Here is a 66,617-nt window from a genome sequence, read left to right as displayed (position 1 = left end):
GCCTTGTCAATGGTGAAAAGGCTTTGGGGAGTCAGGAGGTGAGACACTCACTGCAGAATACCCAGCCTCTGACCTCTGTAGCTACAGTATTTGTCACTGGTCCAGTTAAGTTTCTGGTCAATGGTGACCCCTAGGATGTTGATGCCCTGAAGAACTCCTGCAGCGATATCCTGGGGCTGAGATGATTGGCCTCCAACAACCACTAGTTATGACTCCAGCCATGGAGAGTTTTCCCCCTGATTCCCATTGACTTCAATTTTACTAGGGCTCCGTGCTGCCACAATCAGTCAAATGCTGCCTTGATGTCAAGGGCAGTCACTCTCACCACACCTCTGGAATTCAGCTCTTTTGTCCATGTTTGGACCAAGGCTGTAATGAGGTCTGGTGCTGAGTGGTCCTGGTAAAACCCAAACTGAGCATCGATGAGCAGGTTATTGGTGCGTAAGTGCTGCGTGATAGCACTGTCGACAACATCAGCCATCACTTTGCTGATGATTGAGAGTAGACTGATGGGGTGGTAATTGGCCGGATTAGATTCGTCCTGCTTTTTGTAGACGGGACATACTGTGGCAATTTTCCACATTGTCAGGTACATGCCAGTGTTGTAGTTGTACTGGAACAGCTTGGCTAGAGGCGCAGCTAATTCTGGAGCACAAGTCTTCAGCACGACAGCTGGGAAGAAGGAAGCTGTAGACTGCAGGAAGATATCAATACATTGGTCAGGTGGGCAGAACAGTGGCAAATGGAATTCAATCCGGAGAAGTGTGAGGTAATGCATTCGAGGCGGGCTAACAAGGAAAGAGAATACACATGAAATGGTAGGACATTGAGTAGTGTAGAGGAACAAAGGGACCTTGGAGTGCATGTCCACAGATCCCTGAAGGTAGCAGGCCAGGTAGATAAGGTGGTTAAGAAGGCATACGGAATGCTTGCCTTTATTAGCCGTGGCATAGAATACAAGAGCAGGGGAGTTATGCTTCAACTGTATAAAACACTAGTTAGGCCTCAGCTAGAGTACTGCGTGCAGTTCTGGTCACCACATTACAGGAAAGATGTGATTGCACTAGAGAGGGTACAGAGGAGATTTACAAGGATGTTGCTGGGAGTAGAGAATCCTAGCTATGAGGAAAGACTGGATAGGCTGGGTCTGTTTTTCTTGGAACAGAGGAGGCTGAGGGGAGACCTTATTGAGGTGTATAAAATTGAGGGGCATAGATAAAGCGGATAGAAAGGACCTATTTCCCTTGGCAGAGGGATCAAAAACCAGGGGGCACAGATTTAAAGTAATTGGTGGAAGGTTTAGAGGGGATTTGAGGAGAAATGTCTTCACCCAGAGGGTTGTGGGGGTCTGGAACTCACTGCCTGAAAGGGTGGTAGAGGCAGGAACCCTAACCACATTTAAAAAGTACTTGGATGTGCACTTGGGATGCTGTAACCTGCAGGGCTACAGACCAAGAGCTGGGAAGTGAGATTAGGCTGGATAGCTCTTTGTCGGCCGGCGCGGACACAATGGGCTGAAATGGCCTCCTTCCGTGCTGTAACTTTCTATGGTTCTATGTTGTCGGGGCCCAGAGCCTTTGCTGTATCCAGTGCGCTCAGCCATTTCTTGATATCACGTGGAGTGAATCGAATTGGCTGAAGGCTGGCTTTTGTGATGGTGGAAACCTCAGGAGGAGGTCGAGATGGATCATCCACTCGGCACTTCTGGCTGAAGATGGTTGCAAACACTTTAGCCTTGTTTTTTGCACTCACATGCTGGGCTTTGCCATCATTGAGGATGGGGATGTTCATGGAGCCGCCTCCTCCTGTCAGTTGTTTAATGGTCCACCACCATTAATGACTGGATGTGGCAGGACTGCAGAGCTTTGATCTGATCCGTTGGTTGTGGGATCACTTAGCTCTGTCTATAGCATGCTCCTTCTGTTTAGCATGCATGTAGTCCTGTGTTGCAGCTTCCCCAGGTTGGCAGCTCATTTTTAGCTGCGTCTGGTGCTGCTCCTGGCATGTTCTTCTACACTCATTGAACCAGGGTTGGTCACCTGGCTTAATGATGGTAGAGTGAGGGATATGCCAGGCCATGAGGTTACAGATTGTGGTGGAATACAATTCTGCTGCTGCTGATGGCCCACAGCGCCAGTTTTGAGCTGCTTGATCTGTTCTGAATCTATCCCATTTAGCATGGTGGTAGAGCCACACAACACGATGGAGGATGTCCTCAGTGTGAAGACAGGTCTTCGTCTCCACAGTGACTGTGCGGTGGTCACTGCTACCAATGCTGTCCTGGACAAATGCATCTGCGACAGGTAGATTGGTGAGGGCGAGGTCAAGTAGGTTTTTCCCTCGTGTTGGTTCTCTCACCACCTGCTGCCGGCTCAGTCTGGCAGCTATGTCCTTCAGGACTTGGCCAGCTCGGTCAGCAGTGGTGCTACCGAGCCACTCTTGGTGATGGACATTGAAGTCCCCACCCAGAGTACATTCTGTGCCCTTGCTACTCTCAGTTCTTCTTCCAAGTGGTGTTCAACATGGAGGAGGAGTACTGATTCATCAGCTGAGGGAGGGCGGTAGGTGGTAATGAGCAGGAGGATGCCATGAGTCTTCATCAGGTCCAGGGTCAATGTTGACTCCCACGGCCACTCCCTCCCGATTGTATATCACTGTGCCACCACCTCTGGTGGGACAGGACATACCCAGGGATGGTGATGGAGGAGTCTGGGACATTGGCTGAAAGGTATATTTCTGTGAGTATGACTGTCAGGCTGTTGCTTGACTAGTTTGTGGGACAGCTCCTAAATGTTGGCACAAGTCCCCAGATGTTAGTGAAGGATGTCGGGTGGTCCGTCCAGTTTTATTCTTACTATTGTTTCATTTAGCGGTTTATCATCACTGAGTGGCTTGCTAGACCATTTCAGAGGGCAGTTAAGAGTCAACCACATTGCTGGAGTCACATATAAGCCAGACCAGGTAAGGACATTAGTGAACCAGATGGGTTTTTACGACAATCATGGTCACCATTATTGATACTAGCTTTTTATTCCAGATTTATTTAATTAACTGAATTTAAATTCCCCAGCTGCCATGAGTGGGATTTGTACTCTCATCTCTGCATTACTAGTCCAGTAGCATGACCACTGCTACTGTTCCCTTAGCTTTTAAGAGTTATGTACATTTTGCGGGGTGAGGGGGTAGGGTTGGGTGGAAAGCCTCGGCAAAGTCTCTGGGCTGTTTGGTGTGGGATGAGACACTTGGTTTGAGATTTGTCTCCTCACCCTGGGATTTCTCTTGGGGCCAACGTGAATGATGAGGCCAAAAGCAAAGTGTGAGTGTTTTCAGATCATTGAATGTTTTACTTCCTTATTCTACTAAAATTACTTTTGTCTTGTATTTAAGTCTAACTCTAGGCCTCTTAATATAAGAAACAAAAGATACTTTTATTGTAAAATAATGGAATTTAATTTTTGTCAAAGAACTGTTTTTAAAACCAAGCTGCTGTGCCTCGTGATGGGGATTTAATGTAATTTGCTATAATACTATCTTTTTACTTGAACAGAGAAATATAAATGTGCCTATCTTTTCCTGCAACTCCATGTTTCAATCCCTCCAATTAGGTTTCCTCTCCACCACAGTACCGAAACAGCTCTCGTCAAAGTCACAAATGACATCCTTTGTGACTGTGACAAAGGTAAACTATCCCTCCTCCTCCTTCTTGACTTGTCTGCAGCCTTTGGCATGGTTGACCACTCCATCCTTCTCCAATGCCTCTCCACCCTCGTCCAGCTGGGTGGGACTGCACTCGCCTGGTTCCATTCTTATTTAATCATAGCCAGAGAATCACCTGCAACGACTTCTCTTCCCGCTCCCGCATCGTTACCCCTTGTGCCCCCAAGGATCTATCCTTGGCCCCCCTCCTATTTCTCATCTACATGCTACCCCTCGGCAACATCATCCTCTTTGACCAAGCATTTGGTCACCTGCCTTAATTCCGCCATAGGTGGCTTGGTGTCAAATTTTTTTCTTCTAATACTCCTGTTAAGCGCCTTGGAATGTTTTATTACGTTAAAGGCACTATATAAGTACAAGTTGTTGTTGTTATAAAATAACACTGTGCAAACCCAGGAACCTGGGCAAGTTTCCAGAATTATTACTCCCCTTTTAACCTGCAGTATGTAACGCTCCTAAAGGTGCAAACACTCTGGCTCAAAAATGTAGACTTGTCACCCAATTTGAAGAGGCCTGAAACTCTGGTGCAGGTTTCTCAGGTTCTTGGTGCTGTTCCCAGCTCCATTCTGTATCCATCGTACAGAATCTTTTTTGGATAGTTCCATGCTGGTAAAGACCATTGATGCATCTTGCCCAGTGTTGTCCAATACATTAGTCACTAGCCAGAGGTGGCTAACTGCATTTCTGATTAGTAAATTAAAGATGGTCATGTGATCTCAATACTCATTTGCACAGTGCATGCATGTGAACTTTAGCCTTTTTGTGCATTTGTTGGGAAGATGAAAAGCAGAATGTGAGTGTTTTCTGATCATGGTGAGGGCTGTACACCCCAGGTTACTGAGTGCTGGTTGATTAAGTAAATATAATTGTGAAGTACATTGACCTGTGTGTGTAAGGTGGCTTTTACTACAATTAGTGCATGTGGCTAAAACAGTGTCACCATAGCAACACTTGTGGCTAGTCAACAATTTCTAGTGGACTAAACGACGAGCCCACCTACACACAGTATGCCCTTTGGCCCATCTAACCCACCTACCCACAGTGTGGCCTTTACATGGAAACATAGAAGATAGGAGCAGGAGTAGGCCATTCGGCCCTTTGAATGGCGGAGCAGGCTCAATGAGATCATGGCTGATCATCCAAATTCAGTACCCTGTCCCTGCCTTCTCCCCATATCCCTTGATCCCTTTAGCCTTAAGAAATATATCCAACTCTTTCTTGAATATATTTAATGAACTGGCCTTCACCACCCTCTGTGGCAGAGAATTCCACAGGTTCACCACTCTCTGGGTGAAGAAATTCCTCCTCATCTCTGTCCTAAATGGCTTACCCCTTACCCTTAGACTGTGACCCCTGGTTCTGGACTCCCCGGCCATCAGAAACATCCTTCCTGCATCTAGTCTGTCCAGGCCTGACAGAATTTTATAGGTTTCGATGAGATCCCCTCTCAATCTTCTAAACTCCAGTGAGTATAAGCCCAATCGACACAATCTCTCCTCATACATCATTCCTGCCATCCCAGGCATCAGCCTGGTGAATCTTCGCTGCACTCCTTCCATGGCAAGAACGTCCTTCCTCAGGTAAGGCGACCAAAACTGCACACAATACTCAAGGTGCGGTCTCACCAAGGCCCTGTACAACTGTAGCAAGACATCCTTGTTCCTGTACTCGAACCCTCTTGCTACGAAGGCCAACATACCATTTGCCGCCTTAACCGCCTGCTGCACCTGCATGCTTACCTTCAGCGACTGGTGCACAAGAACACCCAGGTCTCTCTGCACTTCCCCTTCTCCCAATCCATTGCCAGTCAAATAATAATCTGTCTTCCTGTTTTTGCCACCAAAGTGGATAACCTCACATTTATCCACATTATAGTGCATTTGCCATGTTTCTGCCCAATCACCCAACCTGTCCAAATCGTACTGGAGTTTCACGACATCCTCCTCACAGCTTCCCCTCCCACCCAGCTTTGTGTCGTCTGCAAATTTGGAGATATTACATCCAATTCCCTCGTCTAGATCATTAATATATATCTTGTGAACAGCTGGCGTCCAAGGACCGATCCTTGCGGTACCCTACTAGTCACTGCCTGCTACTCGGAAAACGACCCGTTTATTCCAACTCTTTGCTTTCTGTCCGCCAACCAGTTCTCTATCCAAGTCAATACCTTGCCCCCAATCCCATGTGCCTTAATTTTGCACGCTAATCTCTTATGTGGGACCTTATCGAAAGCCTTCTGAAAGTCCAAATACACCACATCCACTGGTTCTCCCTTATCTATTTTACCAGTTACATCCTCAAAAAATTCCAGTAGATTAGTCGAGCATAATTTACCTTTTGTAAATCCATGTTGACTTTGTCCGATCCTGTCACTGCTTTCCAAGTGCTCTGCTATTACATCTTTTATAATGGACTCTAGCATTTTCCCCACTATCGATGTCTGGCTTACCGGTCTATAATTCCCCGCTTTTTCTCTACCACCTTTTTTGAATAGTGGGGTAACATTAGCTACCCTCCAATCCATGGGTACTGTTCCAGAGTCTATCGAGTTCTGGAAGATGACCAGCAATGCATCTACTATTTCTAGGGCCACTTCCTTAAGTACCCTGGGATGTAGATTATCAGGCCCTGGGGATTTATCGGCCTTCAGTCCCATCAATTTTCCTAACACCATTTCCCTACTGTAATGAAATCTCTTTGTCGTGCCTGTATTCGTTTTGCACTCATGTATATTACCCTCCCCCACACGGTGTATAGTTTCACTTCCTCTTTCCTGACTAACCTGGAAGGTTCCAGGTCTTGGCTCTTGGCTCTGCCCCGACTTCTCTTACTTAAAGATCTCAGGATTTGTATGACTCATTCCTGTGAGCCAGTCGGTGTGTTGAGATGTTAGCTCTGATCTTAGTGATTAAAAGCCAACTTGTTAAAGTCTATAACTTCTAGTTTTGTGGTTATTGAAGGCACATCAATTTTAATCACGAAAGAATACTAGGATGGATCGACTCCTAAAACCAGAGCGTCTGGACTTGGATCCACATTCTGCTGAAGCATCAAATCAATTTGGACACTGGCTCAAATGCTTCGAACTCTTCGGGAGGGCCTCATCTGCTAGCGAGGTAGATAAACTGAGTCTACTGACTACTCGCGTTAGTCATCGGATTTATTCGTTCATCCGGGACGCCACCTCTTACATGGAGGCCATCACTATCCTGAAGGCCCAATACCAGAGGCCAGTAAATGAAGTGTATGCCAGACATCTGCTGGCTACACGCAGGCAGCGACCTGAGGAATCAAGGGACGATTTCTTACAGGGCCTAAAGGACTTGGTCCGGGACTGTAACTGCAAGGCCGTGACGGCCAACGTGTACTCTGACGAATTGGTCCGCGATTCCTTCATCACGGGCCTCAAATCGAATTATATCCCGCAGAGACTGCTGGAGAAGGAGGTCCTGGACTTAAAAAAGGCAGTGGCCACTGCGCGATCGCTGGACGTGGCCCAGAAAAACTCTGACTCTTATTCTTCCGGCCATGCGGCCCTCACCGCCTCGTGCGCGCCGAGTGGGCCGCCATCTTGGAATCAGCCATCTTCCCCATCCAGGTCTCAGACGAGCTCTACACCGCCGAAGTCCCCACGCACAAGTTCACCCAGGAGTCCTACTACAGTGGCAATGTCTCGAGGCCCGAAATGCTACTTCTGCGGCCAGGCCAAGCACCCCAGACAACGATGCCCAGCGAAGGACGCTACATGCTTCAAATGTACGAAAAAGGGGCATTTTAGCAAAGTCTGCAGGGGGAATCCGATTTCCAACTCCGTCACCGCCTCATGCGTGCCGTGTGAGCCGCCATCTTGGGATCCGCCATCTTTTCCCGACTCAACGGCCGCCCAGGGCCCAACAGTGGCTTCGATCACGGTGGATCAATCCAGGCCACACCCGTTGACAAAATCTATGATGGACGTACAGGTAAACGGGAATTTAACGAAATGTTTAATTGACTGTGGGAGTACCGAGAGTTTTATCCACCCTAGCCTGGTACACCGGCACTCATTAACGGTAACCCCTACACGGAGCAGAATTGCTATGGCTGCTAAGCCCCACACTTCGGACATTTTGGGCTACTGTGTGGTAACACTGACTGTAAAAGGCATGGACTACAAGGATTTTAAACTCCTCGTGATGCCAGAACTCTCTGTTAATGTAATCTTGGGCCTGGACTTCCAGTGCCACCATGAAAGTGTCACGCTAGCATATGGCGGGTCCCAGCCGCCACTCACAGTCTGTGGCCTATCAACCTTAAAAATCAGCCCGCCCTCTTTATTCGCTAATCTCGCTCCGAACTGTAGGCCCATAGCGACCAAAAGTAGACGGTACAGTCTGGAAGACAGACACTTTATCAAGGCGGAAGTGGACAGACTCCTGCGGGAAGGCATTATTGAATGCAGTACCAGCCCGTGGCGTGCCCAAGTAGTCATAGTTAAAAATAGCGAAAAGAAATGGATGGTAATTGACTACAGCCAGACTGTTAATATTTATACCCAGCTGGACGCCTACCCTTTACCCCGCATATCAGAAATGGTCAACCAGATTGCGCAATACCGAGTCTTCTCGACTATCGACCTCAAATCCGCGTATCACCAGCTCCCCATTAGAACGGAGGACCGCCCATACACCGCCTTCGAGGCGAACGGGCGCCTCTACCATTTTCTCAGAGTGCCCTTCGGGGTAACAAATGGGGTCTTGGTCTTCCAACGTGAGATGGACTGCATGGTTGATGAGAATAAACTACAAGCTACCTACCCCTATCTGGACAATGTCACTATCTGTGGGCACAACCAGCAAGACCACGATCTAAATCTTGCGAGATTTTTAAAAACTGTCCTAAAGCTGAATCTAACCTACAACGAAGACAAATGTGTCTTCAACACAACCCGTCTCTGTATCCTCGGCTGTGTGGTGGAAGATGGGGTAATTGGACCGGACCCTGACTGATTCCGCCCCCTAAAGGAACTGCCCCTGCCACACAATCCCAAAGCTTTAAAAAGGTGCCTGGGATTTTTTTCGTATTATGCCCAATGGGTGCCCAATTACTCTGATAAGGCCCGACCCCTCATTAAATCGACGTCCTTCCCACTATCAGCTGAAGCTCGGGAGGCTTTCACCAGTATCAAACAGGACATTGAAAGGGCCGCACTGTGTGCAGTGGACGAAAGCATTCCCTTTCAAGTCGAAAGCGATGCGTCAGACTTTACCTTAGCTGCGACTCTCAATCAGGCTGGGAGACCTGTGGCCTTCTTCTCCCGAACCCTTCAGGGACCTGAAATCAGGCACTCTTCTGTCGAGAAGGAGGCACAGGCTATAGTGGAGGCAGTGCAGCACTGGAGACACTACCTAGCCGGCAAACGTTTCACCCTGCTCCCCGACCAGCGGTCAGTGGCTTTCATGTTTAATAACAAAGGGGGAAAATCAAGAATGACAAAATACTCAGGTGGAGGATCGAACTATCCACGTTCGACTATGATATTATGTACAGGCCGGGAGCCCTTAATGAACCCCCAGACGCCCTATCGCGGGGAATGTGTGCCAGCATTCATACGGACAAATTACAGGGTCTCCACAACGACCTCTGTCACCCAGGGGTCACCCGACGATACCATTTTATAAAGTCCCGCAATCTGCCCCACTCCATCGAGGAGGTCAGGGCAATGACCAGAGCCTGCCGCATCTGTGCGGAATGCAAGCCTCGTTTCTACAGGCCTGACCGTGCACACCTTATCAAAGCCACACGGCCATTCGAGCGCCTAAGTCTGGACTTCAAGGGACCCCTTCCCTCTGCCGACCGTAACGTATACTTCCTCAATATCATCGATGAATATTCCCGCTTCCCCTTCGCCATTCCCTGCCCAGACATGACCAGTGCCACGGTCATCAAGTGTCTCTGTAATCTATTCTGCATGTTTGGCATGCCGAACTACATACACAGCGATAGGGGGACGTCATTTATGAGTGACGAACTGCACCAGTTCTTGCTCTCAAAGGGGATAGCCACTAGCAGAACCACTAGCTACAACCCCCGGGGTAATGGGCAAGTGGAAAGGGAGAATGCTACTGTTTGGAAGGCTGTCACGTTAGCCTTAAAGTCAAAAGGCCTTCCGACCTCCCGCTGGCAGGAAGTCCTCCCAGACGTGCTCCACTCCATAAGGTCTCTGTTATGTACAGCCACTAACGCTACCCCTCACGAAAAGATGTTCGTTTTCCCCCGGAAATCCACCTCAGGCATATCTCTACCCACGTGGCTGACGTCTCCGGGGACAGTACTATTGCGGAAGCACGTGAGAGGCCATAAAACGGACCCCCTTGTGGAAAAGGTGCAGCTCCTCCATGCAAACCCTCAGTACGCCTATATCGAATACTCTGACGGGTGAGAGGACACTGTTTCCATAAAAGACCTCGCTCCCTCGGGGAGCGGAGAGAACGATGAGAGACTACCCGAGGAAGACCTACACCAAAAAGAGACAGGACGCCCAGAGGTATCAATACCCAACTTTAACCTGGAGGACACTGCAGATAACCTGGAAGACACTGCGGAGGCCTGGAGAGCAGAGGAACCAGAATCCACTCCCCTAGAGGCACCCCAACTGGCTTTGCGCCGATCACTGAGAACCGCAAAACCTCCTGACAGACTCACTTATACCAACTTTTAAGAAACATCACCCCGATGGACTAAATCTAAAGAAGGGGTGAATATAATGAAATCTGTTTGTCGTGCCTGTATTCATTTTGCACTCATGTATATTACCCTCCCCCACACGGCGTATAGTTTCACTTCCTCTTTCCTGACTAACCTGGAAGGTTCCAGGTCTTGGCTCTTGGCTCCGCCCCTGACTTCTCTTACATAAAGATCTCAGGATCTGTATGACTCATTCCTGTGAGCCAGTCGGTGTGTTGAGATGTTAGCTCTGATCTTAGTGATTAAAAGCCAACTTGTTAAAGTCTATAACTTCTAGTTTTGTGGTTATTGAAGGCACATCACCTACAAATACTGATTTCTTTCAGTTCCACCCTTTCATCAGACTCTATGTTCCCTGGCATCTCTGGGAGGTTATTTGTGTCCTCCTTTGTGAAGACAGAACCAAAATATGTATTTAATTGGTTTGCCATTTCTTTGTTCCCCATTATAAATTCCCCTGATTCTGACTGCAAGGGACTTGACTTCACCAATCTTTTTCTCTTCACATATCTATAAAAGCTTTTACAGTCAGTTTTTATGTTCGCCGCAAGCTTACTCTCATATTCTATTTTCCCTTTCTTAATTAATCCCTTTGTCCTCCTTTGTTGAATCCTAAACTGCTCCCAATCCTCAGGATTATTGCTTTTTCTGGCCAATTTGGCCCATCTAACCCACCTACCCACAATATGTCCTTTGGCCCATCTAACCCACCTACCCACTTTGTTCCCATGTTCCATTTCTAATAACCCTGAAGCCCATTTGTTGACCAGAACCAGTCTAGTTGCTTTTTGAAACTCATTAATGTTTCTTGTTCCACCCCCATGCTAGTAATCTGTTCCACATACTCACCTCCCCATTTCCTATTTGCTTTTGTTGTCTTTCATTTGTAAATATGTCCCCTTGTGCTTAAATTCTGTACATGGCAGAAAACCTTACTGGGATCCAATTTGGCCAAATCTTTCAATGTTTTAAACTCTTCTATTAGATCTCCTCTTGGTCACCTCTTTTCAATCTTTGTCCATCTTTCCCCATGAGTCCTTCCATTAACTTCTGGGATCAACCCTGTAGCCCAATACAGGAAACTGGTTTATCCGGAGGTTATATGTCCGGAATACTCGATCTAACGGCAAAAATCAGGAGCCGTTTTCTAATGTTTTTTTAGTTCTCGTTGCTTTTTTCCCCCCCAGTCAAGCACTGCAAGGTCTGTAGCTATAGCAACAGCTTCAGCTACAGACGCTTGCAGCTGCAGCTGACTGTTTTGAAGCTGTTGCTAAGCAACAGGGTTTGTTGATTCACACGGAGCTTCTCAGTTCCGTATGTTTAAACATTAACTCTGGTATGTCCTGCACTTTTGATGTTACGGCACCAGCTCGGTCCCATCAGTGCCGGCTATCAGAAAGTTTCCTGTAACTGAATACCCTTCTCTGTACCCCCTCCAATAACTGAATACCCTTCTCTGTACCCCCTCCAATAACTGAATGCCCTTCTCTGTACCCCTTCCAATAACTGAATACCCTTCTCTGTACCCCCTCCAATAACTGAATGCCCTTCTCTGTACCCCCTCCAATAACTGAATGCCCTTCTCTGTACCCCCTCCAATAACTGAATACCCTTCTCTGTTCCTCCTCCAATAGCTGTGTGCCCTTCTCTCTACCCCCCTCCAATAACTGAATGCCCTTCTCTGTACCCCCCATAACTGAATGCCCTTCTCTGTACCCCCCAATAACTGAATGCCCTTCTCTGTACCCCCCCAATAACTGAATGCCCTTCTCTGTACCCCCTTCCAATAACTGAATGCTCTTCTCTGTACCCCCTTCCAATAACTGAATACCCTTCTCTGTACCCCCTTCCAATAACTGAATGCCCTTCTCTGTACCCCCTCCAGTAACTGCATACCCTTCTCTACCCCCTCCAATAACTGAGTGCCCTTCTCTGTACCCCCTTCCAATAACTGAATACCCTTCTCTGTACCCCCCCAATAACTGAATGCCCTTCTCTGTACCCCCTTCCAATAACTGAATACCCTTCTCTGTACCCTCTCCAATAACTGAATACCCTTCTCTCTACCCCCTCCAATACCTGAATACCCTTCTCTGTACCCCCTTCCAATAACTGAATGCCCTTCTCTGTACCCCCTCCAATAACTGCCCTTCTCTGTACCCCCTCCAATAACTAAATACCCTTCTCTGTACCCCCTCCAATAACTGAATACCCTTCTCTCTACCCCCTCCAGTAACTGAATGCCCTTCTCTGTACCCCCTCCAATAACTGAATACCCTTCTCTGTACCCCCTCCAATAACTGAATACCCTTCTCTCTACCCCCTCCAGTAACTGAATGCCCTTCTCTGTACCCCCTCCAGTAACTGAATGCCCTTCTCTGTACCCCTTCCAATAACTGAATACCCTTCTCTGTACCCCCCAATAACTGAATGCCCCTTTCCAATAACTGAATACCCTTCTCTGTACCCCCCAATAATTGAATGCCCTTCTCTGTACCCCCCCATAACTGAATGCCCTTCTCTGTAACCCTCCAATAACTGAATACCCTTCTCTGTTCCTCCTCCAATAGCTGTGTGCCCTTCTCTCTACCCCCCTCCAATAGCTGAATGCCCTTCTCTGTACCCCCTTCCAATAACTGAATGCCCTTCTCTGTACCCCCTCCAGTAACTGAATGCCCTTCTCTGTACCCCCTTCCAATAACTGAATGCCCTTCTCTGTACCCCTTCCAATAACTGAATACCCTTCTTTGTATCCCTCCAATAACTGAATACCCTTCTCTCTACCCCCTCCAATACCTGAATACCCTTCTCTGTACCCATACAGGTCACAGAATCACAGAAACCCCACAGTGCAGATAGAGGCCATTTCGGCCCATCGAGCCTGCACCGACACATATCCCACCCGATCCCCGTAACCCCTACACCAACACATATCCCACCCTATCCCTGTAACCCCACGTATTTAATCCCCCTAACACTAAGGGTTAATTTATCATAACCAATCAACCTAACCCGCACATCTTTGGACTGTGGGAGGAAACCGGAGCACCCGGAGGAAACCCACGCAAACACAGGGAGAATGTGCAAACTCCACACAGACAGTCACCCGAGGCTGGATTCGAACCCGGGTCCCTGGCGCTGTGAGGCAACAGTGCTAACCACTATGCCACCGTGCTGCCCCGTATAGGAAACACAGAAAGTTAGCATGAAGGTACAGCAAGTAATGAGTCAACATGGTTTTGTGCAAGGGAAATCATGTTTAACTAATTTATTGTAGTTCTTTGAGGAAGTAACGTGCTGTGGATAAAGGGGAACCGGTGGATGTACTGTACTTAGATTTCCAGAAGGCATTTGATAAGGTACCACATCAAAGGTTATTGCGGAAAAGAAAAGCTCATGGTGTAGGGGGTAACATATTGGCATGCATAGAAGATTGGCTAGCTAACAGGAAACAGAGAGTAGGCATAAATGGGTCATTTTCTGATTGGCAAGATGTAACGAGTGATGTGCCACAGGGATCCGTGCTGAGGCCTCAATTTTTTACAATTTATATAAATGACTTAGATGAAGGGACCGAAGGTATGGTTGCTAAATTTGCTGATGACACAAAGATAGGTAGGAAAGTAAATTGTGAAGAGGACATAAGGAGGCTACAAAGGGATGTAGATAAGAAGTGATTGGGCAAAGATCTGGCAGATGGAGTATAATGTGGGAAAATGTGAAGTTGTCCATTTTGGCAGGAAGAATAAAAAAGAAGCATATTATCTAAATGGAGAGATTGCAGAGCTCTGAGATGCAGAGGGATCTGGGTGTCCTAGTGCATGAATCACAAAAGGTTACATGCAGGTACAGCAAGTAATTAGGAAAGCTAATAGAATGTTATCGTTTATTGCGAGGGGAATTGAATACAAAAGTAGGGAGGTTATGCTTCAGTTATACAGGGCATTGGTGAGACCACATCTGGAGTACTGTGTACAGTATTGGTCTCCTTATTTAAGGAAGGATGTAAATGCGTTGGAAGCAGTTCAGAGAAGGTTTACTAGACTAATACCTGGAATGGGCGGGTTGTCTTATGAGGAAAGGTTGGACAGGCTAGGCTTGTATCCGCTGGAGTTTAGAAGAGTAAGAGGTGACTTGATTGAAACATATAAGATCCTGAGGGGTCTGGACAGGGTGGATGTGGAGAGGATGTTTCCTCTTGTGGGAGAATCTAGAACTAGGGGTCACTGTTTAAAAATAAGGGGTCGCCCATTTAAGACAGAGATGAGGAAAAATTTTTTTCTCAGAGGGTCGTGAGTCTTTGGAACTCTCTTCCTCAGGGCGGTGGAAGCAGAGTCTTTGAATATTTTTAAGGCAGAGGTAGATAGATTCTTGGTAAGCAAGGGGGTGAAAAGTTATCGGGGGTAGGTGGGACTGTGGAGTAATCGGATCAGCCATGATCTTATTGAATGGCGGAGCAGGCTCGAAGGGCCGAGTGGCCTACTCCTGCTCCTAGTTTGTATGAAGGCAAATGGCATGTTGACCTTTATTGCAAGGGGGCTGGAGTACAAGAGTAAAGAAGTCTTGCTGCAATTGTACAGGGCCTTGGTGAGACCACACCTGGAGTACTGGGCACAGTTTTGGTCTCCTTTTCTCAGGAAGGATATACTTGCCTTAGAGGCGGTGCAACGAAGGTTCACTAGATTGATTCCTGGGGTGAGAGGGCTGTCCTATGAGGAGAGATTGAGTGAATGAGGCCGATACTCTCTGGAGTTTAGAAGAATGAGGTGATCTCATTGAAACATAAGATTCTGAGGGGGATTGACAGGGTAGATACTGAGAGATTGTTTCCCTGGCTGGAGAGTGTAGAATTAGGGGGCATCGTCTCAGGATAAGGGGTCGGCCATTTAGGACTGAGATGAGGAAGAATTTCTTCACTGAGGGTTGTGAATCTTTGGAATTCTCTGCCCCAGAGGGCTGTGGATGCTCAGTCGCTGAGTATATTCAAGGCTGAGATCAATAGATTTTTGGACTCTAGGGGAATCGAGATATGGGGATCGGGCGGGAAAGTGGAGTTGAGGTCAAAGATCAGCCATGATCTTATTGAATGGTGGAGCAGGCTCGAAAAGTACCCCCTCCGATAACTGAATATCCTTCTCTGTACCCCTCCAATAAATGAATATCCTTTTTGAAATAAGGTGACTAAAACTGCACGCTATACGCCAGATGAGGTCTCACCAGGGCCAAATACAGTTATAAAATTACCTCTGGATTTATGTTACAGTCCTCGCTATGGATCCCAACGTTCAGTTTGCTTTAACAGCCTGGGAACATTGTGCTGATGGTTTTAGTGACCTGTCCACTAAAAGCCCAAGATCTCTCTCCTGCGCCGAAACCTCAAGTACTCTCCCATTTAGCACATAATCCACATAACCTTTCCTCTGCCCAATCTTGTAGCCTTACATTTCCACGTATTAAATTGCATCTCCATTTCTCTGCCCACCGATTAAGCTTGTCAAGATTCTTTTGAATTTGTACTCGTTGATATTCATCATTTGCCACTGTTCCCAATTTGTATCGTCTGCAAATTTGGACACAATTCTTCCCTCTAAATTATTTATAATGTTAAGAGTTCAGCTACTGTGGATGTTTAATAATGTTGTATTTGTGGTTTTGGGTGAAAGGAAGAAACAACTATTTGGAACAGTTAAACTTAATTTCATTCTAGGATGTAGGGAAGCTCCAGTAGAACGGGATCAACGTGTGATTGGGATTGATTGATCCCCTCCCTGAAACCAGTTACCCCTCAGAGGCTGAACAATGAGATTATTTGTTGCTCAGTTTCCACCATTTCTGTTCCAGTTGTTTTAATTCTAACCCTGGCCATTTGAAGGTTCTTTAATATAACTCTGCAATGCCTACTGTAATTATCAGAGGTTCTGATAATGGCTGGAGTTCAGTGTGGCCTAGAATTGGGTCGTTTGCATCTCTGCTCTGCTGTGGTATTAGTCTGTGGGCTCTCTGATTCCTTCAAGAGAGTGGAGTTAATTAAAGCTCCAACTCTATATTGACAAATAATAATGATAAATAAGTTCTGAGAACAGATATTAAATAAAGAAGCTACTTTAGTCAGTGGTAAGGGAGAATATATTTTTCTCCTGGTAATGTCCTCCCCTCCTCAGGTACTTCCTCTTGTTGGGGATGGTCTTTGTTACCTAATGCTTCCTGTTTTGATTTTTTAATTGGGTATCATTAATTTGTTAAAATTCTAGCGCTGTGTGTTTTTATCTACACCGGAAATGACATAAATGTAATGTGTTCCACAGACAATTGAAGCATAATCTGCCTACTGGCCAGCAATTGCTTCTTAATTCTGCTTCCATCTCCACAAATTTAGGTAGATTTATCCATAGGCTGTATAATTTTACAAACCACACCAACTATTGTTTTATGGCTTCTCTGTTCTCCAGATGAACTTTCTGTTGTGTCCCATAAAATGCCCTCAATTGACCCTTCCTCATCCCCTATTATAATAACCACCATTTCATTCCCTCATTTTTTGAATATTGAGTTAAATTTGCTATTCTGTCCTCAGATACAGGGCCTGTATTAATGAGCTCTGAAAAGGATTAAACAAAGCCTCCCCATTTGTTGCTCATTTCCTTGGGTTTCTAGGGTGTATGATATTTAGTTCAGAATGCGTTATTACATACTTCCAATGTGAGGCTTTTCTTGGGATACGACAGGCATGTTTTCTCAGCCTTGCCAGCAACGCCCACATCCTGTGAATGAATTTTTTTTTAAAAAGGAAAATCAGGAGGAGTGTTCCTGAAATTGTCCAGTGTGCTCCCAGTCTGTGCCTGGATATTGCATTTGGAAAATTGGCTGTTAAATATTTTGAGTTTCTTCACAATAAATACTTTACAGCCACTTCCCCATATGGTCGGTGTATAGGGATGCAGCTATATACACCTTGTATGAATCGAGATGCACAAAGTAATGTGGGAGGCTGTGTAGTTGGGGTAATAACAAACCCTTTATGTTGCTGTTAAGTCCACTGTAAATAGTAACTCTGGACCTTTCTGACTGATGGACAGATCACACAGAGCCTGTGGCCTAGAAATTCAGTCTGGACACTTTTGGGGCGCTAAAGTTGGGCGCTCGCTAAAGTTAGCGCCCGCCGGAAAGTGTAGGCCACATCGCCGAAATTCAGTAGAGTTGGCCCTAAGTTTGGCCGAGCGCTGAAACTGGCGTTGAAATGCTGTGTTCCGGCGCTAAGCCGGCGATGCGGCCTAATAACGCCGAAGCCGGGCGCAGCGCAGGTGCGGTCATGTTTTGATTGACAGCAGACACCCTGACGCCGGCCAGCTCTTAAAGGGGGAAGGGTCAACTTTGACTGCTGCCACGCCCTGCATACTGGAGCCCTGCAGCTAGGCCTCAGCACTACTGGTGTGCCAAAATAGCGCCTGGAGCAATGGAGAGGGCCCGTGAGCGAGCGCAGCGCTTCTCAGAGCATGCTCTGAGTGTGCTCATTCATGGTGTGGAGAAGAGAAGAGAGATCCTGTGCCCGGACAGTGGCAGGAAGGCTCCCAGGAGCCAGTACAGGAGAGCCTGGGGCAAAATCGCCTGCAGGGTGTCATCCACCTGTGATGTCCCCAGGAGTGCGGACCAATGCCGCAAGAAGTTCAACGACCTCACTCGGATGGTGAAGGTGAGTACCCTTTCCAGTGTCCCCCTCATCCTTGCATGTGCACCTCACATTATGGGCAAAGGGACCTCAAAGGCCTAATGGGCAGCCCTCCTCCCGCAGCAATGGCACTTGCATGTTCATCAATAGCACTTTCTGCACTTAACACACTGGCCAAGCTATTCCACCATGGGAGGCAGTGCACACAGCGACAGGGCACCACACTGTACTTAGAGGCCGTCCTTTCTCTTGCAGGCCAAGCTGGCGAGCAATGTAAGGAGCCAGGCTGTCACTGGTGGAGGCCGTCCCGAGTACCAGGCGCTCACTGACCTGGAGGAGAGCGTGGCACGACTCATGCGTGGCCGGGTGACTGGTCCTGTCGCGATCGGCGAGGCAGACCCTGTACTGGTACCCACTGGTAAGGACATGACCGGTTGCACCTCTCTCGTTGCCCTCGCGCTTCAGATCTACATCCTTTCCCACTGACCGACAAATGCGCATAATGCACCACTCAGGCCTCCCTCGCTGACGGCCTGTCCTCACTCTAAAGCTACTCTTGTGCCTTCCTGCTTTCAGCTGGTGAGGAGGAGGTGGTCCCTGAAGCGCAGAGAGCCAGGCCCTTGGAGGAGGAGGACGTCGAGGACCAGGAGGAAGGCGGCACATCGGGGGAACCCTCCTCCGCGCCAGGGGATGGCAATGGAGGGGAGACGTCTGGCCTGCAGGAGAGCCGGGGGAGGTGTTGGAGGGGAGGGCTGAAGCTGGTCCCAGTAGGGTGGACGCACACGGGAAGGGTCCGGCAGCACGCCAGCCTTCTCCCCAGAGGGGGGAGGTGTTGGAGGGGAGGGCCGAAGCTGGTCCCAGTAGGGTGGACGCACGCGGGAAGACTCCGGCAGCACGCCGGCCTTCTGCCCAGAGGGGGGAGGTGTTGGAGGGGAGGGCAGAACCTAGCCCAAGTGGGGTCGACGCACGCGGGAAGGGTCGGCCAGCTCGGCGGCCTTCTCCCCGGAGGGAGAGTCCGCCCTCCAGTCCGGACACGGTCCTCGCCCAGGAGGTGCGCGTCCTCGATGAGATGTCGGCGGCGCCTGAGCGGCACCACCAAGAGTTCATGGGGGTGGTCGAACAGATGCCTCACGCCATTGAGTCCCTGGCTCAGAGTGTGGTGGCTTTCGGGGAATCACAGGCCAGGGGGTTCGAACAACTCACGGCGGCGCACGACAGGGGTGTCCAGCAACTGGCCGCAGCGCATGACAGGGGTGTGCAGCAACTCGCGGCAGCGCAGGACGCGGGTGTGCAGCAACTGGCGGCAGCGTAGGACGCGACTCGCGAGATGAGTGGTGCCGTCCACACACTGGCAGAGCTGATGCGGGCACATACCAGGGCAGTTCGGGCACTCACTTCTGCCACACTCACTGTGGCACGGAGGCATCGCCATGGCACCCGCCGCCCTGCTGCAGCACAGCGGTCTGGCCTCCCCCAGATTGCTGCGCTTGCTACACTGCCAGCCCGGCCGAGTGCCAGTGTCTCTGGCGAGCAGCGCGCACCTGCCATCAGCCAGCTTGCCCCCAGTGGTGCTGCCGACACTGCCACTCCCCCAGCCAAGGTGCGACGAGCTGCTGCTAAGACTGATGCTGCCCAGCCACAGCTGCAGCAGTCAGCAGCCGGCCCCTCCCGGGCCAGGCCTCGTCTAGGCCGACCCCCAAGGGCATCTGCCGACACGCTTTGTGGCTCTCATGAGCCTTCCCCCAGCCTCGCCACACCCGCAGGGCCCAGGTTGAGGCAGAGCAGCAGGTCGGCCAGGGGCCGGAGAAGCCTGTCTAAGGACTCGCCCTCTCGGCACACCCATTAGAGTGTGGTGAGAGCGGTTTCTTTTATATTGGGGGGCTTGTGTTGTGGGGGGCATTATTTTGTTAAGGCCGAGGATCAAGGCATTTTTTGTTTTCATGGGGGTGTCTCTGTTGTGGGGGGGGGGGCTTATTTTTGTAAGGCCGTTGTTGAAGGCCTTTTGGATGGGCAAGTTTTGTTAGTCCTCCCCAGGTTTTGGGAGTGACAGATGTTTTTGACTGTTTTTTGGGGGTCTTGTCTGTTTTTCTGTTTCATGTGGGAAGGGCCCTGAGTTTGTGAAATAAAGCTTTTGATTTATTCAGCATGCCCAGGTGTCATGTTTGAAGTGGTTGTTGCGTTAACCGGCTGAGGGCTTGCGGAGCGGCTGCCTCAGGTGCGTTCATTGCCACAGGCCATTCCCTGACAGGGGGCCTAGAAGTGTCGATCAATAAGCCCCCGGCGGACGGCCCTTGGCCCTTGTCGCTCCCTCCTGGGCTGGTCCTCCTCCTCCTCCTCCTCCTCCTCCTCCTGCTCGTCCTCCTGAGGTGGTAGTGCAATGCCAGGTGGCAGTGCCTGAGTCCTGCGGATAGCCAGGTTGTGCAGCATGCAGCACACGACGACGAACTGGGAGACTCTATCCGGCGAATACTGAAGAGATCCTCCGGAATGATCCAGGCAGCGGAACCGTTGCTTGAGGACGCCTATCGTTTGCTCGATGATGTTCCTTGTGTCTTGATGGCTTTCGTTGTATGCCTCCTCCGCTGGGGTCCTGGGCGCGCAGAGCGGGGTCATGAGCCATGTACACAAAGGGTAGCCCTTGTCCCCGATAAGCCATCCCCTTGGTGGAGGCTGTGCCTCGAACATGTCAGCCACAGTAGTCTGGCGCAGGATAAATGCATCGTGGCTGCTTCCTGGGAAGCGGGCATTGACAGCTAGGATGCGCTGCCTGTGGTCACACACCAGCTGTACATTTAGGGAATGGTAGCCCTTCCGGTTGCGGTAATCCTCGGCATTGTGGATAGGTGCCCGCATAGCCACATGCGTGCAGTCAATGGCGCCCTGCACCATGGGGAAGCCCGCGATCCTGCCAAATCCGACTGCACGCTGCTCCTGCCTCTGTCGGGTCATGGGGAAGGAGATGAATTGGTGTCTCCTCGCGTAAAGTGCATCGGTGACCTGCCGGATGCAGCGATGCGCGGTGAACTGGGAGATGTTCGCTATGTCCGCAGCAGCGGCTTGGAAGGAGCCGCTTGCATAAAAGTTCAGAGCCACCGTGACCTTCACTTCCACCGAGAGAGACGTCCTGCACATCAGCTGTGGACGCAGATCTGTGTGAAGCAGCTGGCAGATCTCTGCAACCACCTCCCTTCTGAAGCGCAGCCTCTTCACACAATGCACCGCAGTCATGGTGAGATAGGACACCTGCTGCCGGTATTGCCTGAGTGGGTAAGGCCTACGTTGCCGACGCCTGATGGCCCCTCTGCGTCTAGGCATGGCTGGCCCTCTCTCACAGCGTCTGCGAGCCCTTCGCACATAATGCTGCAACTGAGGGTTGGCCCCCCATACAGCCCCCATAATAAAGTTGAGAACAGATAAATCACAATGAATCAAATGTCAAAGCACTGGCCAGAAGCCAAAAATACCTCTCCTATGTTGTCCCAAATCTGTAACCTCTGTCCCTTGGTCTCTGTCCAGAAATCCAAAGCAGTAAAGTCATTGCAGCAAAATGGCTGGGCTTTATAGGTCAGTGTAAGTGCCCTTTAATTTGCGCTCCCCGAGGCCCACAGGGCCTCTTTTGCGTTCCACCTCACAGTTCTTAGCAGCGCCACGCCCACATTGGGCGGGCGCCACTGAATTTCCGGTTTGGGGTGCACAAACAGCGTTGCGCGATGATATGACATCATAAGCTGCGCGCGCACCTGAGCGGGCGCAAACACTTTGCGCCGGCGCTAAATGTCAACTGAATTTGGGCGTCGGCGCAGATCGGACTGCGTTCAGGCGCTAAGTGTCTAGCGCCGGAAATATAGCCCTTTTATGGCGTTAGCGGCTGGCGCAACCCACTGAATTTCTAGGCCAGTATCTCTTCGCTTCTAAACAATCAATCATGTTTATTCTGAAATATAAACACCAACAAAAGCTTGCATTTAACATAGAAAAATGTCTCAAGGCGCTTCACAGAGAAATAAATGGATGCCAAACCAAGAGGTGGGATTTAAGGAGCGTCTTAAGGGAGGAGAGAGAGATGGCGAGGGTTAGGCAGGGAATTCCAAAATTAGCAGAAGCAAGTTAAATAGCAGGAATATAAATCTCAGTGGTTTTATTTAACTTATAAAATCTGTCTCAAAGTAATGAAACTTCAATAATTTCTTGTAACTTTGAATATACTTCTGTGAGGAAAAGGTTATCACAGAATCACAATGATTCAGCCAGAAGGAGGCCATTCAGCCCATCATGCCTGTGCCGGTTTATGTGTGTATTTGGTGTTCAGCCTCCTTCATTCCACCTCGTTGCCTTTAAGGCCTGAACTGAACGAACTAAAAGTGGAGATTTTTGAAGCATTTTTACCCGCATTCCTTCTTTAATCTAAAACCTTTTTCTTTTCAGTAATTCTCAGCATGCAGTCCTGAGGGGCGAAACAAAGTGAATAATATTATTGCAAACCCGAAGGAGGTAACGGTGATCAGTTTGGTAGATTCTATAGATGGAAATTTCTACAAATAGAAAACAGGAAGTGTTAGGGTGAGACATCAACATTAATAACTTTGCAATTAATAATTAGCATATTAAGAGCACGGCTTCATTGCACAGTTCTGGAGCCATCTCTACCTTGGCTTTTATAATAAATCTGCACCTTTCATTTTGCAAAGGAACCGATTATAAACTAAGAACCAAAGCAAAGAGAAAATAAATTGATAAAATACTCCATTTTTGTCGCACTCTTGTGTTAATTATTTAGTGAAGAATTTTGCTCCAACGAGGAAAGAATCAGCCAGAAATCTTTGTCTTTCTTGTCTAATTTCAGGTCTGTTTACTAAAAGTAGCAAACAACCCATGGTTGTCGCAGAAGTAAAATCTACAGAGTGACTCCCATTCAGCACAATCATCTGTCTAGTTTTGCAGAGATGAAGAATCTGCGGTGAAAGTGTCGGCCACTGTGCATTATTACTCACGGTACGAGTTTGAAGTGTCACAGCGCGTACCAAAAGTAATAATGGACTGTCACCAACATACAATTCTTTATCCTTTCTCAGGTATGACCGGTTTTGGCCTTAAATAACATAATGGCCAAAGGTTTTCAAACACCTGCAGGAGAATATTTGCTTTGGTCTCTTCGAGCACTGCTCCTGAACTCAGGTACCGCCAACCCTTGTCAGAAATACGACCCATGCTCAGGTGGATCCAGATTTTTGTGCACTGACAGATAATCCTTTGGAGAGATGCTGCACATTTGCTATGTGGAAGTGCATTAACTCTTCATTTCATTCATCTCCCTTTCTACATTGTTACCATTTCGTTGTAACTCATTGAAACTTATAAAATTCTAACAGGACCAGAGAGACTAGATGCAGGAAGGATGTTTCTGATGGCGAGGGATTCCAGAACCAGGGGTCACAGTCTAAGGATAAGGGGTAAGCCATTTAGGACTGAGATGAGGAGGAATTTCTTCACCCAGAGAGTGGTGAACCTGTGGAATTCTCTACCACAGAAGGCAGTTGAGGCCAATTCATTAAATATATTCAAGAAGGAGTTGGATATACTTCTTAAGGCTAAAGGGATCAAGGGATATGGGGAGAAGGCAGGAACAGGGTACTGAATTTGGATGATCAGCCATGATCTCATTGAATGGCGGAACAGGCTTGAGGGGCCGGATGGCCTACTCCTGCTCCTATCTTCTATGTTTCTCAAGGCCAGTATTCCCAGGCCCCAACTCCTAGGCCAACTTACCCAGTCCAGGGCCCCAGGCCAGTATTCCAAAGGCAGCAAAAAAAGAGGGCCAGCACTTTAAAAACATTTGTTTTTGACATGTGGGCATGGCTGAATTGATTGTGCATCCCGAGTTGCCTGAGAAGGTGGTGGTGGGCCTTCTGCTTGATGTGGTGATGTTGTTCCCATGATGGTGTTAATTAGGGAATTAAGGATTTTGACCCAATGACAATGAAGGAATGGTGATATATGTCCAAGTCAGGATGGTGTGTGACTTGGAGGGGAACTTGGAGGTGATGGTGTTCCCAGGATTTTGCTGCTCTTGCCCTGCTCGATAGTAAAGGTCGCAGGGGTGGGAGGTGCTGTCAACCTTGGCGAGTTGCTGCAGTGCAGCCTGTAGATAGTACACACTGCACCCACAGTGTGCCGGTGGTGGAACGGATCAATATTAGAATATGGGCTCCACCTGAACTGAAATGGGACTAAGGTCCTAGCGGAAAGTTGAATATGGCTGTGGATAAGACATTAAACTAGTAAGATGGGAGGGAGGGATCTGGTACAAATAACAATAGCCGGAAGATAAAATAAGAGAGTAAAATTCAGACCAAGGTAAGGAATAAGGGTAACATAAGCAGTTAGCGAACAGGTAAAGTTATAGAACAGAATCATAGAATGGTTACAGCACAGAAGGGGGCCATTTGGGTTGTCGAGCCCATGCCGGTTCTCTGCAAGAGCACTTCAGCTAGTCCCATTCCCCCACCCTTTCCCCGTAGCCCTGCAAATTTTTTTCCTCCAGGTACTTATCCAATTCCCTTTTGAAAACCATGATTGGATCTGCCTCCACCACCCTTTCAGGCAGTGCATTCCAGATCCTAACCACTCGCTGTGTAAAAAAGTTTTTCCTCATGTCGCCTTTGGTTCTTTTGCCAATCACCTTGAATCTGTGTCCTCTGGTTCTCGACCCTTCCGCCAATCGGAACAGTTTATTTCTGTCTAGACCCCTCATGATTTTGAACACCTTTATCAAATCTCCTCTGAACCTTCTCTGCTCTAAGGAGAACAACCCCAGCTTCTCTAGTCTATCCACGTAACTGAAGTCCCTCATCCCTGGAACCATTCTTGTAAATCTTTTCTGCAACCTCTCTAAGGCCTTTACATCCTTCCTAAAATGCGGTGCCCAGAATTGGACACAATACTCCAGTTTATCATAACTTCCTTGCTTTTGTACTCTATGCCTCTATTTATGAAGCCCAGGATCCCGTAAGCTTTTTTAACTGTTTTCTCAACCTGCCCTGCCACCTTCAACAATTTGTGCACACATACCCCCAGGTCTCTCTGTTCATGCACCCCCTTTAGAATTGTGCCCTTCAGTTTATATTGCCTCTCCTCATTCTTCCTACCAAAATATATCACTTTGCACTTTTCTGCTTTAAATTTCATCTGCCACGTGTCCGCCCCATTCCACCAGCCTGTCTATGTCCTCTTGAAGTCTATCACTATCCTCTTCACATTTCACTGTTCATTATACATCCAAGTTCTGTATCATGTGCAAATTTTGAAATTGTGCCCTGTACACTCAAGTCTAAGTCATTAATATATTATCATGAAAAGCAGTGGTCCTAGTACCGACCCCTAGGGAACACCACTGTATACCTTCCTCCAGTCCGAAAAACAACTGTTCACCACTACTCTCTGTTTCCTGTCACTTAGCCAATTTCGTATCCATGCTGCCACTGTCCCGAAGTATAAAATAACTGTTAAAAATAAAGTGAGGGGAACAATTGTTAAAAACAAATAACATTTTCCGTACAACAATGTACACAGCATCTGAAACAAAATGGAGGAACTGGAAGCAGTAATTCGTAGCGAGGAACAAAGGAACATCGGTCATCTGCCCTAATATCTCCTGATGTGGCTCAGTGTCAAATTTTGTTTGGTAACGTTCCTTTGATGTTTTACTGCATTAAAAGCACTATATAAATACAAGTTGTTGCTGTTGTCAGGCATAGCCTACCCTTTACAAATCCATGCTCTCTCTGATCAGCTGAAAATTTTCACGGTGTTCAGTCACTCTATTCTTTATTATAGACTCTAGTAATTTCCCAACAACAGATGTTAGGCTATCTGGTCTATAATTCTCTGGTTTCCCTCTCACCTTTCTTAAATAGCAGAGTAACATGCAATTTTCCAATCTAAAGGAATGATTCCTGAATTGAGGAACCAGATGTAGTCAGGATAACTGAAACATGGCTACATAAAGAATTGGATTGGTAGTTAAATATTACAGGATATCATGTATGTAGAAAGGATAGGGAAGGAAGGAGGCAGTGGGGTAGCTGTACTAAATAGAAATAACATAATGGCAGTAGAAAAAAGTGATATAATTAACATTAAGATAGAAACTTAATCCACTTGGATTGAGATAAAGGATAAGAAGGGATCGATCAATAGGGGTATTCTACAGACCACCTAATAGTGGAGGGAGAAATGTGTAGGCAAATCTATGAAATGAGTAAAAGACAGAATAACAATCACGAGACATTTCAACTACTCCCAAATAAACTGGCAAGAAGAGGTAGTGAATGGGGAAAAGAAATTGAGTTTTTACAGTGTGTACAAGACTCCTTTCTTACCCAGTATGTAAGAAACCCAACAACAGAGGAATCACTGCTGGATCTAGTGATGGGAAATGAACCAGAGCAGATAAGAGAAGTAAGCATTGGGGAACATCATGGCAATAGCGATCACAACATAATAAGGTTTAAGATAATGATTGAGAAAGCCATAAGTAAGGCAAAGACCAAAGTAATAGATTGTGAAAAATAATTTTGAGGGGATGAGAATGGAAATAGGGAGGTAAACTGGAAAAAATATTGACAAAGAGATAGAACAGCAGTGCAAAATATTTTACATGGTTTAAATAGAGTTCAGGACAAATATATTCCTCTAAAAAACATGAACAAATTTGCCAATAAAGAAACACATGGATGAATAAAGAGATAAAGGTCAAACTGAAACTAAAGAAACAGGGACACTCTGAGTAAACAGACAATAAAGGAGAGGGTGACAAAAGGAATACGAAGAGGTTCCGAAAGAAGTAAAAAAAAACAATTATGAAAGCAAAGCAAAACTACGAAATTAAATTATCGAGGAATATAAAAAGAAATAGTAATTCTACAGACACATAAAAAGGAAAATCAGGATAGGGATAGGACCACGAACGGTTGCACACGATAAACTCGCAGGTAATGACAGTGAAATGGCAGAAATATTAAATAATACTTTGCATAGGTATTTACCAGAGAGACTAACGAAATGGGCAAGACATTAGAGGAGATCAAAAATGATTTTAAAATTTAAGATAGAAAGAGGGGAGATAATTGATAAACTGATCAAACTCAGAGAGGATAAAACCCTTAGTCTGGATGGATTGCATCCCCGCATATTAAAAGAAGTTAGGGAGGAGGTAGCAGAGGCACTGTTACATATATATAAAAATTAACTAGAAAAGGGAATAGTGCCAGAGAACTGGTGGACACCTAATGTGATTCCTATATTGAGAAAGGGAGATAGAACAAATCCAGAGAACTGGAGACCAGTTAGTTTAAGGTCAGTGGTAGGAAAGATAATGGAATCTTTACTCACATGTAATAGAAAAACATCTAGAAACTGAAAATATAATAATGAGTAGTCAGCATGGATTGCAAAAGGGAAGGTCATGCTTGACCGACCTTATTGAGCTTTTTGAAGAAGTAACAGAAAGAGCAGACAAGAGTAATGCAGCAGATGCAACTGAGTGCGGTTTCAACAGGGTGCTGCTAATTGGGGGAGTCGGGTGAGGAGTGGAAGGAGGAGCTCCCTTGCTTCGCCTTTGTTTTTCCTAACTTTTCCCCCTGTCGGATGAGGCCGGTGTCGGGAGCAGCAGGAGAGTAGTGAGCATTTAAACTCACTTTTGCGGGCTTTTTCTCAAAGGCCGGTCAATCTCGCAGACCGGCAGCGGCGTTCCAGAGCCACGCCACGATTCAAAAAGTGACATGGGCAAGCTGATTGGGTGAGTACGGCCAGGTGAGTATTTATACTACTCTATAGTTTGACAGTTAAGGTTAATAGTTTATAAAGTTTAGAAGGTCTTAATTTTTGTGGTTATAGTTTCTAATGTCTCTGTTGTGCTGGTAACCAAGGGCCCTTGAGTATATCATTTAATTGTAGTGTAATTGGTGGTTTTGATTTAATTTAATTTAAATTAATTGAAGGGTAAGTCATGACAGCACAGCTCGGCCCCTTGGCATGCTCCTCCTGCACTATATGGGAAATCAGGGACACTTCCTGTGTCCCTGATGACCATGTGTGCGGGAAGTGTATCCAGCTGCAGCTACTGGCAGACCGCATTGCAGCGCTGGAGCTGCGAATGGATACATACTGGAGCATTCGCGATGCTGAGGACATCGTGGATATCACGTTTAATCAGTTGGTCACACCGCAGGTAAAGGCTGCACAGGCAGGAAGGGAATGGGTGACCACCAGGCAGATTAGTAGGCACAGGCAGGTAGTGCAGGGGTCCCTGTGGCCATCCCCCTCTCAAACAGATATACCAATTTGGATATTGTTGAGGGAGATGGCTTATCGGGGGAAGGCAGCAGCAGCCTACTTCCTGGCACTGTGGGTGGTTCTGCTGCACAGGACGGGAGGAAAAAGAGCGGGAGAGCTATACTGATAGGGGATTCTATTGTAAGGGGAATAGATAGGCGTTTCTGCGGCCGCAAACGAGACTCCAGGATGGTATGTTGCCTCCATGGTGCAACGGTCAAGGATGTCTCTAAGCGGCTGCAGGGCATTCTGGAGGGGGAGGGTGAACAGCCAGTTGTCGTGGTGCATATAGGTACCAACGATATAAGTAAAACTGGGATGAGGTCCTAAAAGCTGAATATAGGGAGTTAGGAGGTAAATTAAAAAATAGGACCTCAAAGGTAGTAATCTCAGGATTGCTACCAGTGCTGTGTGCTAGTCAGAGGAGAAATAGAAGGATATTTCAGATGAATACGTGGCTAGAGGAATGGTGCAAGGGGGAGGGATTCAAATTTCTGGGACATTGGAACCGGTTCTGGGAGAGGTGGGACGAGTACAAACTGGACGGTTTGCACCTGGGCAGGACCGGAACCGATGTCCTAGGGGGAGTGTTTGCTAGTGCTGCTGGGAAGGGTTTAAACTAAAATGGCAGGGGGTTGGGAACATAGAAACATAGAAGATAGGAGCAGGAGTAGGCCATTCGGCCCCTCGAGCCTGCTCCGCCATTCAATGTGATCATGGCTGATCATCCAAATTCAGTACGCTGTCCCTGCCTTCTCCCCATATCCCTTGATCCCTTTAGCCTTAAGAAATATATCTAACTCCTTCTTGAATATATTTAATGAATTGGCCTCAACTGCCTTCTGTGGTTAAGAATTCCACAGGTTTACCACTCTCTGGGTGAAGAAATTCCTCCTCATCTCAGTCCTAAATGGCTTACCCATCAGTAACTAGTGGTGTTCCGCAGGGGTCAGTGCTGGGACCCCAACTCTTTACAATCTATATTAACGATTTGGAGGAGGGGACCAGCTGCAACATATCCAAGTTTGCCGACGATACAAAGATGGGAGGGAAAGCAGTGAGTGAGGATATAAAAAACCTGCAAAAGGACATAGACAGGCTAAGTGAGTGGGCAGAAATTTGGCAGATGGAATATAATGTTGGAAAGTGTGAGGTTATGCACTTTGGCAGAAAAAATCAAAGAGCAAGTTATTATCTAAATGGAGAGAAACTGCAAAGTGCTACAGTACAAAGGGATCTGGGGGTCCTGGTACATGAAACACAGAAGGTTAGTATGCAGGTACAGCAGGTGATCAGGAAGGCCAATGGAATCTTGGCTTTTATTGCAAGGGGGATGGAGTATAAAAGCAGGGAAGTCTTGCTTCAGTTATACAGGGTACTGGTGAGGCCACACCTGGAATATTGCGTACAGTTTTGGTTTCCATATTTAAGAAAAGATATACTTGCTCTCGAGGCAGTTCAGAGAAGGTTCACTCGGTTGATTCCGGAGATGAGGGGGTTGACTCATGAGGAAAGGTTGAGTAGGTTGGGCCTCTACTCATTGGAATTCAGAAGAATGAGAGGCGATCTTATCGAAACACATAAGATTGTGAGGGGTCTTGATCGGGTGGATGCGGGGAGGATGTTTCCACTGATGGGTGAGACTAGAACTAGGGGGCATAATCTTAGAATACGGGGCTGCCGTTTCAAAACTGAGATGAGGAGAAACTTCTTCACTCAGAGGGTAGTAAATCTATGGAATTTGCAACCTCAGAGAGCTGTGGAAGCTGCGACATTAAATAAATTTACAAAGGAGATAGACAGTTTCCTAGCTGATAAGGGAATTAGGGGTTACGGGGAGCGGGCAGGGAAGTGGACGTGAGTCTAGGTTTGGATCAGCCATAATCCTATTGAATGGCGGAGCAGGCCCGAGGGGCCGTATGGCCTACTCCTGCTCCTACTTCTTATGTTCTTATGTACTCCTTATCCTTAGACTGTGACCCCTGGTTCTGGACTTCCCGGCCATCAGGAACATCCTTCCTACATTTAGTCTGTCTAGTCCTGTTAGAATTTTATAAGTTTCAATGAGATCCCCTCTCATTCTTCCAAACTCCAGTGAGTATAAGCCCAATCGACCCAATCTCTCCTCATACGTCATTCCTGCCATCCCAGGTATCAGTCTGGTGAATCTTCGCTGCACTCCCTCCATGGCAAGAACATCTTTCCTCAGATAAGGCGACCAAAACTGCACACAATATTCAAGGTGTGGTCTCACCAAGGCCCTGTACAACTGCAGCAAGACATACTTGTTCCTGTACTCGAACCCTCTCGCTACGAAGGCCAACATACCATTTTCCTTCTTAACCGCCTTCTGAACCTGCATGCTTACCTTCAGCGACTGGTGCACAAGGAAACCCAGGTCTCGTTGCACTTCCCCTTCTCCCAATCTATTGCCATTCAGATAATAAGCTGCCTTCCTGTTTTGGCCACCAAAGTGGATAACCTTGCATTTATTCACATTATACTGCATCTGCCCAATCACCCAACCTGTCCAAATCATACTGGAGTTTCTCGGCATCCTCCTCACAGCACACATGCCCACCCGGCTGTGTGTCATCTGCAAACTTGGAGATACATCTAGTTCCCTCGTCTAGATCATTAATATATATTGTGAATAGCTGGGGACCTAGCACCGATCCCTGTGGTACCCCACTAGTCACTGCCTGCCACTCGGAAAAAGACCCGTTTATTCCAACTCTTTGCTTCCTGTCTGCCAACCAGTTCTCTATCCAAGTCAGTACCTTGCCCCCAATCCCATGTGCTTTAACTTTACATGCTAATCTCTTATGCGGGACTTTATCGAAAGCCTTCTGAAAGTCCAAATACACCACATCCACTTGTTCTCCCTTATCTGTTTTACCAGTTACATCCTCAAAAAATTCCAGTAGATTAGTCAAGCACGACTTATCTTTTGTAAATCCATGTTGACTTTGTCCGATCCTGTCACTGTTTTCCAAGTGCTCTGCTATTACATCTTTTATAATGGACCCTAGCATTTTCCCCACTACCGATGTCAGGCTTACCGGTCTATAATTTCCTGTTTTCTCTCTACCACCTTTTTTGAATAGTGGGGTTACATTAGCTACCCTCCAATCCATGGGAACTGTTCCAGAGTCTATAGAATTTTGTAAGATGACCAGCAATGCAGCTACTCTTTCTAGGGCCACTTCCTGTGCAGGGAGACAGAGGAAAGGGAAGCAAGGATAGAAGCAAAAGACAGGAAGGAGAAAAACAAATGTGGCAGTCAGAGAAATCAAGAGTTTAAATCAAACATGGCCACAGTAAATAATAATTCTAAAAGGTCTAAAAGTGTTTAAAAAAAAGCCTGAAGGCTTTGTGTCTTAATGGGAGGAGCATTCGTAATAAGGTGGATGAATTAGCTGCGCAAGTAGATGTAAACGGATATGATATAATTGGGATTATGGAGACATGGCTCCAGGGTGACCAAGGCTGGGAATTCAACAGCCAGGGGTATTCAATATTCAGGAAAGACAGGCAAAAAGGAAAAAGAGGTAGAGTAGCATTGCTGGTTAAAGAGATTAACACAATAATAAGGAAGGATATTAGCTCTGATGATGTGGAATCTGTATGGGTAGAGCTGAGAAATGCCAAGGGGCAGAAACCGTTAGTGGGAGTTGTATACAGACCCCCAAACAGTAATGCCGAGGTTGGAGATGGCATTAAACGGGAAATTAGAGATGCGTGCAATAAGGGCACAGCAGTTATCATGGGTGACTTTAATCTACATATAGATTGGGCTAACCAAATTAGTAACAGTACTGTGGAGGAGGAATTCCTGGAGTGTATACGGGATGGTTTCCTGGACCAATATGTCGAGGAACCAATTAGAGATCAGGCCATCTTAGACTGGGTGTTATGTAATGAGAAAGGATTAATTAGCAATTTTGTTGTGCGAGGCCCCTTGGGGTGGAGCGATCATAATATGATCGAATTCTTCATTAAGATGGAGAGTGAAGTATTTGACTCAAAGACTAGGGTCCTGAATTTAAATAAAGGAATCTACGATGGTATGAGGCGCGAGTTGGCTAGGATGGATTGGGGAACGTTACTTAAAGGGTTGATGGTGGATAGGCAATGGCAAACATTTAAAGATCGCATGGATGAACTACAGAATTTGTTCATCCCTGTTTGGCATTAAAATGAAACAAAAAAGGTGACTCAACCGTGGCTAACAAGGGAAATTAGGGATAGCATAAGATCCAAGGAGAGGACATATAAATTGGCCAGAGAAACCAGCAAACCTGAGGATTGGGAGCAGTTTGGGATTCAGCAAAGGAGGACAAAGTGATTAATTAAGAGCGGGAAAATAGAGTATGAGAGTAAGCTTGCATGGAACATAAAGACTGACTGTAAAAGCTTTTATAGATATGTGAACAGAAAAAGATTGGTGAAGTCAAGCGTAGGTCCCTTGCATTCAGAATCAAGGGAATTTATAATGGAGAACAAAGAAATGGCTGACCAATTAAATGCATATTTTGGTTCTGTCTTCACAAAGGAGGACACAAATAACCTCCCTGAGATGTCGGGGAACATAGGGTCTAATGAGAGGGAGGAACTGAATGAAATCAGTATTTGTAGGGAAATGGTGTTAGGGAAATTGACGGGATTGAAGGCCGATAAATCCCCAGGGCCTGATAATCTACATCCTAGGGTACTTAAGGAAGTGGCCCTAGAAATAGTTGATGCTTTGCTGATCATCTTCCAGCATTCGATGGAATCTGGAACAGTACCCATGGATTGGAGGGTAGCTAATGTTACCCCACTATTCAAAAAAGGTGGTAGAGAGAAAACGGGGAATTATAGACCGGTAAGCCTGACATCGGTAGTGGGGAAAATGCTAGAGTCCAATATAAAAGATGTAATAGCAGAGCACTTGGAAAACAGTGACAGGATCGGACAAAGTCAACATGGATTTACAAAAGGTAAATCATGCTTGACTAATCTACTGGAAATTTTTTGAGCATGTAACTGGTAGGATAGATAATGGAGAACCAGTGGATGTGGTGTATTTGGACTTTCAGAAGGCTTTCGGTAAGATCCCGCATAAGAGATTAGCGTGTAAAGTTAAAGAACATGGGATTGGGGGTAAGGTACTGACTTGGATAGAGAACTGGTTGGCAGACAGGAAGCAAAGAGTTGGAATAAATGGGTCTTTTTCCGAGTGGCAGGCAGTGACTAGTGGGGTACCGCAGGGATCGGTGCTAGGAACCCAGCTATTCACAATATATATTAATGATCTAGACAAGGGAACTAGATGTAATAACTCCAAGTTTGCATACGACACACAGCTGGGTGGGCGTGTGTGCTGTGAGGAGGATGCAGAGAAACTCCAGTATGATTTGGACAGGTTGGGTGATTGGGCAGATGCAATATAACGTGGATAAATGCGAGGTTATCCACTTTGGTGGCAAAAACAGGAAGGCAGATTATTATCTGAATGGCAATAGATTGGGAGAAGGGGAAGTGCAACGAGACCTGGGTGTTCTTGTGCACCAGTCGCTGAAGGTAAGCATGCAGGTGCAGCAGGCGGTTAAGAAGGCAAATGTTATGTTGGCCTTCATAGCGAAAGGGTTTGAGTACAGGAACAAGGATGTCTTGCTGCAGTTGTACAGGGCCTTGGTGAGACCACACCTTGAGTATTGTGTGCAGTTTTGGTCGCCTTATCTGAGGAAGGATGTTCTTGCCATGGAGGGACTGCAGCGAAGATTCACCAGGCTGATACCTGGGATGGCAGGAATGACGTATGAGGAGAGATTGGGTCGATTGGGCATATATTCGCTGGAGTTTAGAAGAATGAGAGGGGATCTCATTGAAACTTATAAAATTCTAACAGGACTAGACAGACTAGATGCAGGAAGGATGTTCCCCATAGCGGGGAGTCCAGAACCAGGGGTCACAGTCTAAAGATAAGGGGTAAGCCATTTAGGACAGAGATGAGGAATTTCTTCACCCAGAGAGTGGTGAGCCTGTGGAATTCTCTACCACAAAAGGCAGTTGAGGCCAATTCATTAAATATATTCAAGAAGGAGTTAGATATATTTCTTAAGGCTCAAGGGATTGATGTCCTAGAGGGAGTGTTTGCTAGTGCTCTGGGGGAGGGTTTAAACTAAAATGGCAGGGCGTTGGGAACCTGAGCAAGGGGACAGAGGAAAGGGAAACGAGGATAAAAGCAAAAGATAGGAAGGAGAAAAACAAAATTGGCAGTCAGAGAAATCAACAGTTTAAATCAAACATGGCCACAGTAAATAATAATTCTAGTAGATGTAAGACCATTAAAAAAACAAGCCTGAAGGCTTTGTGTCTTAATGCGAGGAGCATTCGCAATATGATGGATGAATTAGCTGCGCAAATAGAAGTAAACGAATATGATTTGATTGGGATTACGGAAACATGGCTCCAGGGTGGCCAAGGCTGGTAACTCAACATCCAGGGGTATTCAATATTCAGGAAAGACAGGCAAAAAGGCAAGGGAGGTGGGGTAGCATTGCTGGTTAAAGAAGGGATTAACACAATTGTAAGGAACGATATTAGCTCTGATGATGTGGAATCTTTATGGGTAGAACTGAGAAATACCAAGGGGCAGAAAACGTTAGTGAGAGTGGTATATAGACCGCCAAACAGTAATGCGGATGTTGGGGATGGCATTAAAAGGGAAATTAGAGAAGCGTGCAATAAGGGCACAGCAGTCATCATGGGTGACTTTAATCTACATATAGATTGGGCTAACCAAATTAGTAACAATACTGTGTAGGAGGAATTCCTGGAGTGTTTAAGGGATGGTTTCCTGGACCAATATGTTGAGGAACCAACCAGAGATCAGACCATCTTAGACTGGGTATTATGTAACGAGAAAGGATTAATTAGCAATCTTGTTGTACGAGGCCCCTTGGGTCGGAGCAATCATAATAAGATCGAATTCTTCATTAAGATGGAGAATGAAGTAGTCGACTCAGAGACTAGGGTCCTAAATTTAAATAAAGGAAACTACGATGGTATGAGGCGCGAGTTGGGTAGGATTAATTGGGGAATGTCACTCAAAGGGTTGACGGTGGATAGGCAATGGCAAACATTCAAAGACCGCATGGATTAACTACAGAATTTGTTCATCCCAGTTTGGCATAAAAATAAAACAAAAAAGGTGACTCAACCGTGGCTAACAAGGGAAATTAGGGATAGCGTAAGATCCAAGGAGAGGACATATAAATTGGCCAGAAAAAGCAGTAAACCTGAGGATTGGGAGCAGTTTAGGATTCAACAAAGGAGGACAAAGGGATTAATTAAGAACGGGAATATAGAATATGAGAGTAAACTTGCAGGGAACATAAAAACTGACTAAAAGCTTTTATAGATATGTGAAGAGAAAAAGATTGGTGAGTCAAGCGTAGGTCCCTTGCAGTCAGAATCAGGGGAATTTATAATGGGGAACAAAGAAATGGCAGACCAATTAAATACATATTTTGGTTCTGTCTTCACAAAGGAGGACACAAATAACTTCCCAGAGGTGTCGGGGAACGTAGGGTCTGATGAAAGGAAGGAACTGAAAGAAATCAGTATTTGTAGGGAAATGGTGTTAGGGAAATTGATGGGATTGAAGGCCGATAAATCCCCAGGGCCTGATAATCTACATCCTAGGGTACTTAAGGAAGTGGCCCTAGAAATAGTTGATGCTTTGCTGATCATCTTCCAACATTCGATGGAATCTGGAACAGTACCCATGGATTGGAGGTTAGCTAATATTACCCCACTATTCAAAAAAGGTGGTAGAGAGAAAATGGGGAATTACAGACCGGTAAGCCTGACATCAGTAGTGGGGAAAATGCTAGAGTCCATTATAAAAGATGTAATAGCAGAGCACTTGGAAAACAGTGACAGGATCGGACAAAGTCAACATGGATTTACAAAAGGTAAATCGTGCTTGACTAATCTACTGGAATTTTTTGAGGATGTAACTGGTAAAATAGATAAGGGAGAACCAGTGGATGTGGTGTATTTGGACTTTCAGAAGGCTTTCGATAAGGTCCCGCATAAGAGATTAGCGTGTAAAGTTAAGGCACATGGGATTGGGGGCAAGGTATTGACTTGGATAGAGAACTGGTTGGCAGACAGAAAGCAAAGAGTTGGAATAAACGGGTCTTTTTCCGAGTGGCAGGCAGTGTCTATTGGGGTACCGCAGGGATCGGTCCTTGGGCCCCAGCTATTCACAATATATATTAATGATCTAGACAAGGGAACTAGATGTAATATCTCCAAATTTGCCGACAACACAAAGCTGGGTGGGCGTGTGTGCTGTGAGGAGGATGCCGAGAAACTCCAGGATGATTTGGACAGGTTGGGTGATTGGGCAAAAGCATGGCAGATGCAATATAACGTGGATAAATGCGAGGTTATCCACTTTGCTGGCAAAAACAGGAAGGCAGATTATTATCTGAATGGCAATAGATTGGGAGAAGGGGAAGTGCAACCAGACCTGGGTGTCCTTGTGCACCAGTCGCTGAAAGTAAGCATGCAGGTGCAGCAGGCGGTTAAGAAGGCAAATGGCATGTTGGCCTTCGTAGCGAGAGGGTTTGAGTACAGGAACAAGGATGTCTTGCCGCAGTTATACAGGGCCTTGATGAGATCACATCTTGAGTATTGTGTGCAGTTTTGGTCACCTTATCTGAGGAAGGATGTTCTTGCCATGGAAGGAGTTCAGCGAAGATTCACCAGGCTGATACCTGGGATGGCAGGAATGACGTATGAGGAGAGATTGGGTCGATTGGGCTTGTACTCGCTGGAGTTTAGAAGAATGAGAGGGGATCTCATTGAAACTTATAAAATTCTGACAGGACTGGACAGACTAGATGCAGGAAGGATGTTCCCGATGGTCGGGGAGTCCAGAACCAGGGGTCACAGTCTAAGGATAAGGGGTAGGCCATTTAGGACAGAAATGAGGAATTTCTTCACCCAGAGAGTGGTAAACCTGTGGAATTCTCTACCACAGAAGGCATTAGAGGCCAATACATTAAATATATTCAAGAAGGAGTTGGATATATTTCTTAAGGCTAAAGGGATCAAGGGGTATGGGGAGAAATCAGCGACCGGGTACTGGATTTGGATGATCAGCCATGATCGCATTGAATGGCGGAGCAGGCTCGAGGGGCTGAATGACCGACTCCTGCTCCTATCTTCTATGTTTCTATGTTTCTATGATATGGGCAGTAAGCAGGGACAGGGTACTGAATTTGGATGATCAGCCATGATCTCATTAAATGGCGGAGCAGGCTCAAGGGGCCGAATGGCCTCCTCCTACTCCTATCTTCTATGTTTCTATGTTTCAGATGTAATTTATTTGGACTTTCAAAAGGCCTTCAATAAGGTACAGCATAGTAGATTCATGACTACAGTCAGAGTACATGGAGTCAGGGGCAGGTAGCAGAATGGATAGCAAGCTGGCTACAAAGCAGAAAAACGAGAGTAGAGGTTAAGGGTCGTTAGTCAGACTGGTGGAAGTTGTTCCACAAGGATTGGTGCTGGGACCACTGTTGTTCATAATTTACATGAATGATTTGGACTTGGAATCGAAAGTACAATTTGTGGATGACACCAAATTGAGGGTTATAGTTAATACTGAGGAGGACTGCAAGAAAATACAAGAAGACAGTAATAAACTTGCAGAATGGGAGTGTAATTGGCAAATGAATTTCAACATAGATAAGTGTGATGTGGTGCATTTTGGTAGGAGGAATAAAGATCAAAGTTATTATCTGCACGAACATATTCGTGTCCTTCTGTGCATGCACCTGGTCGGCACCCCCCCCCGTCCCTTTTTGTGCATGCATGCCCGATCCCCTTCTGCGCATGCATGCTGTCACCAAGGCCACACATGCGCAGTACCCAATAGTTGCGGCTGCAGTGCAGCGTGGGCCACACTTTGTTCAGCTCCATGGGACAAGGCCTGTCACTGGATCCGTGCCGGCCAGGGGGAGAAGAGAGAATCGGTGGGAGAGAGTGGGAATCGGAGGGGGAGAGAGGGACTAGGAGGGGGAGAGAGAGAGGGAATCGGAGAGAGAGAGGGAATCGGAGACAGAAAGGGAATCAGAGGGGGAGAGAGGGGGGAGTCGGAGGGGGAGAGAAAGATCAGGGACTCGGGGGGGGGGGGAGGGGTAAAGAGTACGGAGAGCACAGTGGGAATGGGGGAAGAACGTGATCCAGGTCTAAAGAGGGCGGGGAGTGAGAGCGAGAGCGTGATCTAGATGGTAAGACGGATCATGTTCTTCCAGCCCTACCCCCTTTACACCTGCACCATGTTCTCCCTCTCCTCCCCCTAGACCTGGTTGGTTTCTCAGAAAGCTCGGTGCATGTGTGGCAAGTGATATCATTGGACTGGACAAAATCCAGAAGTCACGACATTGTCCCTATTCACTTCGTACGAAATAAACCTGTTAACAATCCATGACCCACACACAATGCCCCATCTATGGGGGGGGGGGGGGTGGACAGACAGGGCTCACCCTCGCGGGTTAAGACCTTCTCCCACCCCCTAAAGAAAGCAAACCAAGCACTGGGGTTCATTTCTAGAGGGATAGAATTCAAAAGCAGTTATGTTAAAGAACATTGGTTACACCACACTTAGAGTACTTTGCACAGTTCTGGTCTCCATATTACAAAAAGGACATAGAATCACTGGAGGAAGTGCAAAAAGAATTTACAAGGATGATACCAGAAATGAAAGGGTACAACTATCAGGAAAGGTTGAACAGGCTGAGGCTCTTTTCTCTAGAAAAGAGGTGTTCGATAGGGTAGACATGGAGAAGATGTTTCCACTTGTGGGGGAATTCAAAACTAGAGCCATAAATATAAGATAGTCACTAATAATTCCAATAAGGAATTCAGGAGAAACTTCTTTACCCAGAGAGTGGTGAGAATGTGGAACTCGCTACCAGGAATATTTGAGGCAAATAGCATTGATGCATTTAAGGGGAAGCTAGATAAAAACATGAGAGAGAAAGGAATTGAAGAGTATGCGGATAGGGTGAAATGAAGAGGAGTGGGAGGCGGCTCGTGTGGAGCATAAACACCAGCATAGACTGGTTGGGCCGAATGGTCCGTTTCTGTGCTGTAAATTCTATGAAGCAAACATTAAAAGGAGTTGCTATGCACTATACTTTGTTATCAGCATTCCTACCATATTAAATTACACATAAACGTGATATAGTGTTTAATGTTAAGATAACTGCCAGAATCACCATCTTACCTGAATCGTAATTATCAGTATCTTCCATGGTTATTCCCATCACTTTCTATCGTGGTATCACAGGGTCTAAGGATGGGAGACCCACCAGTGCCTAGGCAATCTTGGGAGTTGAATACAATCTTCTCCTTGTCAATATTTTTGACATAATTGATCAGCATTTTGACTGGTCAATTGATAGCCTGCGTGACTGAGATCATATTTTGTTGTCCTTCCTCATCACACTTGACTTTTCTGCTGCCTTCACATTCTCCTCTGCATCTTCTGTACAGCCCACCTGCATGAAACCTCTGTCTTGTTCCTACCTGTCTCAGTGCAGTCAATACATCTCAGAAATTTGTTGCTCATATGCCCTTTCTGTTGCCTCTGTTGTGCCCAGGACTCCATCTTTGCTCCCCACCTATTCATGATCTACACGTTAACCCTTAGTGATATCATCTGTAGGCAAGGAGTTATCTTACACATATACACAAATGACACCTAAATCTACCTATCTTCTGCCACCATCATGCCTCCAATACTATCTGACTTCCTGCACAACATCAAGTGCTGGATGAGTCACAACTTTGTGCAGCTCAACACTGAAAAATCTGGTTTGGTTTTCACCAGCACCCATGTGATTCTGGCATCAACTTCATCAACCTCCCTTTGTTGAGGATGTCCCCCAAAGGACTATGGCCCAGAAATTGTACCTCACTATGGCCATTTTACGCCCGTAAATGGGCGCAATGAGGGCAAATTTCGGAGACCAACATCTCGCACCTAAAGGACACCTGCAAGACATCCAACCCAATATTGCGTCGTGTCATATTTCAGGCATCCCTGGTGGGCGCCTAAGCCAAGCATTAGGACCCTTACATATGTCAATGAGGGGTTAATGCATGGTTTTGGCCCATCTGTGAAATTGGATGAGTGGAGCAGGAGTGGGAATGGAGCAGGAGTGGAGTGGGAGTGGGGCGGAGCGGGGGTGGAGCGGGGGTGGAGCGGGAGAGGAGTGGAGCGGGAGTGAGAATGGAGTGGGGCGGGAGTGGAGCAGGTGTGGGAGTGAAGTAAGAGTGGAGTGGGAGGGGAGTGGAGCGAGAGTGGGAGTGGAGCAGGTGTGGGAGTGGAGCGGGAGTGGAGCAGGTGTGGGAGTGAAGCAGGAGTGGAGCGGGAGTGGAGCAGGTGTGGGAGTGAAGTAAGAGTGGAGTGGGAGGGGAGTGGAGCGTGAGTGGGAGTGGAGCAGGTGTGGGAGTGGAGCGGGAGTGGGAGTGGAGCAGGTGTGGGAGTGAAGCAGGAGTGGAGCGGGAGCAGGAGTGGGAGTGGGAGTGGAGCAGGTGTGGGAGTGAAGTAGGAGTGGAGCGGGAGCAGGAGTGGGAGCAGGAGCGGGAGTGGAGCGGGAGTGGAGCGGGAGTGGGAGTGAAGCGGGAGCGGAGCGGCAGCGAGGCGGGAGTGGGGCGGGAGTGGGGCGGGAGTGGAGTAGTAGCAGAGCGGGAGTGGAGCGGGATTGGAGCGGGAGCGGAGCAGGAGTGGGAGTGGAGCGGGAGCGGAGTGGGAGTGGGAGTGGAGTGGGAGTGGAGCGGGAGTGGAGCGGGGGTGGAGCGGGGGTGGAGCGGGGGTGGAGCGGAGCGGGAGGGGAGTGGAGCGGGGGTGGAGCGGGGGTGGAGCGGAGCGGGAGGGGAGTGGAGCGGGGGTGGAGCGGGGGTGGAGCGGGAGTGGAGTAGGAGTCAGCCTGCCCTGCTCAGGATTCGAACAGCAACCGCCACCAAATGGTAAGTAAACTAAATTATTAAAAACATTCTTGTGTAGCCAGATGTAAACCCCCAAACTCCACAGAATCGCGATCGCTTCTTTGGGATCATTGCCAGTGAGACAAAGGGACCCTCCATAAAACAGACGATCTGCCTGTGGAGGTGCCACAGGCCCCGGCAGCTCAACAGATGTTACTGAGGCCCAAAGCCCACTTTAGGGCTGGTCTTGAGCCTCCTGATTGGGTGCTGTTGTGAGCCACTGGTTATTTGCCCAAAAATGGGCCTGAACCTATTTCTAGGCCTGTTTATTTAACCAAGCCTCAGTCTTCCTGCTTGTTGTCCATCTCTTCCCTTGTATCAAGTTGTATTTAAGCTGCATTGGCAGTTGTTGAAAATGTTTTGCTAAACAGGTTAACTTACTTTCAGTGCAAGAAGAGGCAAATGGAATTGTAATGGTTGGACAGTAACTAAGTGCAATTATTGCTGCACACAAGACAATTAATGACCTGGATAATTGTAGTTCAATGAGGTAAAAAAATCATGGATAGAAGTAAAAAGATAAATGGTTTACCCAGTTTGATAACAAAAATACAGCATCGTATCAGCATTTTCTGATGATTAACATGGTCCGTGACCATGAACATCAGCTCCAACTGTAGAAAGTGGACCCTTCTGCATGTCTCATCTCCATCGTTCCTCTGTCCAGCTCTTTTGTGAGATCCTCCATTCTGAGAAATACCTGCCTCCTGTGAACAATTTATAACATAAGATAATCCAGACAGAAAAGGCCATTCAGCTCCTCAATCTCTTTCCAGAGTCCATGTGTGATTACTTCACCATGGAACCTCAGCTCACACCATCTGTAGATCTACTTTAGGGGAAAAATAATTTCCATCGCTGAAACAATATAAAGTAATATTGCTAACATCGCTATGACCATCACCCCCGCCCATCACCCAATACTCCATCAGTTCCTTGCTCTGGGAGGCTAATCTACTATCCTCTGGGACCAACACTGTTTCTAACCTTTGACTATGGTCAAGGCTTGTGAATTTTGTGCTTCAGTCCTTTTCAGACACATCATTGCAAAGCTTCATCCTTATGAAATGAAGCTAAATTACCTAATTATTACAACAATGGTGTTTGACTCAAACCTAATGTGAAGAGCATGTTGGATGGGAGTATATACATGATGTGGACAGCATCTTGGATGGGAGTACATACATGATGTGAGAGCATGTTGGATGGGAGTATATACATGATGTGAGAGCATGTTGGATGGGAGTATATACATGATGTGAGAGCATGTTGGATGGGAGTATATACATGATGTGAGAACATGTTGGGTGGGAGTATATACATGATGTGAGAGCATGTTGGATGGGAGTATATACATGATGTGAGAGCATGTTGGATGGGAGTATATACATGATGTGAGAGCATGTTGGATGGGAGTATATACATGATGTGAGAACATGTTGGGTGGGAGTATATACATGATGTGAGAACATGTTGGATGGGAGTATATACATGATGTGAGAACATGTTGGGTGGGAGTATATACATGATGTGAGAACATGTTGGGTGGGAGTATATACATGATGTGAGAACATGTTGGGTGGGAGTATATACATGATGTGAGAACATGTTGGGTGGGAGTATATACATGATGTGAGAGCATGTTGGGTGGGAGTATATACATGATGTGAGAACATGTTGGATGGGAGTATATACATAATGTGAGAACATGTTGGGTGGGAGTATAGACATGATGTGAGAGCATGTTGGATGGGAGTATATACATGATGTGAGAGCATGTTGGATGGGAGTATATACATGATGTGAGAGCATGTTGGATGGGAGTATATACATGATGTGAGAGCATGTTGGATGGGAGTATATACATGATGTGAGAGCATGTTGGATGGGAGTATATACATGATGTGAGAACATGTTGGATGGGAGTATATACATGATGTGAGAACATGTTGGGTGGGAGTATATACATGATGTGAGAACATGTTGGGTGGGAGTATATACATGATGTGAGAGCATGTTGGGTGGGAGTATATAGATGATGTGAGAACATGTTGGATGGGAGTATATACATAATGTGAGAACATGTTGGGTGGGAGTATATACATGATGTGAGAGCATGTTGGATGGGAGTATATACATGATGTGAGAACATGTTGGATGGGAGTATATACATGATGTGAGAACATGTTGGATGGGAGTATATACATGATGTGAGAGCATGTTGGATGGGAGTATATACATGATGTGAGAGCATGTTGGATGGGAGTATATACATGATGTGAGAGCATGTTGGGTGGGAGTATATACATGATGTGAGAACATGTTGGATGGGAGCATATACATGATGTGAGAACATGTTGGATGGGAGTGTATACATGATGTGAGAACATGTTGGGTGGGAGTATATACATGATGTGAGAACATGTTGGATGGGAGTGTATACATGATGTGAGAGCATGTTGGGTGGGAGTATATACATGATGTGAGAACATGTTGGGTGGGAGTGTATACATGATGTGAGAACATGTTGGATGGGAGTATATACATGATGTGAGAACATGTTGGGTGGGAGTGTATACATGATGTGAGAGCATGTTGGGTGGGAGTATATACATGATGTGAGAACATGTTGGGTGGGAGTGTATACATGATGTGAGAACATGTTGGGTGGGAGTATATACATGATGTGAGAGCATGTTGGGTGGGAGTATATACATGATGTGAGAGCATGTTGGGTGGGAGTATATACATGATGTGAGAACATGTTGGGTGGGAGTATATACATGATGTGAGAGCATGTTGGGTGGGAGTATATACATGATGTGAGAGCATGTTGGGTGGGAGTATATACATGATGTGAGAACATGTTGGATGGGAGTATATACATGATGTGAGAACATGTTGGGTGGGAGTATATACATGATGTGAGAACATGTTGGGTGGGAGTATATACATGATGTGAGAACATGTTGGGTGGGAGTATATACATGATGTGAGAGCATGTTGGATGGGAGTATATACATGATGTGAGAGCATGTTGGGTGGGAGTATATACATGATGTGAGAGCATGTTGGGTGGGAGTATATACATGATGTGAGAACATGTTGGATGGGAGTATATACATGATGTGAGAACATGTTGGGTGGGAGTATATACATGATGTGAGAACATGTTGGATGGGAGTATATACATGATGTGAGAACATGTTGGGTGGGAGTATATACATGATGTGAGAACATGTTGGGTGGGAGTATATACATGATGTGAGAACATGTTGGATGGGAGTATATACATGATGTGAGAACATGTTGGGTGGGAGTATATACATGATGTGAGAACATGTTGGGTGGGAGTATATACATGATGTGAGAACATGTTGGATGGGAGTATATACATGATGTGAGAACATGTTGGATGGGAGTATATACATGATGTGAGAACATGTTGGATGGGAGTATATACATGATGTGAGAACATGTTGGGTGGGAGTATATACATGATGTGAGAACATGTTGGGTGGGAGTATATACATGATGTGAGAACATGTTGGGTGGGAGTATATACATGATGTGAGAACATGTTGGGTGGGAGTAAATCTTGTGTCAGCTGAATGCAGAGAAATAGAAAAAGGCAGTGAGGAGGGATGAATATGAGCTAAGTGAACGGGAGCCTGACATCACATGATCTGCAATTACTTGGTGTAATATCAACTAGCACAAAGCACAATTTATGGTGATACAGAGGAATTTACTGGGTAAACAGGCTGCTGGAATGTTACTGTGACACATCAGCATATAAAAACAGGCAGCCTGGCACAGCTACCAACAGAACTACCCATTGCAGGGCTATTAAACAATGGCGAGCAACCTTCTACCCATAATAAATAGAGCTACCTGCCACCTGTAAATAATAGTATTACCCATTATTAACCATGCTACCTGCCACCCATAACTGTTATTACTGGACAGGTAATAACAAATGTTCCTGCCTTTTCCAATTAATACCAGGTCAAGGAGTATCTATGCACTGGTAGCATGGCAGCTTGTTAACGACATCACTTGAAGGCACTTTGAAAATGAAGCCGAGAGGAACTGGGTGATTCTGCGGCCTGAAAACTGATGCTCCAGTCGTAGGATCCGGGTTCACATCTAGCATGGCCTGAAAAGGTCTGTTGTCTGGGAGCACTATTTCAATTGAGCTTGGACAATTCCTGGTGAACACAGTCCTGGTGAGTACAGATCAAGTGAGCACATTCCAGGTGAGCACAGTCCTGGTGCATGACACTGACCTTAAGTCCATATCAAATGACAATTTCACTCAGAGGCCACAGCAATAGGTGTGAAAAATTAAACATGTGCACCAGGGGTGCTGTTGTTGGGGACTGAGATGTTGGAATAATGTAGGGTGCTGATGTTTCAGGTGTGACACCAGATGTAGGAGGAGGTTACAGAGATAGGGAGGGTTGTAGGGCTGGAGGAGGTTACAGAGATAGGGAGGGTGTAGGGCTGGAGGAGGTTACAGAGATAGGGAGGGCTGTAGGGCTGGAGGAGGTTACAGAGATAGGGAGGGATGTAGGGCTGGAGGAGGTTACAGAGATAGGGAGGGCTGTAGGGCTGGAGGAGGTTACAGAGATAGGGAGGGTTGTAGGGCTGGAGGAGGTTACAGAGATAGGGAGGGATGTAGGGCTGGAGGAGGTTACAGAGATAGGGAGGGTTGTAGGGCTGGAGGAGGTTACAGAGATAGGGAGGGGTGTAGGGGCTGGAGGAGGTTACAGAGATAGGGAGGGATGTAGGGCTGGAGGAGGTTACAGAGATAGGGAGGGATGTAGGGCTGGAGGAGGTTACAGAGATAGGGAGGGTTGTAGGGCTGGAGGAGGTTACAGAGATAGGGAGGGTTGTAGGGCTGGAGGAGGTTACAGAGATAGGGAGGGGTGTAGGGGCTGGAGGAGGTTACAGAGATAGGGAGGGATGTAGGGCTGGAGGAGGTTACAGAGATAGGGAGGGTTGTAGGGCTGGAGGAGGTTACAGAGATAGGGAGGGATGTAGGGCTGGAGGAGGTTACAGAGATAGGGAGGGTTGTAGGGCTGGAGGAGGTTACAGAGATAGGGAGGGATGTAGGGCTGGAGGAGGTTACAGAGATAGGGAGGGTTGTAGGGCTGGAGGAGGTTATAGAGATAGGGAGGGATGTAGGGCTGGAGGAGGTTACAGAGATAGGGAGGGATGTAGGGCTGGAGGAGGTTACAGAGATAGGGAGGGTTGTAGGGCTGGAGGAGGTTATAGAGATAGGGAGGGTTGTAGGGGCTGGAGGTGGTTACAGAGATAGGGAGGGGTGTAGGAGCTGGAGGAGGTTACAGAGAGAGGGAGGGCTGTAGGGCTGGAGGAGGTTACAGGGATAGGGAGGGTTGTAGGGGCTGGAGGAGGTTACAGAGATAGGGAGGGTTGTAGGGCTGGAGGAGGTTACAGAGATAGGGAGGGATGTAGGGCTGGAGGAGGTTACAGAGATAGGGAGGGATGTAGGGCTGGAGGAGGTTACAGAGATAGGGAGGGATGTAGGGCTGGAGGAGGTTACAGAGATAGGGAGGGTTGTAGGGCTGGAGGAGGTTATAGAGATAGGGAGGGATGTAGGGCTGGAGGAGGTTACAGAGATAGGGAGGGATGTAGGGCTGGAGGAGGTTACAGAGATAGGGAGGGATGTAGGGCTGGAGGAGGTTACAGAGATAGGGAGGGATGTAGGGCTGGAGGAGGTTACAGAGATAGGGAGGGTTGTAGGGCTGGAGGAGGTTACAGAGATAGGGAGGGGTGTAGGGGCTGGAGGAGGTTACAGAGATAGGGAGGGTTGTAGGGCTGGAGGAGGTTATAGAGATAGGGAGGGTTGTAGGGCTGGAGGAGGTTACAGAGATAGGGAGGGTTGTAGGGGGCTGGAGGAGGTTACAGAGATAGGGAGGGTTGTAGGGCTGGAGGAGGTTACAGAGATAGGGAGGGTTGTAGGGCTGGAGGAGGTTACAGAGATAGGGAGGGTTGTAGGGCTGGAGGAGGTTACAGAGATAGGGAGGGATGTAGGGCTGGAGGAGGTTATAGAGATAGGGAGGGTTGTAGGGGGCTGGAGGAGGTTACTGAGATAGGGAGGGTTGTAGGGCTGGAGGAGGTTACAGAGATAGGGAGGGATGTAGGGCTGGAGGAGGTTACAGAGATAGGGAGGGTTGTTGGGCTGGAGGAGGTTACAGAGGAATTTCTTCTCTCAGAGGGTCGTGAATCTTTGGAAGCGGAGTCATTGAATATATTTAAGGCTGAGATAGACAGATTTTTGAGCAACAGGGGAGTCGAGAGTTATGGGGAGTGGGCAGGAAAGTGGAGTTGAGGCCAAAATCGGAACAGCCATGGTTGTAGGGCTGGAGGGGGTTACAGAGCTAAGGAGGTTCCCTGCTGGGGTACAGGGTCCTTGCTTCCTGTGGGATCTTGCCCAAGTGGCCATTCTCTGTCAGCTGAGACAGTGAGTAGTGACATATTTATTCTACCATTGGGGAATTATATAACAGAGTAAGGTCCTGTTCTCGCCCAATATCCACATGCACATATTTTCCAGCAGAGGCTGTTGGCTAGTGATCAGGAGCCAGGACCCAGGCATTTTTCTTTCCTAGCCAGGGGCGAACTGCAGTCTCCCACCAGTGTCCTGTCATCAACAACTCTCAGATAGAGCCTCTTTTTGAAAGGTAAGGGAGTCGAGGGTTATGGGGAGCAGGCAGGGAAGTGGAGTTGAGGCCAAGATCAGATCAGCCAGGATCTTATTGAATGGCGGAGTAGGCTCGAGGGGCCAAATAATCTATTCCTGCTCCTACATCTTATGATCTTATGTTATGTTCTTTGCTCTGAATCAGACCTGGAACATTTCTGTATGGTCTAGCTTCACACTAATTTTACCTTAATCGGAGAATTCAGTTTCCATTTGACATCATAGTATTGCAACCTTTCAGAATAAACAATCAACATTTAGCCTGATTTTTAAAAAATATGGAGCTAATAGATACTGGTTTCACAAACAGCCCTCCTAGTGTTGCTGCAGTAAGCCCATCTGCCTCCAGTCAATCCTGCAATCATAAGAACATAAGAAGTAGGAGCAGGAGTAGGCCATATGGCCCCTCGGGCCTGCTCCGCCATTCAATAGGATCATGGCTGATCCGAATCTAGACTCACGTCCACTTCCCTGCCCGCTCCCCGTAACCCTTAATTCCCTTATCAGCTAGGAAACTGTCTATCTCCGTTTTAAATTTATTTAATGTTGCAGCTTCCACAGCTCTCTGAGGTAGCAAATTCCATAGATTTACTACCCTCTGAGTGAAGAAGTTTCTCCTCATCTCAGTTTTGAAACGGCAGCCCCTTATTCTAATATTATGCCCCCTAGCTCTAGTCTCACCCATCAGTGGAAACATCCTCCCCGCATCCACCCGATCAAGCCCCCTCACAATCTTATATGTTTCGATAAGATCGCCTCTCATTCTTCTGAATTCCAATGAGTAGAGGCCCAACCTACTCAACCTTTCCTCATGAGTCAACCCCCTCATCTCCGGAATCAACCGAGTGAACCTTCTCTGAACTGCCTCGAGAGCAAGTACATCTTTTCTTAAATATGGAAACCAAAACTGTACGCAATATTCCAGGTGTGGCCTCACCAGTACCCTGTATAACTGAAGCAAGACTTCCCTGCTTTTATACTCCATCCCCCTTGCAATAAAAGCCAAGATTCCATTGGCCTTCCTGATCACCTGCTGTACCTGCATACCAACCTTCTGTGTTTCATGTACCAGGACCCCCAGATCCCTTTGTACTGTAGCACTTTGCAGTTTCTCTCCATTTAGATAATAACTTGCTCTTTGATTTTTTCTGCCAAAGTGCATAACCTCACACTTTCCAACATTATATTCCATCTGCCAAATTTCTGCCCACTCACTTAGCCTGTCTATGTCCTTTTGCGGGTTTTTTATGTCCTCCTCACTCACTGCTTTCCCTCCCATCTTTGTATCGTCAGCAAACTTGGATATGTTGCATTTGGTCCCCTCCTCCAAATCGTTAATATAGATTGTAAAGAGTTGGGGTCCCAGCACTGACCCCTGCGGAACACCACTAGTTACTGATTGCCAACCCGAGAATGAACCATTTATCCCAACTCTCTGTTTTCTGTTAGATAGCCAATCTTCCACCCATGCCAGTATATTACCCCCAATCCCATGATTTTTTATCTTGTGCAGTAATCTTTTGTGTGGCACCTTGTCAAATGCCTTTTGGAAGTCCAAATACACCACATCCACTGGTTCCCCTTTATCCACCCTGTTTGTTACATCATCAAAGAATTCAAGCAAATTTGTCAAGCATGATTTCCCCTTCATAAAACCATGCTGACTCTGTCCGATTAAATTATGCTTATCCAAATGTCCTGTTACTGCTTCCTTAATAATGGACTCCAACATTTTACCAACCACAGATGTTAGGTTAACTGGTCTATAGTTTCCAGCCTTTTGTCTACCTCCCTTTTTAAATAAGGGCGTTACATTAGCAGTTTTCCAATCTGCTGGGAGCTTTCCTGAATCCAGGGAGTTTTGGAAAATTACCACCAATGCATCTGCAATCCCTACCGCTACTTCTCTCAGACCCTAGGATGTAAGCCATCAGGTCCAGGGGATTTATCCGCCTTAAGTCCCATTATCTTACCGAGTACCATCTCCTTAGTGATTTTAATCGTGTTTAGCTCCTCCCCCCTATAGCCCCCTGTTTGTCCAGTGTTGAGATATTTTTAGTGTCCTCTACTGTAAAGACTGATACAAAATATTTGTTCAGCGTATTTGCCATCTCCATGTTCCCCACTACTAATTTCCCGGTCTCGTCCTCTAAGGGACCAACATTCACTTTAGCCACCCTTTTTCTTTTTATATTACTGTAGAAACTCTTGCTATCTGTTTCTTTATTTTTTGCTAGTTTACTTTCATAATCTATCTTCCCTTTCTTAATTAATCTTTTGGTTATTCTTTGCTGGCTTTTAAATGCTTCCCAATCTTCTATCCTCCCACTAGATTTGGCTACTTTATATGCCCTTGTTTTCAGTCGGATACTATCCTTTATTACTTTACTTAGCCACGGATGGCTGTCTTTTCTTTTACGCCCCTTTTTCCTCAGTGGAATATATTTTTCTTGAAAGTTGTGAAATATCTCCTTGAATGTACACCACTGCTCCTGTACCATCTTACACCTTAATCTATTTTCCCAGTCCACTTTAGTCAACTCTGCTCTCATACCTTCATAGTCTCCTTTATTTAAGCTTAGTACGCTGGTTTGAGATCCAACTCTCTCACCCTCCAACTGAATTTGGAATTCAACCATGTTATGGTCACTCATTCCAAGGGGATCCTTTACTAGGACATTTTTTATTAATCCTGTCTCATTACACAGGACCAGATCTAAGATTGCCTGCCCCCTGGTTGGTTCAGTAACATACTGCTCAAGGAACCCATCCCTAATGCACTCTATGAACTCTTCCTCAAGGCTGCCCTGCCCAATTTGATTTGTCCAGTCAATATGAAAGTTAAAATCTCCCATGATTATAGCTGTTCCCTTATTACAAGCCCCAACTATTTCCTGATTTATACTCCGACCAATCACTGGATGGTCAGTTCCACAACTGGACCAGTGAAAGCCCAATATTTTTGCCCACACGCTAAATGGATATTGCAGCTGATTGAGGGGAAATTAGTGATAGAGATAAAAACAGAAAATGCTGGAGTTACTCAGCAGGTCAGGTAGCATCTGTGACGAGAGAAACAGAGTTAACGTTTCAGGTCCATGACCTTTCGTCAGTGATAGAGAGCTTCATACAACCAGCAAGCACTTTGTGCTTTAAAGGTTTCGAGCGACAACTGATGTTTCTTTTCATTGGCTTCAGTTGAACTGTTAGATTAATGGAAGTTATCATGTTTCCAGTTGAAGCAATTCCAATTTTGAAGTAGATTTGTTTGACCTGGAGAACCCATCCGAAAGAAATCCTGCCCCCCGGGTGACAACTGAAGTGTGACAGTCTTCAAACTTTCAGAGCTGAACCGACAGGAATGAATCGCCCGGAAAAGGGAGAAATTCTTCTTGCAATGAAAAACGGGAGTGACTGTTCCCCACTAGTGGAGTTAGAGAGTGTCCTGGGCGATTTCGGAGGTTTGTTAACTTCATCCTCCCGCTTTTTCCTCCATTAACAGTGGAATTTCTGCCTCTTTCCTGATGTGACAATGCCATAGATTTTGATTTAGCTTCCAACTCCACTCTCAATGCGGGTATCTATCTGTGAATCATAGAATCATAGAAATGTACAGCACAGAAGCAGGCCATTCGGCCCCCGCGTGTCTCTCTCGCTCGCTCTCTCTTTCTCTCTGGCTCACCTTCTCGCTCTCTCTCTCTCTCTTTCTCTGTCTCTCTCGCTCTCTCTCTCTCTTTCTCTCGCTCGCTCGCTCTCTGTCTCTTTCTCTCTGGCTCACCTTCTCGCTCTCTCTCTCTTTCTCTTTCTCTGTCTCTCTCTCTCTCTCTCTCTCTCGCTCGCTCGCTCTCTGTCTCTTTCTCTCTGGCTCACCTTCTCGCTCTCTCTCTCTTTCTCTGTCTCTCTCTCTCTCTCTCTCGCTCGCTCGCTCTCTGTCTCTTTCTCTCTGGCTCACCTTCTCGCTCTCTCTCTCTTTCTCTGTCTCTCTCTCTCTCTCTCTCGCTCGCTCGCTCTCTGTCTCTTTCTCTCTGGCTCACCTTCTGGCTCTCTCTCTCTCTTTTTCTCTGTCTCTCTCGCTCTCTCTCTCTTTTTCTCGCTCTCTCTCTCTCTCTCTGTCTCTTTCTCTCTGGCTCACCTTCTCGCTCTCTCGCTCTCTCTCTGTCTCTGTCTCTCGCTCTCTGTCTCTCTGATTCTGATTTGTTTTTAGATTCTCCAGCAATGTTCGGATCAATCGCAAGAACGGATTCAAAAGGACCTGAGAAAAGGTTGATGGGCGAAGTCTTATCGGAAACAGTCACAATATGGTCCTGGCCACCTCCAAACACACAGCAAGTGCAGAAACTGTGAGATTCCTTGTTTATTTCTAAATCGGTGCTTTATTTCCCATACCCTTTCCTCAACCCGGAGTAATTATCCCCGCACAGTCTCTCCGCCTCAGGGAGATCGATCAGCGCAATGACACCGCTACTTGTTAGCTTGCTGCAATTTAAAATCTTGTAATGAAAATTGGTTATGAATTTAAAAGCTGGCTCTGTTTCTGCCCCATTCCTTAACTGAACAGGATTTTCAGACTCCTGCGAAGGGAAGTTTAACTCTTATCAAAAAGTTCCAGAATATCCCCGCGCTCCAAGAAGCGACCTCAGTGTCCCCGGAATCTGATAAACAGGCACCAGGTCTGCACAATCCCCGTTACCCGCACAATCCCCGCACAATCCCCGTTACCCGCACAATCCCCGCACAATCCCCGTTACCCGCACAATCCCCGCTACCCGCACAATCCCCGCACAATCCCCGTTACCCGCACAATCCGCACAGTCCCCGTTACCCGCACAATCCCCGTTACCCGCACAATCCCCGCACAATCCCCGCTACCCGCACAATCCCCGCACAATCCCCGTTACCCGCACAATCCCCGTTACCTCCCCGTTACCCGCAAAATCCCCGTTACCTCCCCGTTACCCGCAAAATCCCCGTTACCTGCACAATCCCCGTTACCTCCCCGTTACCCGCACAATCCCCGTTACCTCCCCGTTACCCGCACAATCCCCGTTACCTCCCCGTTACCTGCACAATCCCCGTTACCTCCCCGTTACCCGCACAATCCCCGTTACCTCCCCGTTACCCGCACAATCCCCGTTACCTCCCCGTTACCCGCACAATCCCCGTTACCTCCCCGTTACCCGCACAATCCCCGTTACCCGCACAATCCCCGTTACCTCCCCGTTACCTGCACAATCCCCGTTACCTCCCCGTTACCCGCACAATCCCCGTTACCTCCCCGTTACCTGCACAATCCCCGTTACCTCCCCGTTACCCGCACAATCCCCGTTACCTCCCCGTTACCCGCACAATCCCCGTTACCTGCACAATCCCCGTTACCCGCACAATCCCCGTTACCTCCCCGTTACCCGCACAATCCCCGTTACCCGCACAATCCCCGTTACCTCCCCGTTACCCGCACAATCCCCGTTACCTGCACAATCCCCGTTACCTGCACAATCCCCGTTACCTCCCCGTTACCCGCACAATCCCCGTTACCCGCACAATCCCCGTTACCCGCACAATCCCCGTTACCCGCACAATCCCCGTTACCTCCCCGTTACCTGCACAATCCCCGTTACCTCCCCGTTACCCGCACAATCCCCGTTACCTGCACAATCCCCGTTACCCGCACAATCCCCGTTACCTCCCCGTTACCTCCCCGTTACCCGCACAATCCCCGTTACCCGCACAGTCCCCGATACCCGCACAGCTCCACCTCGGCCCTCGTTGGCTCCACTTGTGGTCTCGGCTCAGTGACCGTCTCGATTCGCTTCTTCCATCCCCATTCTACCAAAAAGCAAATGTTTGGTGAGTGGAGTCTGGGGCAGGAAACTTTAAACAGAGTCACCGCCCCGCGTTACAGGCCCCTCAAAAACAATTAAATCTTTTCCACTGAAGATTTTTTTACATCATAGAGAGGACTTCTATTGATCAATAAACCTCCGCAGTTGGATTTCAAACATGAAAGATTTTAAGTCTATTTTTATAAATTCAAGTTCTACCTCTGAATCCGATTTAAAGGAAGTTATTCTTCAAATAACAAGTCCGGAGTCCGAAATTCACTCGATAAATTGGCACTGCCCCGGTTAAAGAGATTTCTCTGACATTACATGGGATCGGAGGGGTCGATTGGCCGTGCTGGGAATTCCGACAACTGGAATTTCATAATTTTAAACTTTTTTACGGCCAAAACCCAATTTCCGCGAATGAAGAGATAAAGTTAATAAAGTTGAAAGTGTTTCCATACCCACGGGACACAATCTGGGCCGTTCCCGGAGTTTGCTCCGCTCCCAGACTGGTTTCAGCTTCTGCACGGCTCACACTGCTTCCAGTCGCTGATTTTTATGCTTTCCATCCGGTGACAATTGGTTTATAAATCAGAGCTGGCCGACAATCCGAGCCGGAATTCCGTTACCTGTTGGGATTGATAAAGAGTTCTTGTAACAAATAGTCATCCTGCTTCTGCTAATCTTCGCCTCACAGCAAACACTGAGCTGATATATTTCAGCACATTCACCGCAGCGCCTTTTCCGCTCTGGAACAATTTCTTTTCACTGGACGATTTTCAATCCACACAATTTTCTTTAATAAACTTTTTACCCTTTAATTCCCCCGTTCACTGGTGATTTTTTAACCTTTTAATTGAATTCTCAAAAAATGTACACACAAACACACTCACTCACTGACACACACATACACACTCACACTGACACACACATACACACTCACACTGACACACACATACACACTCACACTGACACACACATACACACACACACTGACACACACATACACACTCACTCACTGACACACACATACACACTCACTGACACACACATACACACTCACTCACTGACACACACATACACACTCACACTGACACACACATACACACTCACACTGACACACACATACACACTCACACACTGACACACACATACACACTCACTCACTGACACACACATACACACTCACTCACTGACACACACATACACACACACACTGACACACACATACACACTCACTCACTGACACACACATACATACTCACACTGACACACACATACACACTCACTCACTGACACATACATACACACTCACTCACTGACACACACATACACACTCACACTGACACACACATACACACTCACTGACACACACATACACACTCACTCACTGACACACACATACACACTCACACTGACACACACACACACACTCACACTGACACACACATACACACACACATACACACACATACACACACACACACTCACACACTGACACACACACACACACATACACACTCACTCACTGACACACACATACACACTCACTCACTGACACACACATACACACTCACTCACTGACACACACATACACATTCACACTGACACACACATACACACTCACTCACTGACACACACATACACACTCACACTGACACACACATACACACTCACTCACTGACACACACATACACACTCACTCACTGACACACACATACACACTCACACTGACACACACATACACACTCACACTGACACACACATACACACTCACTCACTGACACACACATACACACACATACACACACACACTCACACACTGACACACACACACACACACATACACACTCACTCACTGACACACACATACACACTCACTCACTGACACACACTGACACACACATACACACTCACTCACACTGACACACACATACACACTCACTCACTGACACACACATACACACTCACTCACTGACACACACATACACACACATACACACTCACTCACACTCACACTGACACACACACACACTCACTCACACTGACACACACATACACACTCACTCACTGACACACATACACACACACATACACACACATACACACTCACACACACTCACACACACTCACACACTGACACACACATACACACACACACTGACACACACATACACACTCACTCACACTCACACACTGACACACACACACACTCACTCACACTGACACACACATACACACTCACTCGCTGACACACAAATACACACTCACTCACACTGACACACACATACACACACACATACACACACATACACACTCACTCACACACACACACACTCACACACTGACACACACATACACACTCACTCACTGACACACACATACACACTCACTCACACTGACACACATACACACGCACATACACACACATACACACACACACACTCACACATATAGTCACACACTCTGACACACACATTCACACTCAAAACACACACACAAACACACTCAGATATAGTCACTCACACTCACACTCACACACACACTCACACTCACACACATACACACACACACACACACTCACACATATAGTCACACACACTGACACACACACATTCACACTCAAAACACACACACAAACACACTCACAGATATAGTCACTCACACTCACACTCACACACACACACACACATACACACACTCACATATAGTCACACACACTGACACACACACATTCACACTCAAAACTCACACACAGACACACTCACACATATACACATTCACACATCTACACACACACTCACACATACACACATACACACACACACTCAAAACACACACACATCAAACACACACTCATATACACACACATACTCACACACACACATACTCTAAACACACTCACACACACACATACTCTAAACACACTCACACACACACACATACTCAAAACACACACACACACACATATATACACACATAGAATGGACAGAGGTCTGCCCTGTACATGAGTGGCCCTGTTGGGATAGGATGGAGATGCTGCCAGCACTAGTGCGCAGGAGCAAGGGCGGGGGCTAGAACGGCCCAGGAAGCAGCTCACCAGAGTGAGTGTTTGCTTTCTAGCCCTGCTGCAGAGTATAGCTGAAGACTTCAAGGGCCCATGATACACAAGAAGACTGATGGCAATACATATGGAGTTCCAAATGGACTGGCCGCCTGCCAGCGAACTTGTGCACAATGTCAGAGAGAGCATCAAGGAGTCCAGCTCCAACTTGTGTGCTGTCTTTATGCACAGTGGAGTGAGTGGTCAGTGCTTTGAGCACTGCAGGGGGACCCACAATCATGGAGACCTCTGGTGATAGCACAGACTGTTTCATTGGAAGCTTAGACTACTGGCACCTTGGCTCTGTGGTTCAGCTTCTCTGGCTTACAAAGCCTGAAGGAAAACATGTATAGGGGCTTCAAGAGCCCCCAGTACACCTGTACTCTGTTCTCATGCAGAGCAGTAGGAGTGCTGAGACTCAATCCCTGAGTGTGGCATTGGCTCCATGGAGGAGGCACCTGCTGTTGTCTCTCAGGATGACAGCACACCTGCTCCCCCGCTGGCCTCTCAACCAGTGCTTGTGTTGGTGCCAGATAGCCAGCCTGCAGCGGCTGAAGCTGAGTCCCAGCTGTCCACAGCTGACTCTTTAACAGCCAAATCTCCACAAGGTCGCCCACTACAGACATCTCAAGTGTCCTCAAGGAAAGTTCAGCAGCTTCCACCTCCCAAGCTGTAGCCACTGAGGAACCATAGTATAGGTACCGAGCACAGACGAAAGGCTTTGGACAAGGGTGACAATGTCGGGGGTAATTGCTGATGACCATGATTTAAACATGCCTGGAGGTATTAAACCAGAGACCTGCATGTTTAGCCTGCATGCACGCACTTCCACTGAAGGTGTGGCGTGCGCTGGCTGACAGACAACAGCATGTATCAGGATGGCTCAGGGACTGAGGGAGAGGGCTCACAGGTTCTCAGAGGCAGCACTGGAGGTCCTGGTGGAGGAGGTACAGTGGCGGAGGGATGTCCTGTACCCGCAGGGATGGAAGGAGCCCACAGAGCCAGCTAATGTGGCGGCTGTGGGCGAAGATCACAGAAGAGGTCATAGTCAGGGGCCCTGCCTCCAGGACATGGCTCCAGTACCGCAAATAAATTAATGATTTAACATGAGTGGTCAAGGTAAGATCCCGTCTCACAAAGACATTTCTCAATAACTGCACCACCACCAGCATCAGAACATCAACACACTCCATCCACCATCTAACTATACACTGACATTCATGCAGCCCATGTTATTGCAACTTTTACAGGCACCACTTGCACCTCAGAGACATCTCACAGCTCTTCAACCATGTGAGGCATCACACACACACAAACATACCTGCCAATACACTCTTTCACAATCACCACTCTTTTTCTTCCAGGACAAGATAGCACATAACAGGTTCCAGCAAGACCTGACCAGGGGAGGGGAAGCATGACTCAATGAGATCACTCCCCTTGAGGAGGCAGGGGTAATCGTGAGGGGATTGACAACAGTCAGAGCAGGGGACATATCACCTAGAGGTATGTGGCCACTCCAGCTTCTTTACATATCCACAACTATTCCTGATCCCTAATCCCCCAAACCTATACTCACTCACAAGCATCATATGGTCTCATCACACACATCCTCCTATAATGTTTACACGCACTGCATCCTAACCCTTCTAGCTTTACCATTGCAGGCTCCCAGAAGCAAGATCCACCTTGTCTGTTGGAGGAACTGGAAGAGGAGGAAGAGCCACCTCGCCCCCCGGAGGATGAGGAGGAAGAGGGCAAGGAAGAAGGCACTGTGTCAATCAATACTCCTGTCGCAGGCACCAGCTCAGAGACCGGCACCTGAGTAACTTAAAGGCTAGGGTAGAGGAGAGATCATCACAGTGGGATGCACCGGGCACTGGTGGGCAGCAACCATGCCGGGTGGAACCTTGCTGAGGGGGCAAGGTTGCGTACTAGTTCTGCTGTAGAAGAGTCAGATGAGGACCTCGCAGGGCCAAGCTTCAGAAGAAAGCTAATGGGTGTGACAAACCAAATGCTTGGTGCAATGGACAGCCTGCCTGGAAGCTTACGGGTCATGGCTAGGGGGATGGAAGAGTTCCCTCCACCTTGGTCCATGGCTTGACACAAAGCCTGGAACCCAGCATGGAGAGGCTAGCCAATTCGATGCTTTTATAATGAGACAGTCATCCAAACCACAGATCTTTGAGCCCCAACACAATGTGCATGGTTGGCTACTCGGTGAGAAGGCATAGCCTCTGATGCCATGGTTCATGACTCCTCTGAGAAACCCCCAGACACCAGCTGAGCATTTGTAAAATGAGAGCTACTTTTATGCTACTGGAAACTTCCAGGCTGCCACAGGTGATATCAGTATCATATCACAATCCTCTGTGCACTTCTGCATAAGGGAGGTATCTGCGGCTCTGAGGAATGACGATATATCATTCCCTATTGCCAGAGAAGACCAGAGGCGGAGAGCACTAAGATTGAACAGGACTGCGGGATTCCACATGGTCCAGGGAGCCATTGACTGAACACATGTGGCCATGCGAAGCTCGCATTTAAACTCGGAGGTTTTCAGGAACAGGAAGGGATTCCATTCCTTCAATGTGCAGCTCATGTGCGACCACCAGCAGCGCATCATGCAGGTGAATGCCTGCCAACCAGCAACCTGTGGAGCCCAACATCATGCAGCATCTGATGACTGAGGGTGCAGCTTCCACTGCAATCATAGCAGCTTCCATGGAATGACAAAGTGCTGCAATGTAAGCTCAGGCAGCTGCCATGGTGGCTCTGGGCTCTTCAGTTGAAAGGGACTTGCACAGTGTCTCAGCTGGCCAGAGCTCTGTCCTCCAGCAGATCACTCACTGGCTAAACAAATGCCCCAAGGTAGCGGTGTGGGAATCATGGAGTAGGAACCTATTGGGGTCTCTCCAGAAAGCAGCATTTCTGCTCCATCCCGCATCACTCCACCATTGCCCTTGCAGTTGCCTGTCAGTCAGATCTTTCCCGTGTGAAGTTAGGAAACACTTTTACATGCAAAGGGTGGTAGAAACATAGAAGATAGGAACAGGAGTAGGCCATTCGGCCCCTCGAGCCTGCTCTGCCATTCAATGAGATCATGGCTGATCATCCAAACTCAGTACCCTGTCCCTGCCTTCTCCCCATATCCCTTGATCCCTTTAGCCTTAAGAAATATATCTAACTCCTTCTTGAATATATTTAATGAATTGGCCTCAACTGCCTTCTGTGGTAGAGAATTCCACAGGTTCACCACTCTCTGGGTGAAGAAATTCCTCCTCATCTCTGTCCTAAATGGCTTACCCCATATCCTTAGACTGTGACCCCTGGTTCTGGACTCCCCGACCATCGGGAACATCCTTCCTGCATCTAGTCTGTCTAGTCCTGTTAGAATTTTATAAGTTTCAATGAGATCCCCTCTCATTCTTCTAAACTCCAGTATAAGCCCAATCGACCCAATCTCTCCTCATACATCATTCCTGCCATCCCAGGTATCAGCCTGGTGAATCTTCACTGCACTCCCTCCATGGCAAGAACATCCTTCCTCACATAAGGCGACCAAAACTGCACTCAATACTCAAAGTGTGGTCTCACCAAGGCCCTGTACAACTGCAGCAAGACATCCTTGTTCCTGTACTCGAACTACATTTGGAACTCTCTTCTGCGAATGGCAATTGATGTGAGATCAATTGTTAATTTTAAAACTGAGATTTTTGTTAACCAAAGGTATTAAGGGATATGGCCCAAAGGCGGGTATATGGAGTCAGGTTGCAGATCAGCTATGATCTCATTGAATGGCGGAACAAGCTCGAGGGGCTGAATGGCCTACTACTGTTCCTATGTTCCAGCTCACACATTGCTCACACAGGGGGTGACATGGGGATGGGGATGGGGGAAATAGGGTGGGGAGGGGGATCGAGGCAGTGATTGGGAGGGGGGAGTGCGAGAGGTGTCTGGTAGCGGCCCACGGTTTTAATGTGGGGTCTGATGCCCAGTTTGGGTTCCGCCAGGACTACTCAGCTCCTGACCTCATTACAGCCTTGGTCCAAACGTGGACAAAGGAGCTGAATTCCAGAGGTGAGGTGAGAGTGACTGCCCTTGACATCAAGGCAGCATTTGACCGAGTGTGGCATCAAGGAGCCCTAGTGAAACTGGTCAATGGGAATTAGGGGGAAAACTCTCCAGTGGCTGGAGTCATACCTAGAACAAAGTAAGATGGTTGTGGTGGTTGGAGGTCAATCATCTCAGCCCCAGGACATCGCTGCAGGAGTTCCTCAGGTCAGTGTCCTAGGCCCAATCATCTTCAGCTGCTTCATCAATGACCTTCCCTCCAACATAAGGTCAGAAATGGGGATGTTCGCTGATGACTGTTCAGTACCATTCGCAACTCCTCAGATAATGAAGCAGTCTATGCCCGCATGCAACAAGACCTAGAGTGTAATGTATGTACCTTTAAGGGGGGAACTACTTTCTACAGCTCATGTATACTGTAGTACCGGCAGTGACCACACCTGTATATAACGCTGAGTAGTAATCTGTTGTTTCAGTTGCAGTTTGAACCACGTTGAGTAAACACCTGTTGTACCGTTCTCTGCAGTCCTTTTCTTATTATTACACGGACGTAACAGTGGCGACGAGCAAATTCGAACCTACCTGCAACTCTGCATCACCTCCCAGGGATTCACTCCTGGAGAACAGTGGAAGAAGGTTGAGTCCAGAAGCACGGGCGTCGACCACGGGCAACTGCCCAGTCATCCAGTGGAGATTTGAGCATCGCAGGGGAGGCTGTCGAGAGTCAGGCTTGGCTTTCCAGTCACGGTGGTCCAGCGAAACGGGCTGGCAACAGGTACTGTGCAGACCCTTCCCGGACAGCGACGGGCTAGAGCCCGTGCGAGCGGCACAGAAAAAGGCCGAGCAGCGTCGACGGGGGAGAGAGAGAGGGCAGAGCGCACAGGGCGCAGCCGGTGTTCAGGACCGAGCGGTGTCAACGGGGGAGAGAGGCGAGAGAGAGCAGAGCGCAGCCGGTGGTCAAGGGCCGAGCAGCGTCAACGGGGGAGAGAGGCGCGCAGGAAAACGCGAGGCGCTGCCATTGCCACGAGGACCGCAGAGAGCGGCGTTGGCAGCAGCGCAGGAGCAGCGCACGAAACACACAGGGTGTCGCCATTTGCCACGAGGACCGCTGAGAGCGGCGTTGGCAGCAGCACGGGAGACGCCATTTTAAGCCGCAGCGGGGAAGAAAGGAAAGCGCGGGAGATGCCATTTTAAGCCAGTCTAACCACACCCAAAAATGCCGAAGAGTGGCAGTATCACAGCGTTCGACAATGAAGTCGAAGATCGGACGACATATGTCGAACGCATAGAAGTATACTGCAAGGCGAATGAAGTGCCAGATGACAAGAAAGCGCTGGTATTGTTGAATTCAATGGGTGCAAAAACGTATGGCTTACTACGAAACCTAGTAACCCCAGAGAAGCCAGTAGAAAAGGATTTTGAAAACATAGTGTCAATCCTACAGGACCACTTAAACCCCACACCGCTGCTGATAGCAGAAAGATTTAAGTTTCACAAAAGGAACCAGCATAAAGATGAAAGTAATGCTGAGTATTTAACGGAACTGCACAAGCTATTGAAACACTGCCAGCTTGGAACGGGACTAGCAGATTCTTTAATGGACAAGTTTTTGTGTGGGCTTCAAAGTGAAGGAACCTATCAGAAAAGGATCTTATGCTGGACAAGGCTTTCAGCATTGCAGTACCACATGAAGCAGCAGCACGGGGCGCTGCAGAGATACAAGGGAGACCGCAAGAATATGGCACAAATGAAATGTCATACGGAACAGTGAAGTGCTATCGCTGCGGCAGAACAACACACGACCATAATGATTGCTGGTTCAAGGACAAAGTGTGCAGACAGTGTGGAAAAGTAGGACACATAGCAAGAGTCTGCAGGTCGGGAAAGAAAACCAGCAGCAAGAAATCTCCACAGGAGAAGTACAAGAAGGTACATAAGGTGACGGAGAGTAGTTCAGACGAACAGAAGAGTGATACAGACTCCGGAAGCAAGGAGCTGGGTTGTCTGAAACTACATAATGTGATCAAAACGGAGGATCACCAAACTATCTGGGACACGCTCAAGATAGCAGGAGTCCAAGTGAAAATGGAATTGGACACAGGATCAGCCCTAACAATCATAAACCAAAGGGACTACAAGCGGCTATTCTCACATATACCCTTGAGAGATACAAAGATTGTCTTGAAGACGTACACGGGGCAAAAAGTCTACCCCAAAGGAAAAATAAGGGTGAACATTATATATAATGGCAAGGAAACACCAAAAATGGACCTATATGTATTGCCAGATGGAGGACCACCACTACTAGGATGTGAATGGATCCGGAAGATACAGCTAGATTGGCATTCCATACAAGCACTGACCGTAGATGCCAAAAAGGATGATGACGTCACACCTGGACTATTGTCAAAAATGCTAACTGACGCACAAGAAGTGTTCCAGCAGGGACTCGGAACACTAAAAGGCATAACAGCGATGATCAAAATAGAGGAAAATGCAAGCCCAAAGATTTTTAAGGCTAGACCGGTACCTTATGCGATCCGCCCAGCCGTCGAAGCAGAGCTGGAAGGTTTGGAACGTTCAGGAGTACTGTCCAAAGTAGACTGGAGCGAGTGGGCTACACCCATCATTCCTGTAATGAAGAGGTCGTTGAGTAATACGCCTGGGGAACCAAAGAAGGTTCGCATCTGTGGGGACTTTGAGGTGACAGTGAACCCAGTCCTTCACACTGTACAATATCCGCTTCCGCGGATTGAAGATATTTTCGCCTCGCTATCTGGAGGGAAATGCTTCACTAAGATTGATTTGGCCCAGGCGTACCTGCAAATGGAGGTAGAAGAAGCCTCAAAACAGTACCTCACGATCAACACTCATAAAGGTCTCTACCAATACAACTGGCTGGTGTTCGGGGTAGCATCAGCTCCGACTATTTGGCAAAGGGCAATGGAACAAGTCCTGCAAGGGATTCCAGGGACCCAGTGTTATTTGGACGACATCCTGGTCACGGGTGAAAATGACAGTGATCACCTCGCCAACCTGGAGCAGGCGCTCACTAGATTGAAGGAATATGGGCTCCGAGCTAATCGCCACAAATGCGAGTTTTTCCAGAAGCAGATCTCGTATTGTGGCCATGTTATTGATAAAGAGGGGTTACATAAGTCCCCTGAAAAGATTGAGGCAGTAGTCAAGGCTCCAGCACCGGAAAATGTGTCACAACTGAGGTCGTTCCTCGGGCTGGTGAACTACTACCATAAGTTCTTGCCGAATTTGTCTACTGTACTACAGCCACTGAACACCCTACTGCAAACGGGGGTACCATGGAAGTGGAGTGACGAATGTAAACGAGCTTTCCAGAAGAGCAAAGCATTGATCACTTCAAAAGAGGTGTTGGCTCATTTCAACCCAGCACTACCAATTCGGTTGGCGTGTGATGCATCACCCTATGGCATTGGAGCGGTGCTGTCGCACAAATTCCCGGACGGCTCAGAGAGGCCAGTAGCCTTTGCGTCTCGGTCACTAACCTCAGCTGAGCGTAACTACGCCGAGATTGACAGGGAGGCCCTCAGCCTAGTGTGGGGAGTGAAAAAGTTCAATCACTATCTGCACGGGCAGAAGTTCACCTTGCTGACTGACCACCAACCACTTGTCTCCATCTTTAATCCAAAGAAGGGCGTTCCAGTGATGACTGCGCAACGGCTACAAAGATGGTCCCTTTTTCTAGGGGCGCACCAATATGAAATCGAGTATAAGGGCACGAAACAGCATGGAAACGCTGATGGGCTATCACGCCTGCCACTGCCTACTGTGGAGGAAGCACCAGCAGTGTATCCTGTCGAAATATTTCATTCGACTATAATTGAATGCTTGCCAGTAACTAACGCTGGTATAGAGAAGGAGACCCGAAATGACCCGACACTGTCTCGGGTATATGATTTGACGGTGAAGGGATGGCCAGCACATGGCGACTCACTGTTGCCAGCATTCTCATCCAGAAGAGAACAGCTGTCAGTATGCCAGGGGACCTTGATGTGTGGATCCCGAGTGGTAATTCCACCCAAGTTAAGGGAGAGAGTGCTCAATGAGCTTCACGAAGGTCATCTGGGAGGGGTGAAAATGAAAAGCCTTGCTAGGGCTTATGTGTGGTGGCCGGGGATCGATCAGCAAATTGAGGATATGACAAAGAGCTGCTCAGGATGCCAGAAGGTCCAAAATGCACCACCACATGCCCCTCTACACCCATGGGAGTGGCCCTCATCTCCATGGCAACGGGTGCATATTGATTTTGCTGGTCCATTCATGGACTCAATGTTTTTAATAGCCGTGGATGCGCACTCGAAATGGCCTGAGGTGATCAAAATGTCCTCCACCACCACGGAGAAAACTATTGCAGTCCTACGGACCATTTTTGCCAGGAACGGCTTGCCAGAGCAGATTTGCTCTGATAACGGACCACAGTTTGTGTCCGAAGAGTTTCGAAGATTCATGAAAAGGAATGGGGTAAGGCATTACACATCCGCCCCGTATCATCCAGCCACAAATGGATTCGCTGAGAGGTTCGTACAAACCTTTAAAAAAGCAGTAAAGGCCATGTGCGATGACAACATTCCACTGCAGCATAAGGTGGACAATTTCCTGTTAGCCTACAGAAATGCGACACATGCAGCCACCAACCAGGCCCCGGCCATGATGTTCTTTAACCGAAGGTTGAGATCTCGCCTGGATTTGCTCAGACCAAATGTACGAAGAGATGTTGAGAGTAAGCAATTCCAGCACATCAATGAGAAGCCGACAAGGAGCTTCAATGTAGGGCAACCAGTCTTGGCCCGCGACTACCGAACAGAGAAATGGCAACCAGGGACGATATGCACACGGCAGGGGCCACTAATGTACACAGTGGACGTTGGGGAGAGCATCGTGAGACGCCATGCTGACCAGATCCTAGAGTCACAGGAATGAGTCAACCCCATGCCTCGCCCATATGTACCTGGTGATGAACCCGACATACAGGTAGCATCTACCCCAGAAACAGTAGCATCGGAAGCTGATGAACCAACCGACGACAGGGGCCAGAATCGCCTCCGCACCAAGAGCAAGACACTCGGGAAAGGCGCTATCCAGAAAGGATCAGGAAGCCTCCCCAAAGACTGAATTTATAAATAGACTATTTTCAGCTAATGTTGCATGTTAAAAGTGTTAATTGTAATTAGTTTGATATTTAATTGTTAAATGAGTGTTATGGTACTGTTAATCTAAAAGGGGAGGAATTGTAATGTATGTACCTTTAAGGGGGGAACTACTTTCTACAGCTCATGTATACTGTAGTACCGGCAGTGACCACACCTGTATATAACGCTGAGTAGTAATCTGTTGTTTCAGTTGCAGTTT

The 66,617-nt window shown here is 47.3% G+C and overlaps 1 protein-coding gene across 9 annotated transcripts; it reads right to left on the bottom strand.

Annotated features, from left to right (window-relative positions):
- Window positions 1–22,013: 22,013 nt before the first annotated feature.
- Window positions 22,014–54,699, bottom strand: LOC147081902 (uncharacterized). 9 transcript variants are annotated; one of them, XR_015076382.1, is made up of 4 exons: window positions 54,517–54,699; window positions 53,954–54,056; window positions 42,033–42,207; window positions 22,014–22,553 (listed from the first exon to the last, which is right to left on the bottom strand). XR_015076382.1 is itself a non-coding variant. In XM_085980590.1 (4 exons), exons 1-4 carry the CDS (start codon window positions 48,485–48,487, stop codon window positions 22,509–22,511), a joined length of 390 nt encoding a protein of 129 aa, XP_085836716.1. In that variant the 5' UTR covers window positions 48,488–52,979; the 3' UTR covers window positions 22,014–22,508. The 9 variants fall into 9 exon arrangements, 1 of the variants encoding a protein (XP_085836716.1); XR_015076384.1 differs by having other exon boundaries at window positions 53,972–54,056; window positions 54,517–54,697; XR_015076383.1 differs by having other exon boundaries at window positions 53,986–54,056; window positions 54,517–54,687.
- Window positions 54,700–66,617: the final 11,918 nt, after the last annotated feature.

Source organism: Somniosus microcephalus, unplaced genomic scaffold, assembly GCF_052327205.1.
Source record: "Somniosus microcephalus isolate GS21.2 unplaced genomic scaffold, FLI_Smic_1.0 scaffold306, whole genome shotgun sequence".
Lineage (NCBI taxonomy): Eukaryota > Metazoa > Chordata > Chondrichthyes > Squaliformes > Somniosidae > Somniosus > Somniosus microcephalus.
Note: the sequence above shows the minus strand (reverse complement) of the source record. Positions and strands in the feature narration are given on the sequence as shown.

Bases quoted from the DNA above. Each gene is read 5' to 3' on its own strand.
- LOC147081902 (XM_085980590.1), bottom strand. From the start codon at position 48,487: ATGTTGATTGTTTATTCTGAAAGGTTGCAATACTATGATGTCAAATGG. The intron at 42,208-48,418 runs GTAAAATTAGTG...AATTGTTCACAG, and splicing joins AACTGAATTCTCCGATTAAG to GAGGCAGGTATTTCTCAGAA. The intron at 25,609-42,032 runs GTAAACCATTTA...TATTTTTAACAG, and splicing joins TATTTTTGTTATCAAACTGG to TTATTTTATACTTCGGGACA.